The 72,089-nt window shown below is 41.3% G+C and overlaps 1 protein-coding gene and 1 long non-coding RNA gene across 3 annotated transcripts; one reads left to right on the top strand and one right to left on the bottom strand.

The window, feature by feature from the left end:
- Positions 1-14,254: 14,254 nt before the first annotated feature.
- On the top strand, positions 14,255-20,481 carry LOC119008883 (cytochrome c-type heme lyase-like). The gene is made up of 8 exons (XM_037079599.1): positions 14,255-14,408; positions 15,611-15,725; positions 15,855-15,902; positions 16,152-16,276; positions 16,820-16,968; positions 17,369-17,488; positions 17,887-17,973; positions 18,397-20,481. Exons 2-8 carry the CDS (start codon positions 15,617-15,619, stop codon positions 18,593-18,595), a joined length of 837 nt encoding a protein of 278 aa, XP_036935494.1. The 5' UTR covers positions 14,255-14,408; positions 15,611-15,616; the 3' UTR covers positions 18,596-20,481.
- An 18,551-nt stretch (positions 20,482-39,032) lies between these two features.
- Positions 39,033-41,360, bottom strand: LOC119008871. 2 transcript variants are annotated; one of them, XR_005071576.1, is made up of 3 exons: positions 41,174-41,360; positions 39,663-39,911; positions 39,033-39,384 (listed from the first exon to the last, which is right to left on the bottom strand). It is a non-coding gene; the product is annotated as an uncharacterized LOC119008871 (long non-coding RNA). The 2 variants fall into 2 exon arrangements; XR_005071577.1 differs by having other exon boundaries at positions 39,663-39,908.
- Positions 41,361-72,089: the final 30,729 nt, after the last annotated feature.

The raw sequence follows: 72,089 nt of genomic DNA, 5'->3' as shown, positions 1-72,089 counted from the left end.
TTGAGTTATTTGATTCACTTTTGCAACGACATGCTAGCTGGACACTCCGGATTACAGCGACTACGCTAAGCTAAAGCTAACCGCGGCGTTTCTAGATTAGGACAATGGCTGGGTCGGCTAAAAAACGCTTTGGCTCACTCATCCAACTCTAGGGACTGCGGGGAGTGACTCAATTTCACCTAGGGGTGGCGTACTCCTTTAAGGGAAGTGTGGGTTTCTCTAGGAGTTTGTTGCTGGAAATGGAGAAAACTTGCAGGTTCGTGTTGAGTGACCACTATTGTCATTATAGAAATATTGATTCATACAGCTTTAACACTATGACTCAATGGATAGACTGAACAAAGATGGAAGGAGTTTATTTCTTACTTAAAGCTTTTTAAAGTAGTCACTGGGAGATGTGTGTCTGTACAGTATGCATGTGTATTGAGGAGTGGGGGTGCAGCACACCTTGAGGCCATATGTGAACCAAATGTCCTCAGAGACGCCACGTACAGAACTGCAAAAAACAAAAAAACTGCACTTACATAGGTAAAGGCAGACAACAGACCCTGTCTGGAATTGCCTTGGAAAAATGACTGTCTACATGGACTGTGGAACAGCTTATTATTACCCATATTTACAGTTTACAGTTATGCTCATTAAACCTAAACTAGACCCTCACCAAGTACTTTTCTTGCCTGAACCAAGCCATACAGCAAGGATTCAACAAAGGTCCAGTACGCCTGTAACTGGGATGCCATTGGAGTTGTCTGTTGTTTTCGTAACAGCTGGGTATAGCCCACCAGACTCTAACGCTAGGCTAGCACTTGATGACGCTGTAAACAAACATCATAATGTGTCGACAAAGGGCGCTTTGATTGTTGCTGGAGATTTTAGCCATGCCAATCTGAGGAACAGCACATTAAATGTTCACCTAGAGGGGAAAAGGGGAAGGGTGGCTGTGGCTCAGGGGTAGAGCCAGTGTCTAGTTATTGGAGGGTTGCATGTTCGATTCCCCTGGCCTGCATGTTGAAGTGTCCTTAGGCAAGATACTGAACCCCAAACTGCTCTTGATGTGCATCAGCACTTTGCATGGCAGCCACCATCATCAGTGTATGAAAGTGGCCAAAAATGTCTGATAAATGCCCCAAAATGTAAATGGAACACAATAAACATACTGGACTGTGTCAGCTTTTTACATTGCTAGAGCAGGTGTTCTCAAACTTTTCAGGGCAAAGGACCCCTTACAGAGGAAAAAAAATTCCAAGAACCCCCTTATAATCCTCATGCCAACTGCCAATGTGTTTACTGACATTTGTACTCCAGTGGAGGACATTTGTGGTCCTCAATAGGTGGCCCCCGGCCTCCTATTTGTGGCCCCCAAACTATTATTTCTTCACTGTGTGTTTTGGCTGGGTCAGCTTTCGTTTTTTGGAGCAGTTCACATATCGACATTTTGCCGGCTCTCACACCCTGTTTTCTGATCAAGCTATAGACGCTTATACCTACAGAAACACATGAAATAAATGTCCCACTGGCCAACCTGCATTCAAAGTAACCCAACATGGCATTCCAACCCCATGGCTCAGAAGCTCTGCTGCAGGCCGCTGATGAAGCCGTGCACAGTCCCTGATGCACAGTCACAGTGCCGTCCAGGAGGTCTTCTCTGGGCAAAATCATCTGACAATGTTTGATCAATTTGTTCTTCTTTGAGCTACACAGGCTGCACCTTCTTAAGTGTGTGATGGCAGCGACACCATGAGATACAGGTAAATATTTCCCGGCATAACCTTCACTTCATTCTGATCCACCCACGCACGGGGAGGAGGTGGGTCACCTGAATGGGTGAAAGAAAACACACAACACAAAAACACACCCACAGCACCACAACACTGGTGCTGTAACAAACATCTTAACGTAGAGTGGCAATAAAATCTACCAAAGAAAGAGGCGGCCCACTAACATTAACACACAGCTCAGGGTAGGGTTAGCTGCTGAACAGGAAAGTAAAGGTTACTAACACACTACAGGCAATCTCATATTGCTGATTGTAGCCACTATTAAAGTCCCTCAGCGGATATTTAAGTTTGATCACAACAGATCAAAGTTGAACCCCAAGCGCCGTGGCTGCACTCCTGGCAACATGCCGAACAGTGATGTCACAGCAGGTGTTTTCCATTAGCTGGACACCTGCTGTGACATCACTGGTGGTGAGCTCACGCCTTCATTCAAGTATAGAAGAGATGCATGACTATGTTATCATTGGTGAACAAATGGTCAAATATTAACACTGTTACATTTTTTTTATGATTTGGGGCATCAGCATTCCAAAAGATGTATTGATCAGACCCAAATATGATATTAACCCTGACATAAATGTTTTTGTTTTTTTTTTCTCTCTGTCTTGTTTTTTTACTCAGGCTGGATTGGGAACACCACAGGCCCATGAAAGCCATGAAAGAATTCAAACCACATTTTATATTAACTGGGAACAGAGACACAACTGGCCTACACTCCCGGTGTGCCTTGTCACTTGACATTTAGCTGATCCCAGAGGCAAAAAAAACAAATAAGTTCTGGCTCCATTTGCAATGTTCCAACTCACTTGTTTTTGTCTTCATTATGTGTCTGTGTAAAGCAATCTGAAGATCTCACATGATACATTCATCTGACAGCCATCTTTATAATATCTAGAGTTTCCAAAGGGCTAAACCCATTGTCCCAGTTTTTATACAACATTAAGCTGAGATAAATCCTACGATATACATGTATTTTATATGCCATTGAGAGCATAAAAAACTATATTTTTAGGTATAATGTGGCAAAAAAATAATGTGTGGAGGATAGGGGTCTGAAATGTCCGTTTGGTTTGGGTCCCTTTGATGAAAACAGGCCACTCCAGAATATTTTGGAACTGTGATGCATTGAAGGTGACCACAGCCTTTGTGCAGCATGAAAGATGAAACTATGAACCTTTTGTTGTCTCAGTTTGGTGAGTAGGTACATCCCTCAGTTCAGGGGGCTCTCTAGGCCAGGACAGGGCAGAAGAAAACTCCTCCATCTTCATCTTCTGTTGTCAGTGTCTACAAGTATGCCTCATACATACTCTGACTGGTTCTCCTAAAGAGATGATACTTGCTTCCTTTTTCCTTTTTTTTTTTTACAAACATTGTCATGATTGTGAATCAATAATTAAAAATTTGTTGTCAGGTCCAAACTGATGCATTCATGCTACTATAAAAAGCCAATGGCTCTCACTATTGTGCAACGTGATTTAATCCGTCTGTTGAAAGTGATCTTGTATGTTGAGGAGCACTTCACCCTCAACATTACCTCAGTGAAACAATCTGAATGTCTTGATTTGGCTCACATCCAATGGTTTAACTTCTCATCTTGTCGCTGTGACGTGAAGTGTTCTCTAGCTTGGGCCATCATGACACTCTAGTTAAAGCTCAAACAGACAGGAAACCTTTCAAGAGAGAAGACAGTGACACACTGCTTTTCAACCTGATGGTCAGGTGTTGTTAACTTTGCTGCCAGTCTTCCTGACACACTCCTAAGTCATTGCCTGCAGTGTTCATTCACACACTGTGCTGTGCACTTAACACTTAGAGACTGCTGAGTCTGGAATAGATGGTTAGGGGTGTGTACTGTGTATTGTTTTAGCTTAGTAACCAGTGGCACTGTTTTTTTTTCTTTTTCGGGAAGCCAGCTTTGATTTGGTTTCCCCTAGTATGTTGTTGTAACATCCCTATTATACTGCAAATAAGGTATTATTGGAATTCCTGCCAGAATCAACAAAAAATGAAAGTTCCTAATTGGAGCATCTATGTCTGGCTAGTTTAAGATGTTCAATGTCTTGCAAATCTCAGTTCACAAGGACAGGGTTCAGGGACTGGATATGTGCCAGTTCACTGCCTGAGCACTGACAAGGTACCCTTGAGCAAGGCACCAAACTCCTAAATGCTCAGCTACCCCCTCACTCTGACACCACTCCATTTATGCATGTGTATAGGAAATATTTGTGCATATATGTGTATTCTGCGTGCAACTGTAAAAGAAATAACAGAGTGGAAATAAAACAACAAAGGGATTAATAAAGTACAAAGACAAACAAATAAAAAGTGAGCAAATAAAAGGAAAAAAAAAAAAAACACCACCACAGTCTGTGTGTGACTGTTACCAGCAGGTCCTAGGGATCATAACTCCGAGGAAACCTCCCAGCATACTGAACATCATGTAAAAGGATTGACGGCCCACATCTGCCAATGTGTGTGTGTGTGTGTGTGAGTGTGTGTGTATGTGTGTGTGAGTGTGTGTGTGTGTGGTATGCACGCTTAATAAATACCTCCTTACATGTGTGTGCAGTGGTCCAAAACAGCAATGTGGGCAGCACATTTGTACATACACATGGACTTTATTCATGCTGAGGCGACTGTTAGGATCAGAGGCTGACTGCTTTTTTCTATTTGCGCAGAACAAACTGCATGTCATTCTCAACTGTTACACAACACACCAGTGATAAATACAAGAGCTGCAGCAAGTGATAGTCCCAGTCATCCAATAACTTGATATGCATGTGCAATGAGTTTATGTTGGCCATGTCCTTGACCAATGACACCCTGACTTCTGGTAAAAAAAAAAACAGCACCGATGTTGTATTTCTGGAGGAAAGGTTTGTGGCCTATGACGGAGTATTAGGGCCATACTAGCAGGAAAAAAATGAAAGAAATTACAAGAATATATTTGTAATATTACAAGAATAAAGTCATAATATTACCAGAATAAAGTTGTAATGTTAAGAGAATAAAAAAATAATTAAAAAAAAAACAATACGAGAATAATGTAATAATAACACAAGAAAAAAAAGTAGTTTTAATGAGAAAGAAGCTTCAGTAGAGTTATCAAGCTCTGACGTGACCACTTCTGTCTTCGAAATAGACACAGTTGTTTGCACATTGCATCGTTTAAAAGTCCTGATACTGATGATTATTTGATGGTGATGTGCCAAAAGAATAAGTATGTCCTTAACTGTGAAACCGATACCAAAATATAACTTCACAAGATGCTCAACATTCCTCATTTTAACGCAGGGGGACGACTGCTCTTTCTTGTAAGAGTTCTCATAAAATGACTACTTTATTCTCATAATATTCCGACTTTATTCTTGTTTACATGACACATATCCTGCACATTGGCGCTGTTGCAGGTTTAATTCAAGTCATTTTGATCAGGACATGAGGATCTCCTTTGACTGGCTGTTGCAAAAAAAGTTGAAGCCGACTCAACTTTTGTAGAAATGCCTGACGTCACGTTGCGGTGGCTAGTCACATCAGCTGGCAATCAAACTCGCAGCATAAATGACTGAAACTACAGTGGATTGTAAATGTGATAAGTCACATGTATTCACTCAGTTTAGCATTGTGCACCACTTGGCAGGCTTAACCTACTGTACTGAGTCACCGCAGCAGAGCAGCACGGGTCAGTAGCGGGACATGCTAATTAGCATGGCTAAATACTGCGGCGTGAACACAACAGACATTTGTCCGCGTAGCGTGATGTTTCACTTGTGATCACTTGGTTTGGTCTTGTCCCCCAGTTTAATGCACAGCAGTGATCTGCCTCATCTTGGTTGTTTGCTGTTATTTTTAATCCATCAATGAGGACAAATGATCAATAGTAGGTCTAGCATGCTGGTATGGTAAGGCGGCCTCCAACACATCACGCACATAGACTCTAAGGTGATGCCGACACACCACTGCACAAACCTCCAGCATGTTTGATAAACTTGCATTTGTTCAAGTGCTGTGCTGCACTGAGCACATCACGGCACTCTGTATCGAGCCTTAAAATAAGTTAATATTGTGAAACAAGAAGTAGGAAAAGAAGTATTTAACCTGTGGGGGAAAAAGCATTTTCATCTTATTTTGAGGCAGAGTCACAGAACTTAGTACTTTTTTCATCAGATTTAACTGGTGATTCTAAACATACAGTTGTTATTTCTCACTGACCATCAAAAGTGACTCCCTCCCTATTCATTTAGATATGGGCCTCGTCTTGTTGGCCCGAAAAGTGACGCTGCGAAGATGGCTGCCGAGTTGCAAGCTGTATCCCTCGTGGCCATAGCCATCTGAAAAAGCAGTAGCTGGGGCTTTGCTGCTGCTGTGCCAGAGAAGGGTGACGTACGGCTCAGCAACTCGTCCAAATGATCATACACATGCTAGTGCACCAGTCTGTGCTGTTGTGGTCCTGGTCTTACATTTTAGCCATGTTAGCAGCATCGCTGGGTGGATGATAATGTCTTTTGGGGCGAATCCTTCTGTCTTCTCCTCTGGCCCCACCATGCAGTGGACATGTTTATCTTTAATTGATTGCCATTACATTGTTGGTCCAGGAATTCATCATCCCCTCATTGTAATGACTTGTGTGGGGGTTTGACTGGTTATGACTCACATTGCCCCAATATTCTGTTTGAGGTCAAACTCTACAACAGTTGTCGTTGATCATAATTTCCCCAAAAATCAGAAACGATGCTCAGGGTGCCACTTACCACTGGGTGTGTGCCAAATGTCTCTGAGTCAAGTAGCAGCTTATATTGTGAACAGATTTATAATGCAGTCGGTGTTATTATGTAATCGATCAATTTGCTCATTTGCTCTGATGTGACATTTAATCTTTGAGAATATTATGTCATTTTTAATGTTACAATGTTCCCTTGTCAGGCCTTTCCGACTCAGACTTTACAATTCTGGCTGAAATATTGGTTCTCTGTCATTGAGATTTACAGCAATGAATATCATCATGGTTAGAAATACAATCTGATATTCCTAAAAGTCTCACCACTGGCTTAAATAATATCAACTTGATTTAACCTGTGTGAATAAGATACACATTTAAAGCTGTAGAAAATCATTTTGTTCCGTGTTAGAGGCCACTTGTGAAGAACCCACAGAGAATTATCACTAGATTCTGAAGCTCATTGTCTTGGTCTTACAGCATACTCGGTGCTAACGTTGATCAATCTGTGCTAGATTTGTTGACAAGTGGCTGTTCCGTAAGTTTGCCATTTTGATTTCTTAAGGTGAATATTGTGTCTCACGTGGTGTTCTGCTGGCAAGCAAAAATATTCAGTTTAACCAGAGACCATCTTGAGGTGGGATCACACCAGTCACAAGGCCACCAACATGTTGACATTCTGACCATAAGCACTTAGCAGTCATCATTACATTGTTACAGGAATACAGGTACTGCTAGTGCCAGCCAACTGTCACGGCTGGTAATGAACCAGTTCATTAGTGAAGCTTTAATACCATTCACAAATAGACAGTAAAGTGACCTTTGAATTGTATTTCTTACTACAATCACATAAATTATTCTGTTAAAGTAATGGTGGATCTCGGGTACTCGTTACATGAGTAATTTAAAGCAACACTGAGTAGAAATTGTGATGATGTGCGATCTGGCGCCCCCACAGTTTTTGAGCACAGCACCACAGTTGTCAGTATAAATCCCAGGTCTGTAACAGTTTATCAGACATAATGTAGGTGCCTACTACAAAAAAAAGTCATTACATTATGACAGTGTTATGTGTTGGAAACGTGTATGTTGCAGTAAACATGATGTAGCATCAGTGATCCTACCCTCCCACTGATGTTACATTGAGCAGAAACAGATGACAGACACCATTCACTCTTTTACTAGACACTGTACCGTCAACATCATTCTGAAGCTATTAGCTTATTGTTAAAAAAAGACGTTTAGAGATGTTACATAATGCTACTTTAATGTTTGCTTGACAGCACATTAAAAAGTAGATGTATTTATTATCCAGTGGGGCAGCTCAGGGGCAGGAGGCTGCTGGTGTCTGAGCCTTCCACTCCTGCAGAACTGTTTCAGCTTTATCATAGCAGATGACAGCATCAGCGATATGTCTGTTATATGCATCAGTGTAGTAAATTATGCATCTTGCCACAGAGTCTTTACCCTCTGTTTGAATAACATCTATAAAAAGACACTTATAAGGCCACAATTACCAGTCCTCTGCTCTGTATGTGGCTTTATTTAACCCATAATTGTATAAATAGGGTGTATACAGCTGCCTTCATGTCTATGTGGAAAACAGTCTGACTTTATTCAGTGTGTAGATTGTGGATGGTACATGTTGAGTATCCGTGCTCTAGACACTCAAAGCTGACTGTCTATATTCTTGTCTCTGACATTACGCCTTGAAGCAGCAGTATGAGGGCCAGACAGCAGCCTGAGACTGGATCTTACCTGTCTAATAAAGTCTTCTTATCTACCAGCACGCATCTTTCTCAATAAGTTGACTGCAACAAGACTGCACATCGTCTGTGACCTCTGTTGGACTGGCAGGAATCACTCTTTTCTTGCATTCGTATTTGAGCACGTGCGTGAGTGACACTCCAAGCACAGAGTAAGCGAGGCGGTAGATTTTGAATCATAGTGACAGAGTGTGGCCATCCAGGAAAAAAGAGGCTTAACTGTGATCTACTTCTGTTTTAAACGAAGTGGTTGAATAAACCGAATAATTGAGCTGAATAAACTGGTAGCATTAGCTGTGGCAGTTAGCTGTGCAGGTTGCCAGACTACCAGGTGAGTGTCAGTGTTTACACCTCTAACACATTCCTACATATTGCAACTTTAAGTACGACAGTTGCTGTTATGCTGTACCTTTCTTTCTCAGCCAAACCCTGGTCCTCAGGGTGCTCCTCCACTGACAGCACCTAAGCTATAATTTCCAGCTAAAACTGGGAGGATCCAAACCACAGGGGGGGGAAAAAGTCTGTGGTGTGAAGCCTCTGCCAGACCTCTCTTACCCAGAAATAACCCAAAGACTCACTTTCGACAAATTTCCTTTTTCACTCTTCGTTCTTCTTTTTGTTTTGTGCTCAGCAGGGGTCAGTGGGTGGTATGCACAATTTGCATGAGCACAGAGAACGGATCAGAAACCTAAAACTTGCTTTTCCAAATATGTATCTATCTATATATAGATGTCATGGCTACATTCCTTAAAAATCTCAAGAACATTTTGAAAAGACTTGATGGAAATGTCAAAATCATTTGAAAACTAGTTACTGCTACGTCAGTCAAGTCGTTAATCGTAGTCAACAGATTGCATTTAACAAAACAAATGATGCTGTTTTGTTTTGGATAATGATACTAAGAAGCAGTTTCATGCATACATGTGTGATAGAAAAGACACAGTATATACAGCACAGAGGGTCCCATATAAACCACCGTGTCAATAGCCAAGGGGGTAACACAGTGTTTTGTGCTTGGTCCATTATTATTTACAACAACATTATACACAAATGCAGACTTGTAATATCATTTTTTAATGCAGATTAATCTCTTAATTGCTCAGATAAAGTCTCGCTTTTTAGCCTCAACTAATGTGAAGAGAACATTGGGCTTATTATACTGGAATACAGTAGGTGTTTCTCTTGAGGACTGTGTTTCATTACAGGAGATAAATACTGCACTCAGCACAACGTACTACATGAGTAGTAAGTATGATTATAAAAGTAATATTCTAATATGTGATTATAAAAGTAATATTCTAATATGTCACATAGAAAACATGGAGAGGATGACGGGGTAGTTTCAGTCAACCCAGAGTAATATATGCAGATCATCCTCTCAGGTCACCTCCAGTAAGATTCAGCCTAGCGACAATGAGAAAGCACAACGAATGGAGCAATAAAATTACAAGATGATGCAAGTCCAGTGTTGGACATGGTGGACATGTGCAGGCGGCACATGGAGGTAAGGTGTGACATTAACATTTTAATGTGTCACGGTGGCTCTCTTGTCTCCTGCCTGGAGCTTGGCATTTATTCAAATTAATATATTACACATCACCCACAATTCAGAATATATATATATACACTTCAACTTAAAATTCACCTCCTGAGCTGTGATATGGAACACTGCCAATGCATACAAGAGGAATTATAATTTCATATGCCTCTAAGCAAAAACAGAGGAACCTACGTGAGCAAAGGAAATTAGACTCAGGACTCAGAGTCCCAGCGTTGAGAAAAATTAGTAAGTAAACACATAAAATAAATCAAGAAATAAATGAATAAGAGTTAACAGAGTTAACTGTGCTTCACGTCCGCCGGATGAAACCATGTTCAGGGACTGGAACTGGAACTGCCACAGCTCGTACAGAAGCACAGCGTGTGACCTTTGAGGATTTTACATGCCAATGGCATAGTTACGTTTGGATTGGAGCAGAACATAACCAAAATCATATTTAGCAGAATTCTGGGCAAATATCCCAAATCAGGAGCATCTCATTTAAGGGAAGGGCTCTAGAGATCCTACATGTTTTCGTTCTAGAATGTTTAGAATGTATAATTACATATGCAAACATATGATCAATTACCCGCTCAATAATACCACAATACATTTCTATTAAAAATGCATCAAGAAAAGATCAAAGTGAAATGTGTTCTCTGATGCTTCATTTGTGTGATATGAACTGGCCTCTCTGGCATTCTGTCTTCCTAAACTGTTCATGTAATGCAGATCTTTTTCCTCCCAATCGAGCTCTAAAGTATTTCAAAGTCCCCTCTAAAGGGCCAGTCTGTGTAAATACAGGCTCCAGTTGCGTTTCTCCAGGAGAAACAGCCGTGCGTGTCCCCTCATGGGTCTGATCAAAGTCACAGTGAGGGGAAACAAAAACAGATAAAAAGGCAGACTGAGCGAAGGAAACATCTCAAACACAGCAAGCTGAAAATAACACATTGATCATTATTTCAGTCCCAGCTGTGGATGCCCTGGAATTAATCAGGAGAACAAAGCCACGCAGAGGCAAAGTCTGTTATGCAGGCCAGAGGAGGCCTGTTAAACTTGAACTTAATCCCACTGTGTTTACAGGCTGGTTTCAAACACTATGACATTTTTTCAAATACACCTGATCCTGTGACATTATCTGATGTACAGTAGACTGGTGGGAAGGGTGACATAACAAAGTATGACCAACGAAGTGGCTGACTGGTTTTGATATTCACACATTTTACACTCTCTAAGCTTCAGTGATGCCTAGATTTATTTATTACACGGCTCTTCTTAATGCTGCAGAATGCTCCATTCACTTGGATGAACCTTCCCAACGTTCGGCAGTCAGTTATTTTCGTATAATTGACCGCTGCTAAGCATATTTGACCGCTGTCTTTTTGCCTCTGATTCATGTATTTCGTAACACTCTGCGCTCTAGAATCTTTGCTCCGCAAGTGGTCCGGTCACTTTTCACCCCAGCATATTTGGTCACTAAGCGACGTCAGCTGATCTGTAGACTACTTCATATCAGAAAAAAAAAAATGTACTCTTAGGCCACTAGTATGGATGAGTTTCACATTAACTCCAATATTTTTGGAAAATACAGTGATTTCGACTCTTGGCAAAAGGCTGAGTTGTTGTCACCGGTCAAGAAAAGAAAAAAAGAGAGGGAAGCTGCGAAGAGGGAGAAGTGAAACGGCACAAAGCTTTGGATGACAGAGACGTTGATGAAAAATCATACAGCGTTTCAGCCTCTTTCAGCTCATTGTTTTGGTTTCATGGCACTCAGTCAGGTAGAAAAATAGCAACCCTCCAGGATTGTGCATGTGCAAAATAATGCATCATTTTCAGTTTTATCCATGCAGGTGTGAATATGACCTCACACTGTACTTTATCTGTGCTGTAGCAGGGGAGGCGAGGCTCATGTGTCTTAAAAGTTTTTTTTTTTCTTTTCCTCAAAAACTGCTTCAAACGCTCTGAATTAAAGAAAATGGGGCAACACTTAAAGCAAGGACAGATGTATGTATGGGTGAACGCTGTGTTTGTGCGGGTTGAGGGTAATTATAAACCTTTTACTACAACAGCATCATAGCAATCCATCACACAGCTGTGGGGAAATCACAATCATACGTGGAAGCCTGAGAATACATTCACAAATACTTTTAATGGGCTGCACGTCTACAACCCCTGGCACTGACACTGTGTGTGTGTGTGTGTGTGTGTGTGTGTGTGTGTGTGTGTGTGTGTCTGTGTGTGTCTGTGTGTCTATATGTGCTGGAGTTCTGGAAGGAATTAGGAACCTCTTCCGCCTCAGTATGTTCAACATTAATGAAGCGACCTGTGTGAAAAGCCGGAGTTTAATCAGTCAGAGTGGCGTAAAGTTTCACATACTTTCATGAAGTGCAGCCTGGAGGGTCTCAGTGGTCTCTGAATGAAAAGTTTAGTCACATGACTTGTTTGTAGTTTTATGACAGCAGACACCGTTTTATCTCGACAAATACAACCCTGCAACTCGACGCGAGATTAACGAATCACCTCACAGCAAACGCTGTAACCACTTTCTCACAGAACACTCAGAGAAGACTGAGCTTGTGTCGTCATTCCAGGCTGAACTAGAGTTCACATTAATCACACACACAAACAGCTAATATAGTCAAACCCAAAGCAATATCCGCTGGCCTCCAAGTAATGTCACGATGTCAAGTCTGCTGTCAGTGTGGGTGTCTGCAACCACAAGAGCACGAAGGCATGACCGAAGCAAACATTTGGAACAACACACTGCTTTGGAAAGATTCTGACAAAAGTACAAACAAGATCACACAGTAATGACTGAGGATTAACAGGGTGGAAAAGTGCCTCGCATAAAACTTGTGGAATGTGTGAATCATTTCACTACGTTCTGTGGCTACCTGATTCATCGCAAATCTGTTGAGGAATTCACATGCGTGCCGAACATATGTCCAATAAACAGTAATGGAAACAGCATCATTACTGCTATTTTGACAATAATACTTTCATTTGTATTTGCATTTCTTAGTTCCTCAGGAATGACAGCAACAACAATGACAACAAAAAGGAAAGAATAAGAAAACAAGAACGTGTCTAATTCAACTGACCACACACTTTAAAAATCATTTTGAAATCATTATCACCAATATAAGCCTGGATTTATAGGTAATTAGTGACTGTATGTCACTCAAAACAAACTAATATTGTCCAAAATAGAATACTGATATAGTCATTCGAACAATTATGGCAGAAAAAACATGTAGAACCTTTTGTCTGATGATAATGTTGAGGTCACTAATGAGGCTGAATATGTTGGACAGAACAAGATGATGATGACATTTGTAGGCAGTGCTGCAAGATATATGCTCAAACAACCATCCTTTCACTCAGGTTTAGTTTGTGTACAGGTGGAGCGAAGGCGTCTCTGTTCAGAGCATACTGTACAACACTGTACTGCACACTTGTGGTCAAACTACAGAGAAGCAAGCCTACGGAAACTTCTATTAGCTTAGAATGATGCTTTGAGAATAATGCTTAAGAGACCTAGATGGAACAGTGCAAGTAAATTATTCTTCTATCTATGTATACTTTTATTTGAAAATGAAATGATCCTAGTTTTATGGAACATAAGGTTTAGCACTTCATGTGCAAGTCACGGTTGTGTATGAAAGAAAGACTTGTACTGTTATAGCAGCAGTGCAGCTGAATGCATGAATCCATAGGGCTGGATTTTCATTTTCAACTTAAGCTTCTGGGATCACAGCACATTAAAGAGGTACTTGAGGAAATTATTAAATATTACTACTAAACAATTTAAATAACTTTTCGATATGTTTTTATATCATTATACATGTATTATAATACCTTTCTTAAAGCTTCTCTCCTTGATTCTTGTTTATCTAATTATAATAAATTGCTCCATCTTGGTGCATTTAATTGAACAGTATGGGTGTAAGAATGACGATGGAGACCTTTCTGCGTAACACAGCTGTGTGCTGCTGTATTTACTGTTACACACTGAGGTTTACAATGTTCAGTATGTACGTTGCAACATGTAAAGATGGGCTGGTATTTTGGCGACATCTCGTGGCTAGTCACCGGAACTACACTATGCGCTGTGTTTTGTAACAAAGGGTGACGAGGAGAAAGGGCGTTATGGGTTTGTAAAAATAGTTTGTAAAAATATTGTGTTGGTTCTTCAAATTATCAAACACTGATTTTCAGTGTTTGCAGAATGAATAACTGTGGGCCTCAGGACTGGTGTTGTACTTCATAGCGAAATGACTTTCTTTTATTGTGTTCCAACATGTAGGCGATGTGAAAAGGAGAAGGCTAAATATCAGACAGTGTCGTCTGAAAAACCTTACTGAAAAATGAAAACATCAACATTTTCCATTTCTGTTGTGCTGGTTAAAGTATTCATAGTTATTTAAGTATTACTTATGTATGGTTACGTTATGACGTCCATCCCAGCGTGGTGACGTAAGGGTTACGTACGGCACATGTAACCCACAGTTGCGCAACTGCTTATGGGTAACTTAAGGTCTTGTCCTGCACGTTGACATTGGGATAGAAACCTGACAGCGGAATACTTCTCAGCTGACTTCAAACGGGTAAGTTGGCGCTTTCCTTCAGCGCTTAATGTTTTTGCACCTTACTTTAGACTATGCGAACTTAAGGAGGTCCGTATGTCTCATTAACGTGCCATGTTAAAAGGACGTAAAATCCAAAAGCAAAGAAGACAGACATCATATCGGCTAACGTTAGCATAGATGCTAGGTAGCCTGGCTAATTGTAAATGAAAGTAGCTGGTGCCCTTGGCTAATTTGTCTGATTTATAGGTTGGTCTGTCGTCTTATTTCAATGTCTTATTGACATCCTATCTATTTTCCGAATAAAGCAGGGGTGTTAGGGCTCTGGGGCCAGGCTGTTTGCTTGCGTTACGAAGTTAGCTAATTTTAGTCGTACTTGAGCTTTGATGCTAACATTTACCGTGTGTTGGATCGAGGATAACGGCTGGAAAGTTGAAGTGTCACCCCATGTAGCCATTCAGGATGCTTACATGAATAATGCTTAGTTATAAAATAGGGGTGGCTGTGGCCCAGCGGTAGAGCCAGCGTCTTGTTATAAGGTTGCTGGGTTCGATTTTCCTGGTCTGCATGTCGAAGTCCTTGAGCAAGATACTGAACCTCAAACTGCTCCTGGTGCTGGTCGGCACCTTGCATGGCAGCCACCACCATCATTGTATCTCATACCAACTATGTATAAACTGATGTCAGTCGCTTTGGAAAAAAGTGTGTGATAAATGGCTAAATCATTATCCATTTATCATAACGTTAGCTGTCACCGTTGTTACTGAATGTGTTGGTGTGTCATTAATGATGTACTGATGCTTGTCTGTGCCTGTGAAGACCTCTGAATTGCGTCGAGGTCATTGTACGGTGTTAAAACACACTCTTGTCGCCCTTCAATCGTGGAATTTGCTGAGGTGACTGGACTGAGACACTGCGAATTTAGCTCCCATAGGCTAGTCAGGTTAGTTATAATGTACTTTAAATCACCTCCCTATCTGCTTTCTTTGGTGTGGCTACAAGGGTCTGGGCCGACGTAGTGTTGCGTTCAGAGCTGTTGCGGTTTACTGTTATCCTTGCCACTTAGTAAGTATTCTGACCTGGCACCAAACCCACCTGTGGGTGCTGCTGTCTGCTGTACATTCAGTTAATATGTAAAATGTTCTTGACTACAAGTACTCACCCATGCCAGTTGTTGTGACACAGAGTTGACCCGCTGACTCATGAGAGTTTATTTTTCACAGGGCAGGATGGGAGCCTCCTTGTCCACACCTGATGCTCCTACAGTCAGGGCAGAGGCCATGATGGCCGCCCCTCCTCAGGGTTGCCCCATGCACCAAGAAGCACAGCCTGTCAAAGGTGCCATCAGCTGTTATTATTTTATAATAATGATATTATTATAATTATATCATGCTATGTTATCATTTTTAATAAATAACATTAAATAAATTTACATTCTAATTTGTTTGTGTGTATCTACCTTTACAGTGTCACCACCCTCAGAGTGTCCCATGCATCAAGCTCAGCCTGTAAAAGGTACCAATGATTTATGATGGCTTTACCACTATAGCAAATATCCTTTTTAGAAAAACTGATAGATAAGTCGCTTGTTATTTAAATTTGCTGGTCTAAACACAATTGTCTTCAAGATTTCCTGGATTTCATTGGCCTACATTGCTGATGTTCTTTGTTGTTGTATGTTTAAAGTCATTAAAGGTTATTGGTAAATGCTGTCCAGGGTTTTGTACCTAATATGCCTCAATCTGGTGCTGTTGTTTCCTGTAGTGTCGCCTCCATCAGAGTGTCCGATGCATAAAGCAGAAGCAGGTCCAGCTCACCAGGACCGGGCCTATGAGTTTGTGGAGTGTCCTATGAAAGGTGCAGCTAGTGACATCGACCCAGCAAACATGGTACGTGCATTACTTTAATGATCTAAAACAGGTGGATTGGGGAAGGCAGTGAGATTATGAAAGATGCACAGAAATAATGTGCAATTTTGACTGACGACCCTTTTAGACAGGATTGTAATTCACAAAACTAGAAACAATCAAGATGGAACTTTTCTACATTTCAAAGAGAAGTGTTTGAAACATTCACAATGCAATGAAGAGAAATGCATGTTACCCAGCTAATCAACTTATAAACTGCATTTCATTTTTATCAAGATTAATGTTTTTATATCAGATATTTTTATTGTTAATACTGCAGTGTGGTGCTCACAGGAGCATCAAATGGTTTTGTTTAACATTCTCAAATATGTTCTGTCTCAAAATTAAAATAATGTTGGTCAGATTTGATTCTTATTTGTTGGCTTGCTTTGTTACCTCCTTGGCAACTTGTTTTGTTTAAGTCTTGTTTTCACATTGTCATAAAAACCACAAATGAAGTCTTGTTACATTTCTTAAAGATTAAAGTGTGTTGTTAAATTGTCTTTACTCCCTGCATGTGAACAGATGCCTCCTCCTAACCAGAAGCCAGCACCAGACCAGCCCTTCAGTCTGTCCACCTCCAGACAGGAGTCCACCATTCCCCGTCACAGCGCAGAGAAGAACTGGGTTTACCCGTCTGAGCAGATGTTCTGGAACGCCATGCTGCGGAAAGGGTCAGTCCGAAACATGTGGCTTTGTTATTCCAGCCCATCAACCATTTGGAGGGGCACTGACTACAGCTCTGTTGGGGGAAATCAGTTGCGCCAGGCTGCATGTTCCATGTCATATTTATATACTTAAGTCCTATTATTGGGCATAAAGATGGGAAGACAGATATTGAAGATTACTGTTGCCACACTTTCTTCTCGCATGCCATTCGTCATCCTATCTGCTCAGTTGTTGTTAATTCTTATGTTCCTTGAACTTAACATGATGGTGTCTGTTTGCTTTGTGAATGTATGATTTGTCTGAACATACCATGAGCTGTAAAGATCACGGTGTCACACATGTTGAGATGGAAGGTTCAAAGGGACTCTTAATTTGGTCTAACTGTCAGTCGTGTCTGTGCTGTAGGTGGCGCTGGCGTGAAGATGACCTTGCTGCTGAAGACATGACCAACATCATTAAAATCCACAACAAGAATAATGAGCAGGCTTGGCAGGAGATCCTGAAATGGGAGGCCATGCATGTAGAGTGAGTTCAGAAGCTGTCTGACAAAGCGTACAACTTTCTAATCACCTTCTAACCATGTACAATTGTTACTTTGTTCACTGACAGTTGGATATTCTTTTTGAGTTTGACATACATACTTGTTCATTGGGTAGGCTGTATGCAATACATACTGATTGAGCATGTAGTTGGCAGTATGTGATTTCTGACACATCACATATTACATATCATATCAAGGTTCAGGCAGCACTTTTCACAGATTCTGTGAGCGCACTGATCAGCATCTGTTGGAACTGAAATTGTGCTACAACAAATCATTGCAATATGCGTTCAGCTAGAGCAGCCAGTTACAGTGACTCTGCAGTTAACCTGCTCTCTGAGTGCACTTTTTGTTGAGTATTCTGTCTGTTATTTTCTTGCAGGGAATGTCCATGTGGGCCGACCTTGAAGAGATTTGGTGGCAAAGCCAAAGAGTTCTCGCCCAGGGCTCGCTTTCGCCACTGGATGGGGTGAGCTCCTTTACCCTCAATATGCATGAGTTTGAGTTCATAACAGAGGTGTTCACATCTATGAGTTGTGTTTTATTTGCTCAGATAATAAGATTTAACTTGAGGCTATTTGCTAGCAGTTTAATTGTTAAGTAGCATGAATAAGTCTGAGGAAAAAAATATTTGAGCCCCATCATGTCCCCAGTGCTCCAGTAATGATCTGAAAAACTACAGCTGTTTAAATTAACAGTAGTTTTACAATCAGCTAATGCTTCCATGCCTCCATGAAACAGCCTGACCAGGAGTACCCATGATGTCATGTCACCTAGTAGATCCAGTCTAGTGTCAGAGGATAGTCAATTCTGCCTTGCTGCAATGCTGCTTTAACGGCCTATCTTATCTCAGTGCATTCATATCCCATATACTCCTCCCTCTCTCAATTAGCTACGAGCTGCCTTTTGACCGCCATGACTGGATCGTTGACCGCTGTGGAAAGGAGGTGCGCTACGTCATAGACTACTATGACGGTGAAATCGACAAAGACACCTACCAGTTCTCCATCCTGGATGTACGCCCCGCCTTTGACTCTTTAGGTGCTGTCTGGGACCGCATGAAGGTGACCTGGTGGCGCTGGACCTCCTAAAGGACTCTGACACATGAACACACACATAGGTCACAGTGTGGATTCAAAACCACACATACAGGACTGTGAAACTGTCGCTCCTCATTTCTTCTCTGTACATGCAGTGCTGTGAAAAGAAACCATAAACAAGACCAATGAAGAAAAAGAAGTTGACTCATACGACGTTAGTGTTAGCAGACCCTGACTCAGTTAGGCTGTATGAAGCTTCATCTGCTATCATGTTGATTTCAGTGAAAAATTTAATTTTCACAGGTTTTTTTTTAAGCAGCATGTGCATCTAATTCAGTGGAAGTGTTTGCAAGGTCACATGTCGCTCGTCCCGCCCTCACTCTGCTCTCTCTACTGATAAAACTATAAGGAACACTCCATTAATTTTCTGAATAGTTCACCATGGCTAAAACTAACTGAAAGAACACTCAGAAAAACTATAAATATCGGTTTGAACATCTTCAGGGTAACTAAACTGAAGATGATGATGTTAAAAAAGGTCTAGGCATAGATGTTCAGATGGAAGATGCTATTCTGTTGCATTATAAAAAATCTGGTCTGTTCTCATATGAGGGACTAAATGTCAGGATGCGTCATTATCGGCTGTCTCCATTGACTGTTCTGTTTTTATGTCTACTGATTTGCTGAAACTTAATGATTTTTGTTTCTGTAGATTATTGTTGCTTCTGATAGTTTTATCTCGTGGCAGATTTGAATCAAGTCATAGGTTCTCTGGAATCAAACATTTCCCAGTGGCCAACGCTGTTCGTTTGGAGTGAAAATATCTGAAGTCTCTACGAATGAAATTGTTGGTGATTTAAGATCACATTTAGCATGTTGCCTTTATTGGTTAGTTGACAAAGGGACAGAAAATGCAGGTGTAGAGAGGGGGGCAGTATGACGGAATCGTACAGGCGACATGGTTAAATGATCAGCATCTTGGCAACTAGGACACCTCAGCTTTCAACAGGTGAGTTGTTGGTCCATGTTTCCCTCTTGATGTAACAGCTGTTTTAACAACCTTTGGAAGAGCCAGGCAACTGTGGCATTTGTTCCGGTTGGGAACCAACTTTTCAGTTTCCGAACAGTTATTTCTAGTAATGTGTGTGGGAACTAATCCTCACAGTCCAGAGGTTTCCCTTCATCATCTTCACTCTTCACACACAGTTTTATACAGTAATGTGACCTGCTGACTGACTCCTTGTTTGCCCTCTTTGCTTGGTACTGTGCATCCGCTTCACATTACTTCACATGTGGAGCACAGCGATGGGATTATGTTTTACCAGGAAAATCTATATTGGTGGGATTGACTTGACAGATTACCATGTCGACTGTATAGCGTGGTATGGGAATGTTAGTCTAGTTTGGGTAGACCTTCAGTATATATTGTTCTATTTTTGTAAAAGGATAAGGCTGGCTTTGAGCCACACTGTTAACCCTGTCACTGTCCACCTTTTCCCTGATTTGTTGAGTTGGACATCGGATGTAGATGATAGTAGGTTGTCTGTTAACATATCGCATCATCCTGTTCTTGCAGCATACTTCATGTACTATCACACTTTACTGTTCATCATACTAATGGATACAAGCTCTGTAGCATCTCAGTTCATCTGAATTTCTGTCCATCAGCTATATTGGATGTTTAAATGTACCTTTGCTCTTGCATTGTTCATCTGCAGCTTCTTCACAACAAAGAGATCTGTATTACAACGTTGCTATATAATTTCTTTTGCCCTGTCATTCTGATTTTTATTTATTGTTGGATGAATGTGTGCAGAATCTTGATGCTTTTGCTCCTAGAAACCAGATGCTTGTGTTCCTGATTCTGAAGATGATTTCACTTGCTCTGATGGTCAATAAAATGATCAATAAAGCTGGCCTTTTCTGCCTATGAATGATATTTGTCTTTCTCTAAATGGCCCAAAACTGGCTCTGGAGATTTGCTCCACAAGAGCATTATAGTGGTTTAACAGTAATGTGCAGTTTGAAACAGCTCACAGTCAGTGTTCCACTTTATCCCCAGAGTGTTGTATTGGTCAGGGCTTTGTGCAGGCCACTGTTCTTCCTCACCAAACAAAGTGGCACACAAATTTCCCTGTTTGTGGGACATTAAAGGAATACTGATTCTGATTGTGAAGTCCCTACTTTTTGAAGTGTCTTGGATCAAACCAGTCTTTTGGCACCATCTGCTGGAAATGATGCAGCAGTGCAGCTGCTAATAATGACTCACTGACTGTATCTCAGCTCTTTTTTTTTTTTTTTTTTTAGCTGTGCTGCCTCACAAACTAAACCAAGATTGCACAGTTCACTAACACTCTGAGCAGATAATGGATGTAACTCATCATCGGTTTATTTTATTACTTTCAATCAGGACCCGAGACATCTGCACTCCTATCCATTCCCATTGACGGAAAGCAGTTGTGTGCTGTTTTCAACGCTGAACACAAGAGGGAGACGTTTGATTAGAAATAGATTTGTGTGGGGGAACGGCACGATAGAAAACACCTCCCATGAACGAAATAAAACATTTAATTGCTTGTTGCTTTTGATTCTGTCCTGTCTGATGGCTCACTAGTCCTCATGAGTGCTCACTTTCCACTAGTTAGGTCTTTGTGTTCAAATCTTTACCACAGAGGTCAACAGTTCAGTTCAAACGCAGGTCAGTTTCTCTACTGTGTTCATTGGGGGCCTAGGTTTAACAGACGTGGTATATTTGCAGGAACACATGTGTTATCGCTGCAGCGGTGGTTCGTCAGTCCTCCGCTGTTGGTCAGTCACACAGAGCCCAGTAGCGCCGGCACGAAGGCGAACCGCTGTGTAATTCACACAAGAAAACCAGCACAGCTCCTAAAGAGGTGTGATGGTACAAGTCATGATGATGACGTCTGTGTTTTCAAAGCGTTTCTCTGGTGTCCTCCCGTCAGTCTACATCCGCCGTCAGATTATAATCTTATGGATGCTGATATAATGTGTAGTGACTGGGATCCTGACCCACCAAACATCCTGGCAAGTGACAAAGTTACATTTTCAACCCTCCTGTTCTCTTCTTCAAAAATGACACGAAACTGTTTAAAAAGTTTAACAGCAGAGAAAATGCCGTAAATGTTGTTTAAATGTGATGACTTTTCCTAAAGTGACCCCAGCATTAGAAAAAGGGAAATACTGCCTGTATGCACATTTCCATGGAGGCTGTACACCACTTGGGTACAAAGATTGTCTTTTGGTCATTTTTGAAAATAGTCACAGAGTCAGTTACAGACTACAAAACACACACACACACACACACACACACACACACACACACACAATGCTTATCTAAAACTTTTGCATGCAGGTGTCCCATCACCTTTCCACGACCCCATACACAACATTCAAAGATCAAATTTCAGTGCTGTAGCTCAGCGGGTAGAGCAGGTCGACTAATGATCGAAAGATTGCTAGTTCAAATCCCGGCTCCGGGCAGGGCTGAGCTGCATGTCGAAGTGTCTTTGAGCAAGATACTGAACCCCGCATTGCTCATCAGTGAGGGCCCTGCGATGAGCTGGCGACTTGTCCAGGGAGTACCCTGCCCTTGCCCTGAGACAAGGCTGGGATTGGCTCCAGCAGCAACACCCCGCAACCCCATGGAAAGAGATAAGTGGTTACGGACAATGACATGACATGACATGACATAATGATCTACCTTAGTAAAGAAAACATAAATGACAGTTGTGTTAAAAGAAACATGCCAAATAGATTTGGCATTTAAAATGGAATTGCTTTATTTTAGATCTTCAGCGAGGGTGGGTCATTTTTGACGCAGAGGAAAACAGCAGGAGGGTTAAATGATATAATTACATAATTTCCATCAGTAAACTGGACGCTGTCTGACTCTCTCACTCACGGGAAGGGAAGCTGTTACCAGACTGTCAGACCGGCACGCCCTCGATGCACGCAGCCGGCCTACTCATTCACACTGGTTCAGTTCACCAATAATGCGCCTCTGATTCTACCTCCAGGGTCGGATCAGCGCCGGAGTGAAATTTCACCTTGCTGCCTCTGAGACATTCACACACAGGCGGAGGCGGAGAATTGGCGCAGGACACCCGCATCCAAAAAGTAGTGTGCCTGGATTTTATCTTGCCTCTTTACACCCATGGATAACAGCACAATCACTTCCTCTTTTAAATTACTTCTGACTCTTTACTTTGTCTAAACCCACCTCCTTTATATTTACTTAAGCTAGTTATCTTCTCTCTGTCCTCAGACGCCTTGAGACAAACTCAAAAAGTATATGAAATAAGCACCAACCGAATGCTCCCAGTCCAAAGTGCACATATGTTGAATTTATGATCAGCTGTAGGTTATTCATGTAGGTGGATAGAGCAACAGAGGAAAGCACAGTGAAGGCAGTGGACACAACATGTCGTGTGGCTGTGCATTGCATTCTGGTCTATTAAGGCTCCTGTCAGTTGAGAAACAGGTCTGCGTGCCTTCTGACTGATGGATTCCTGCCTGAATGATTGTTGAATGTCAGTGCGGCAGACAAACATCTGTCTTCAAATTCAAAAGGGGGCTGAAACCTGACATTTACTGTCCATGGTGAAGACAACATGATGTCTCAACATGAAGTCTTATTGGCTATAATTGGTCAGTCATCCGTTGGAATGAGAACAAAATGGATCCAGGATGTATCACGCATCGCCAGTTGCTCTTTTGTGCGGACTCCTCCTTTAAATACACGTCTGTGTGGGTTGACCGCAGATCCATGCGAATGCTGCCTGAAATAATGTGTGCATGTTGATTTCCCATGTGTTCCAGAGAGGCCAGATAGCTGCACAGCACACAGCAGATGTCCAAACAGCCCCTGGCATTCTGTGTGAAAGTCAGATATTTTATCATATCTGCTCTCTGCAGTCCCCATTTCCATACCAAAGAAGGGACTTTCAAGCAGCCTGCCTGCCACCGGCCACCCACTAGCCCACCATTACCCAACTCTGTCCACATGTCCGCTCACTATCAGTGTCAGGAATCATCTTGTTAGAGAGGGAGCCCGCTCTGTTGGCTGTTTTACATCCACAGGGCTTTTTTTTTTTTTTTTTTTTTGCCCGCCTTATCTGCTAATCAGAGTGAACATGCAATCATTCAGATGTACACGTGTGTGTGTGTGTGTGTGTGTGTTCTCAAATGTTTCTGCTCGAGCTATTATTTCAGCTCTGTATTAATGGGAAGTGGCCCACATTTGCTTTCAGGTTAATCTCTATTAAAGTAAACCATTAAGGTGGCAAGATACTGGAGTCGAAAATGTGGCTTAATTGCAAGTAGAAGAAGAGAGATGAGGAGGGGAACCTATGATGCTCTAACACCGACCATGATTTGTGAAACATATGTAATAAATCCCTTTATTTTTACTAATACTGAGGACAAAAACACTGAATCGTATACTCACTGTAAACAAACTGCATTTATATAATGCTTTTCTAGTCTTAGCAACCACTTAAAGCACTTTATGACACTAGTTAGCATTCACCCAATCACACATATTCGTGGTGGAAGAGGTTACCATGCAAAGCGCCATCTGCTCAACACCCACTGAAGAGCCATGAGGAGCAATTTTGGGTTCATTATCTGCATCTGTTTTGCAACTGTCTCACTTTCTCGTTATGGTCTTTGTTGACCATCTCTTGAGTTTCCCCATCTCCTGTGGTCAGTATATCATCGGCTGTGATGTTTATGCCCCACTGCCCCTCAGATGATGACGACTCTCGTTTGAAGATCCTTTATTACTTCCCCTCAGCGGAGCCATCATGACAACTGGGACTTGTCGCTCGGGAGTTTCACTGGCTCCACCCTCTCATCAATCTCGATCTTGTACTCTTCTTCCAGGCAGCCATAACCTGTAAACACACGCCCATACTCCTTCTTTATTTGTCTCATGGTTAATTCAAACTGTGATGGTTCCTTTTCAGAACCAGACCTTCTGGAGAAATACACCCAGAGTTACACTGGTTTCCACTCTGAGAAGCTGTTTATAGACAACAGGAGAGCTCAGAGATTACAGTGCGTATAATCGTTGGGTCAGTAACGTTAGCTTAACGTTAACCTAGCTTGCGGCTAGTATACAGGAGAGTAACGTGGCTGTTTGGGGCAGATAAACACTACATGAGAGACACAAATGATCCTGCAGTTAAACCTGCTTCACTGGTGGTGAGCATGCATTAAACAATCCACCACTGCTGATGATTAAACTTTATGACCTGATTCAGGCACAGAAATGAACAGACGTGAAGTTTTATTCACCTTAAAAGTTTTCCAGTGCATTTCGACTAAACTAAATGCACTGTTAGCTTGAGTAAACTTTGTGTTACATATAACTTACATTGTGTTCATGAAGCAATTAACTGCATTGATAAGTTAAAATAACTCACAGCTGAGTATTGGTTTCACACTGGACATGAACAGAGGTCCGCTGGGTAAAAAGCCATATGTTTGTTTGACCCGACCATCCACTGTAATCCATTGTAATACGCTGCTTTCACATTGAACCTGTATTGGGGTTTTATGCCACCGACAGAAGGAAAGTCTGAGAGGCTTTATTTCTCTGTCATCTCGCAGTTGTAACAACTATCTGTAGATGAACCGAAACAGAAGGAGAAAGGATTGAATCTTGAATCTGCGAATTGTGAAATAATTGAGTTTAACTGTTCAGTTAAAGCCGAGGGTTAACCACAACTCTCTTTTATATGCTCGACTTCACTTTCCAGCATAGGCAAATGTTAAAATGGACATTGTTTTATTTTCTTTGACTGATGAAACTTAAAGCAGTACATGCAGCTAAACATCCCTGCAGTTCAGTAAGTGGGCTTCTGCACTGAATTCATGGATGCAGCTCTTTTTCATTCACTTCTTCATTTATTCTTAATTAACTAACAAAACTATTTGGATCTACTGTTGGCATTATCAGTGAACCACCACAATCTGTTCAGTGTTAACTGCTCTAGTTCATATTTCCCTCACTCTGTAATGACTCCTTTGAGTTGTTTGTTTTTGATTTTGATTTTTTTTGATACATTTGTCGATATATTTGTGTCTATGACGTGCTTGTAGGATGGAAACAGTACTCTGTAGGACTCATGTTGACTTTGCTCCTCATCGTCTGAGAATGTTGCTTCATTTGTCATCTGCTGATGTTCCAAAACCACATCATCTCAACCCAAGCCACAATTTCAGTTAATATAACTTACTGGTCTTTGTTTCTAAATCTCAACATCAGTATCTCCCAAGTCCATGCCAACGTATACTACAACTACTGTCCCTCTTAAAACTCTGATTCTTGACTTGACCTAAACAATATCCTATTCTGCTCACAAGCTCATGGCTTACACAAATGCGTTACAGAAAAATGAGTGTGTCTTATTATTGTCTGGCACTTTGCTCATTAGCTGCAATAAAGCCCATCAGGAGGCGAAACAGCAGCATAATGCTCAGTGGGAGGCCAACTCTCCCAAGAATACAGTGAAGTCAGTGGATGACAGTTGAATTTGGTGGGCTAATTGGCTCTGTACAGAGAAACAAGCTTGTTGCTTTTTGTTAATTGGAGGAGGGAAGTTAAGTTGGGTCAAGTTTTCTTTAACAAACAAACAAATACAGCCACAGTTGTAATGGTATCATTTTCATGAACATACAGGGTTAACAAATTACATGTGCTCCCAATAATTTATTCAGATTCCGTCATGCCGTACGTTCTTTGGAATTTGTTCAGATGGCTGGTGTTCTTATCTCAAGCAATGGCATGGTTTCCACCTCCTTAGCCTTCATAACTACATGTAGCTTCATGCCCCACGGCCATATTTGCTATGAAGGTGAACACTTTTGTATTAAAGCTTTGCTACAAAAGTCATGAGAATACGTCTTTGGTTAACTGATGCTTTCTCCATCACATGGAGCATTATTAAGGGAGCAGCGGGGGAAGACACTTCGTCAGCTCTGGTTGAACCTGTACCCTCTCAGTTTGTCACCGCAGACTAGAGGCTTGATGGGTTTCCTGCTTCATTCTCAAAAACTGTGACCAACGTCCCAGAAACGTCTTGGGATTTATGGTAATGGAACATTTTATTGTTAAAGATATACTGCTATTGTAACACTATGTAGATCAGCGTTACTCACTGCACGGCACACAAGCCTCATTCGGCTCACCAAGCTTTTACTGGTGGCTCACATTGCCGCTAATAGTTTTATGATAATGCAGCCAACACAGTACACATAAAGAATACTCAAAACAGCTATGCTGTTCATACACAACATGGCAGTGTAAGCTACAAGCATGGAACCTGTTCAGACCTACCCTCACTCACTGTGGTGGTGTCAGTTTGGCAGCCCTCTGAAGCACCACCACCACGTTTGCTTTGTGTCTGGTACAGGAAGAAACTGTAAAAACAGGCTTTTGTCATGAAGGGTTAGGGTTAGGGGTTAGGGAATACAGGCTTCCTACGGGCAATGCACTGTTATAAAGCAAATAAAGGGACAACAATTGTTCAAATCCACCGTTATGAGCAAAGTTTCATGTTGTGTCAAGCCTTCTTTGTGTTTTAAAAATAGAGATCTTAATGCTAATATAAAAGTAGCCGCTTCACTCTCACTGAAAATGAGTTTGAGCCAAAAACGAAAATACGTTAAATCTTAAAAGTGCCTCTTTCATCGTAATTACACAAAGGTTTGACTCATATACATTCACAAAAAAAGCCTAGGTTGCATATTGGCAAGAGTTTCACTTTAATTGAAGGAGCATAGTGAGGTGAGATTGTTGGCACGCGACAGTGCTTGAGAAATGATCCATTTCTGCGGCAGCATTTCAGCCACAGAGGATTTTTTGATGTTTTGGAAGAGCTGAGTGGAGAATTTGAATCCACATTCAGTGATATGAATGAGCACAAGGAGATTTTCAACTTAATTGAAAACCCCTTCCATATGGATGTATCCTCCCTCACTCCAACTGTCATACAGCTCTGCCCTTCTAATCATGCTGCTATGCAAAGTGACAAAGTAGAGTTTCAGACAAACAACATGTTATGTGATTTATGATAACAGCAATCTTTATTTAAATAGTACCTTTCTTAACAAAGTTAGTTAAGTGACTGGGAAATTTGTTTGACTACAGTTTTGCTAATCACGTAACCTGTCACTGATCATGCCAAAAGGCTGAACATTTGTATGCGTCTCAAAGCCTTGTTTCGTTTGTCAGTTTTGTTTGATTTTAACAGAAAAAATGCAATATGCAGTATAAAGAAAAAAAACAAGCTTCAGGCACTCATGTGTGGAGCACAACCAACAATACTTGAATTCAATGAAAAAGCTGGGCTACCCGCCGGGGTCACTTTTTCTCCTGGAATGTCCCAAACTATGATGAGTCAGCAAATTGGGGTAATAGAGTCAAACCAATCAAAAAGTGGCATTCACCTCCCTGGTTGAAAGCTCAGAGATTAATTAAAAAAAAAAAAACAAGTCAGTATAAGATAGAAAGACAACTGCAGTCCAAACACAAGCAACAGACAGAGTGAAGGCAGAGTTAACTGAGCAGTGATGGAGGAAGACTGAAAGAGATGGAGTGCTGGATGAAAAAGAAGAAAAACAGCTCGGACAGAGCCGAGAGCTTCATCACACATCTCCTCAGGGATGTAATCAGTCCTCCTCCAATTTGGTGCACACTGCTTATCGCACTACCGGGAGCCATGACCCACAGACTTTTACGATGTGGTTGACTGGCAAAGAAAGAGATAGGCCCTGTCTGCCTGCCAATGTCTTTTAATGAGCACGCCGATAAACAGCAAGAGGACGACCGGAGCTGAGGCCCTTTATAATTACTTCTCCAATGATCACCCTATTTCACCCTGTATACCAGATCAATATTACAAGACATGGCCTTGATGACTTACAAAGTCACTTAATCTCACTTGATACTGGCTTCACTGTGGGAAGGTGGGAGGTCTTTATACAAGGAGGGATGGCTGAACACAGGGGGGAGGAGGAGAGAACACTGAGATCCAGAGTTTGCTTGGATTCATGTCAGGGAAAACTGTTAGGCAAGAGATGTAAAAGAAAAGATGGTTTGAAGGTGAACAAAAGACTCGGGTGGATATTAAAAACTGATAATGCAGTGTAAAAACACAACAACACAAACCTAAATTCATCATTGCATTATCATCACATCATTGCATCTTCATCATCGTCTTCATCACCACCATCATCATCATCATCATCATCATCATCACGTCGACATCGTCCTTGCATCATCATCACATCACTGCATCATCATCGTCACAACATCATTGCACACATTTTCTCGATGTCCGGAGTCTGCCTTTTATTGAATGTCAATAGCCCGAAACTAAATAAATGAATTAAGCTTCAAACAAAAGGATTCATATTTGTACCTTATCAGACATCCAATCATCATAATTATCGGAATAATAATGCCAATAAAACAAAAATCCTTAACCAAGTACATTCCAACACATGATCAGCATAATTTACATCAGAAAATGCACAACATCCCAACATGTTTTCATTCAATGAGGCAAATCTGTAAAATTGCCTAAAAAACAATTATCACACCATCAGCTCATCATCATCATCATCTTCGTCACATCATCATTTTCATTGCATAGTCATCATCTTGCATGAGCATTGTGCACATTTCATCAGCGCATCATCGTCACCTTCACTGCATCTTAGCACCCATATCATCCGTTCATCACATCACCATCACTGCATGAAGGCAACGCCCCACCTCCACCTCGGCCATTTGAATCATTTGTCTAGTGCCTGCTTACAAACCACTGACCTGGCCTGAGGGGGCAGAATCAGCACTTCAGGACTGTTTCATGCACACCAACTGGGAGGTTTTTAAGACAGCGGCCACCAAGATAGACATTGAAGAGTATGCTGAGGTGAGCTACTATATTGCAAAGTGCACAAAGGATGTCACAGCAATTAAGACTTTCACTGCATGTGGTAACCGGAAACCCTGGATGACTGAAATGGTGCACTAGCAGCTGGCAGCCCAAGATGTAGCCTTCAGGGTGGGAGACATGACTGCTCTCCGCTCTCCGCTCAGCCAGGTCTGCGCTCTCAAAGGGAATCAAGGGACACCTCTGCAACCCAGGAAACACCAAACAGATGTGGCAGGGAGTCCAAGTGCTGACAGATTACAAGACAATGATGCTTCTCTTCCATACAAGCTCAACAACTTATATATGCCTGCATTTAAATATATATGTATATATATATTAGTCATATTAGACTGGCTGAAAGTGGATTTGTTTTCCAGGTACAATCATACATCTGCTATACAGCACATCATCAAAAGGGTTTTATAAAACAGTGCAAGCACACACCTCCAAACAATGCACACTTCACCTCACAGGAGAGAAGCTCCACTCCTGCAGGTTTCTTAGGTATAGTAATTAATGAACAATGTTAGACAAGGCCAAACACACTGTTCATCCTGCACACATATGACTAAGTACTATATTTTTCTTCCTATTCATATTGTCACTATGACCCCTATTCGCTGCCTATGTATGCATGATGAGTGGTGCATTCACCCAGCATCCATTCACAACACTCCTAGCCATTGTTTCTGCTCATGCAGAAACTGCTTGTCTGGCAAGCACTAATTACATCCTTGATAAGGAGGAGAAGCAATGAAAGAAATACAGCGGTCAGAAAGAGATAGGAGAGGTAACCCAAACGTGTGTGTTAGTGTGTGTGTGTGAAAGAGAGAAAGACACACACAGCCAGTATTAATGTTGCTGTGCCTCTCTATGAACATGATGTACCATTTTATGATATGCCAGTGCCAATGCCAGTGGATATGATGATGTTGTTCTTGATGTTAAAGCCAAAATACCCTCTAAATTCAAGACAGCACCATTCATCTGAATCAGGCAGCTTAGTGTATCAATGAACCCTGGTGGTTCCTACTGAAAGGATTTTTATGAAGCCTCACAAATTGGGGTGGAAACAATAACAGAAACATCTTACAGTGTAATACCTTATATTCCTCTTCCATCCAGAGCCCCACAGATATTACAGGATAAGTAGATTTCTATTTCTTCAACCAAAATGAATGTCTATATTTTTTTTTTTTTGCTGGGTTACCGGTGAGCAGTCCATTACGAGTGTGAAAGAGTGAGTGAGCTGATCCATAACAATCTGAGGTTCAGCCATGATGAAAACTGCAGACACTCTTTAAATGCTAAAGAAAAGATAATCAATGCCTTTCTTATCTCCTAGGAAACACAGGAGCATCCTTTATAAATAGAATGGTGGAATCTTACAGCACCTTGCCCATTCAGTGGAGAACAACTAACATCATATTACACCTGCATGTAAAGGTTTCTGCTACCTATTTTCAACGTTACATGTCTGTAATATTAGACAGCCAAATTTCCTGCTGTAATGTTCACAGACACTAGTCTCATTAAAATACTATCATGACTTTTTGGAAATCCTGAGGTGGCCAATTAAATAGTGTAGGCTGGAAAGACAGATTTCACAAATGCTTTAGCAGCTTGGCTTTGATGGTCTCCTACATGCTACACAGTTGGACTAAGCTGACTTCCAGTATGGACAGATGCATAGTAATATATACCGTGTACTGCATTTACAAATATTATTACATACCTGTATTTGTTTTTTTTGACTCAGAGGATTCTCTTCAGAAAGTGAACAAGGCATCTGCTTGTGCACTTTGTTTGCTTTTTGTATGCAGACCACTTGGCTTTTATCTTGTCACGCCAGGCTACTGCACAATCAGGAAGCAATACCTTCAGAAAAGGCTCTTGAAAGGACTGGCAACAATAGCTGCCATTCAGTTCAACTTTCCACAGCAGAAATGTTAGATGTTCCCACCCCATCAAAGACAGACGCGCTGCATGTGTCCAAAGTGCTTTAAGACATGTGAGGAAATGGCGAAGGCACTTGCCCAGTATGCTAATCAAATTCGAGCAATCTAGTATTCCCCGCTGCTGCTTGAGGGATTTTTTCATAGATTAAAAAATGAAAAGAAAACATGATTGTGCCCCCACACCTGATTTGCTGAAAACTTTAAAGTCCTAATCAAATCCTGCATCACCTGATGCAGCATCTTCAGCACGCTCCAAGTATTAATTCCAGTAATACAGAGGGATGGTGGAATATCATGGGAGGATATTGGAAAATAATTTCTTGCTTGGTTATTCATTGCGGAATTCATTAAAATCCAATTTTGTGAAATTGAAATAAAAACAGCCATTTGCTGTGATAGACATGCTACAGCAGCAAATATGAGAACCTGTGTGTGTGTGTGTGTGTGTGTGTGTGTGTGTGTGTGTGTGTGTGTGTGTGTGAGTGTTTGAGGAAGATGATGGGGTGGGAAAGTGTGTATGACATGTGTTAATAAAAGGAGGTAGAGAAGGGAAGAGAAGAGAGGACAACAAAACAAACAAAAAAAGAAGATAAACTAATATGCTTTTCTTGGGTCTGCATTTCCTAAAGCATAGGGCCTGTAAAGGACATTTCCTCTATGCAGTGCATTGTGGGATATGCTTCAGACTGCTGAAGATTTTTTTTGTTGTTGATTTTTTTTACACACAGTACATCTATGATGTTGCCAACCCCATGGCAGACACTTTCTATTAGACCTTAATGCTAGCAACCGCTTCCTCACATTAGCCGCTGTACACACTCCTAATTGCAGAAAACAGTAGGACTGCATTAGCTCATTAGCATGCTGCACCACACGTTCAAGAATAAAGGCAGAGAAACACAAAACGCTGCTGTGATTAAGCCAGAATGGTTGTTTCGTGACAAAAATGCACAGCCTTGCAATTAAATCAAAGAGGGCGGCTGTACTTGTCAGAGACGAGTGTTTCACCAATACATGGAGGCGAAAGGAGAATCTGCTTTGGATCTGTGGTGTCTGATGCTAGTGTCTGAAGATAATGCAAAATGTTGACAGTATTTCTGAATCTCCCCATTTTCATGCTAAAAATAACGCAAATGTTGAGTGTTTATTGAAAACGATATACTGTATGTGACAGTCAACTTACAGTGTCTTTAGGTTGCATTGTTGTATGTACGGATGTTGTATTCTGTCTGTTGCATGATCTGCCTGGCTAATGGGTATGGTGCCATGAAAAAGCAATTTCCCCTTGGAAAAATAAAGTCTTAGTCTAAGAATTGTATTCTATACAGCATCAAATATGAAAAGCGTCAATATGAAGCACACTGGCCTCCAAGACCAGCCATTTAATGAAACACTGGGACATGATAATGTTATGAAGATGGAATCTGTTTTATTGAGGATTTATGTCATGTCAGGTTGTCAAGATTGTTTTTGTCACTGTTGTCAGGAAGGAACGGCAATTACAGCATGCATCAGTATGACAGGCCAACCTTTAATATTTAACAAGGGGCTAATATCAGCTTCATATATCCACCTCATCCGTCAGAAATATACACTTTGGAGACATTGATGAGAGGCCTTGGGTGTGAACACAGAAACGGAGCAAAATCAACCTGTAAGAAAGGGAAACGTCTCTCTAGTCAAAGAGAATAAAGCTCAGTGTTTAGAACAGCACCATCCTGAGATCTCTTAACAAGGCAGCATCGTGACCTAATGTCAGGGGTCAAACAAACACAAGCATAAGAAATCAGACAAGTTAGTCGGAAATAATTCTCAACATTTTGGGTGTGACTTTCAGTTTTACCTCCAAATAGTGTTTTCTGACTCAACGGTAACTGCACCAGTTTTCCACATTTAAGTGTGATGACAGGTCTTGAGAAGTACTTCTGCATATGTGGAAAAAAGTAGTGTAAAGTCTGTTGCAGTGCCAGAGGAAGCTGCACGTCATCTGATAGATTACCTCCAGTGATGTCACTCAGAGGCTACACTGCATTGTGGGGAATGTAGGTCAGATTACATGGAGCTCACTTGACTGCAGACTGTGATCATTAATCAGTCTAACTTGTTTGACCAAAAGTGTGTCCATATGTAATCTGACCAATATTTAAGTGGGCACATCCCACAATTTAACATGCAGTTAACCTCTGAGACCATCGACTTTCTGTTTAGTCCCCTGTCAGAATTTGCTGTCATGTTCTGAGATCACACTAATTACTCTGATTCTTTGATACTATAACCATTGAAAGTAATGATCAAAGCTACGGTACGGAGAACATCACAGCAGTTGATTTGAATGGCAGGCTGCACAGCCACCACCTCCCCTTCTGTCCCGTGTCGTTTTGGGATGCTGTGAGCTGATTGGACTGAAGCACTTCTGGTCCTCAGCCATCTTCCAGTGGGGTCAATCAGAGTGGACTGACACAGGGTCAGCATTACACTCACACACAGCTCACTCAGGCCTTCATTAATATCATTTTCCTGCGGAGCGGTGTCACTGGCTTACTGCTCTTTCATGCTTCACATTTCAATGAGGGCTACCTTGTTGTATTTTTAGACGTATCTTCTTAAGAGGGAATCGTTCATTTTTGATAAAGAGCTTTGATATGCACATGAAAGCTTGGATGGAAAATGAAGCCGGACTGTGACAGAGTCATCACAAGCCTTGTGTTGGGTCTGCGTACCTGCAGGATTGGAAGACGCATCACCATCATTACTGTAGCCATAGTGTTGACATACAAATGCTTTTCTTACAGAAATATTTCTGTAATGTAAAACGAAACAGTGCTGTGAAGAAAACATTTGCACTTTTTGAATTTATTCAGTTGCATGTATGTTAACAGTCCACCGAAAATCCCTTTTCTGTTGCCTTTCTTAAACTGAGTTTTTATTTTTTACACTGCAGCCCATTTTCCAAAGCATACAGTTATGTTGTATATTTCTTAATGAGATCCAGACAGCTTTCCATTTCAGCTAAGAATCAACTTGCGCAGACACATCAACTTACACTGCCAGAAGAAAGTTGAATAGTCTACTGCTGACTTCTGGTCCATTCATTTGCCATCAACAGCCTCTGATATGTGACATACAGTACGCTAGCCGGAGCCATGCACTGTGTTGCATTGACAAATTATGTTTGAAAAAATAGGAGGGACATGAGACACAAACTTGCACATGATGCAAAGGAGAAATCTGTATTTGAGAGATTTGTAGATGAAGCGTCTGTAAACAGGACGTGAAGCAGTTTTTTTTTTTTTTTCGAAACACACATCAAGGCTCAAACTGAGATCTGAAGCCAAAATAATCAGTGGCACTGAAATGACTTCTTCATGAACAGTGGGTAAAATTCATCTCGTGATACAGGTTCACCTTTCAAAAACCTTGAAAATCGTTGTAAAGAAAATGATTGCTGTGATCGTTAGTCAGGAAACCTGAAGACCTGTGACGGTTCATTTTGATCTTCATCTTAGATGTTCCTGCGACCAACTAGCATGTGATTGCAAATACTGGCAGTTATTTGGGGAGTTGTGTTCACACTTATTTTCATATATATTATCATGCATAACAAAAACAGACATAGTGGTACCATAAATGTTTCTGTTAACGCCCTCCTTAATGTGCAGTTCCATGGCTAAAGTGTTTTGTGTTTGGTTAAATGTTGAATGTAAAGTAAGAAGCTAATATTTGTGCTCTGATTTGATAATGCCTGCTATAAAAGACAGAAGAAAAGAAAAAAAAAAAAAATCCAGTTTGACCAGAGTTAGACTTTGACACCTGATTCAAGATGAATCCAGCCAAAGTAAAAGCTCTGCAGCCCAGGAGCTTCATGCCGCCACTAGAGGCTACTGTTGCACTGTGCAAGAGCACCGATTGGCTGGAGCCCTCAGAGGCGTAGGAGGTCCCTGTTAGCGCTCATCTCGCTTGCCTTTTATATAGAAACACAAGTTAATGAAAATGGAGAGACAGATTATGTTGAGCATTACGTGTAATTGGACTTCTTTAAATAACACTGGCACGTGTGTTCCACTGACAATGCGTGTGCGTGACCGAACAACGTACTCAGCGCGTGTTGTATCAGTGTGTAATACCTGTGTGCTGCCATATGTTGTTTGTGTTTGTGTGAAACATGAAACGCCATCATGTTTCTGTGCAGGAACACTGGGGTTTTGCAGCTGCAGAACTAAAGAAAGGTAAAGACATAAATGAACATGAGAGTGGAGTATAAGAACACAGTGTGAGCCCAGAATTAGACTGCTGGCTGATTGATGTGCTGCTTTTATGTGCTTTCCATTGTTTTTTTTATTGAACCCCTTGATATGCTTCACTTGTCTCATTTATAAATGTTATACTATTGATTCATTATTAAAGGTGTGTGGTATCAGGTGTTTGCAGTTTGACTCCTCGTTGGTTGGTTGTGGAAGCTTGTGCCTGAGTACGAAGATATCCATGTTGTCAGCTTGCATAAAAACTTCCCATAGCTTCTCTTCAGTCAGTGAGTAACATGTTCAGCTTCAGATTGTAGCACAGATGACTGTTTTGTATGTTGTCTAATGTAGTTTACAGCTATCATTTACAGCTCAGGGGGTGACACTGAGGCAATGTAATAACCAAAGTTACAGAACACTGACCAATACAAATAGTACTCAGGAGTGCTTTCCAATAGCCTCATCATCAATCTCATCTCAAGGTCCATTGACTGCTCTTCTAGAGCTTTCACTTCCACTGTATTTTTTTTTTGCTAACTGCTGTTTTTCATGGTCAAAAATGAGCTTTGAACCTTAGCTTTTAAGTCAGCATGGATTAAAAGATATTAAAGTGCTCAGAAAAATGTAAATTCAAACATGTATAATACACGAAGTAAACCTTGATGTGAGCCGGATATGTTAGAAAAGATCAAATTGAACTTTGAAGGGACACTGTAGTTTTGGAGAAAAACTAAAAACTTTAATAATAATTTATTGAATCATTTTTACAAATGAATGATGTAAAAATACAAACTCTGCATAAAAATGTTCCACAAGTGAATAGAAGAAGAAAAAAAAGACACAGTTTGAAGGTGGCAGGGTCCGCCTTGTCTAAACAAAGTAAACTGTGTAAATTGTGTTTTCCTTTGAGGACAGTTTGTTTATTCAGATTATTCAGAAATGAGAACACTGAAAATTTAATTATTTATTTTGTTTTGGCAGAACAAAAATCTGTCAATGAAGATGTTTCTCTTCTGATTAAAACTTAGGGTTAGGGTTAGTGCTCCTTTAGTTATTCCAAGGTAAACTGCTGTGCCAGAGACAGAATGTAATAATATAAAGCATAAAACAAAACACGGTGGAGTCATAATAAAAAGTGTACTAGGGGCAAATGCTATGTCAGGTAGAATTATAATAACAAGAAGATAAGAAAATAAGTAAACAACAACAACAACAAACAAACTCCGGGACAGCACTGGGAAACAAACAACAGAAGAAACAGGAATATATATATATATATATATATATATATATATATATATATATATATATATATATATATATATATATATATATATATATATATATATGACATATTCATTTGACAAAATAGAATAAAATACAATCTTTTGTCTCAGTTGTAAGCCTTTAATCTCATCACATTATATTCATCAGGAGATGAATGCGATAACATATAGAACAGAATAGAATACAACAGAGCTGAATTGAATAGAATTGAAATGAATTGTGATTGTAAGCTCAGTTTACGATGAAATCACAGATGCATCTCAGTCAGTCAACAATAACACATAACATAAAAACATATGAGAATGTCACAATAATAAATATATATGTATGTAAATCTAGGGTTTTAGCGAGAATCATTATTGTACTATTATTGTAATATTGTACTAATACTGTGCATGACAATGAATTTTTTTTTTTTTTTTTTTTTTTTTTTTTTTAGTGCTTTTTGGCGTTTAATGTGCAGAAAAACTGTCTGTATCTGTGCGTGTTTTGATGGATCAACATCTACATGTCTTTTCATGACAATGGAGAAAAATCTATCTGCTAATAAAGATCATGTGATATTTCAAATCAAATCAAATCTGAGAAGAGAACATCAATCTTTGGTTTAACAGCTAATTTTTCACAGTCCCATCACCTCTTGCCGCAGGCTGCTGGAGCCACAAAGGTTGGTAAGTGCTGCAAACACAAATACTGTGTTTAAATGGTGGACCTAACAGAGCTCGAGCCTGGGTGTCCAGAGAGTGATGTGCCATATATTCATATATAATCATTGGAAAATGGAATAAAGAATACTGAATCCTTTTTTACTTTGTAAAGTTTGGATAAGTTGGAGTGTAAATACTGAATTGAGGCTATTGTTCTGAGATATATGTAGAAATCATGTTGTTTCATACTGTGTCTCTTATTAAACCCTCCACTCTCCACACATGGCTGTGTGACAGGGAGGTCAGTGTGTGCCTGCTCTGTTGCATACACAACTCTTTTATGGCTAGCTAGCGTGTGTGTGACTGTGCTTGGGTTTGAGTGGGTGCATGTGCGTGTGTGCGCGTGCTTGTGTGGGTGCGTGCGTGTGTGCGTGTGTTTGTGTGCAAGGATATTGTGTTTGCTTTCAGCATTTGCGAAGCTCTGATTGGCTCGAGGGCTCGCTGATCAATCCTGTCTCTTCCTTTTCCTCTAAACAGACAAAAGTATTCGCTGTCATTGCTACAGCGATGAGGCACACACTGACTGAACCTTTAACGTTGCAGCCTGTCAGTGTCTATCTCTGTGGTTTTTTTTTTTTTAGTTTTTTTTTTTACCGTTAATCTCATTCCATCTCTCTCAGTGTTTTACCTCCTCGCCCTCTCCAGGGTATTTCTGGATTCCTAAGAAGTCAGAAATGCCTTCAAGGGTGATATAAGTTAGTCTAATTTTTTTCACTTTTTGCCATCGTGAAGACTGCATTCGAAAGTCCATAATTTCTCCTCACTACAGAGCTTTATGTATTTGCAGCTCTGTGAGAGCACTAATCTCCAATATACACCCACGGGCAAACACAGTCTTCTACATTTGAAGCCAAAAAGCAATTAAAGCATAGCCTTTAACACACTAACACTTAGACAGTTCTACAGCCAACCTGTCTACTGTTCTGTTCAAGCGCACTGAGGCTGCATTCTGGTGATATCAGATGCTCTGCAAGTCTGAGTAAGTGACAGTGGAGACCTGTTAAGGTGAACTTTCTCTTGGTAATTACAATATAGGATGTAGGACTGTGTTTCCTCTCCCACTAACAGATACAGTTATACAAGTGTGTTGAATTCATTCATTTTTTTTTTTATGTTCAAATAGTGGAGATATTAAATTCCCCAAAATGTTTTTTCTAAAACTGACTCTTGCTGAAATCCAGTGCTGATTACATTTTTTTTTCATACTTGACAACAAAAAACAAATATGAGAGATTTTGAGACCAAGTAGTAGGATGCCAGTCCCACCCTAGGCTGTGTTTTCTACATTCCGGGGACATTTAAATGATGAAAACAAGAATAATTCATGATTTATTTCAAATTTTGATTTACTTTTAATCTCAGAAAATGCAAGACAATTTGCTGTCAAATCTGTACACATTTGTAAAAATCTGTGGCATTAAATAATGATTACCACTTTTCATGAATTCATTCATTCATTCATTTTTCTCTTGTCCTTCTGGGAGTCTGCCCTGTTTGTCAGTCTCTCACTGAGGACCCCCAGGATGGACAGAGAAATGTGGCAGATTTTCTTTCCCTAAAAACCTTTTCTTCTCCTCTGGATGTCTGAAATACGTATGAACATTCATTCTCTCCTCCATTTTTCTGTCCTTCTCTCAGTCACTGAGGAGGACGAAGAGCAACAGTACGGCAGACTACATGCTGAAAGTCGACAGATACAGGTTAGGATAAGTAAAAGAGGGAACAGTGGGAAAAGTTTTCAGAAATCAGGAGAAACACTGGAGAACTGTGACTCCGGGGAAACTAGGAGAGGGCAATGAAACATCAGGTTTGCTTGAACCCAAGAGAGTGCAATGAGTGAAACACATTGTTCATGCTAATGTCTATAACACATAAACACTATAATACTTGGATGTCTAACTTATGTAGGAGTATAAATGCCAAGTCCTGCAATTACAAAATAATCATCAGAATCATACCATGGGGACACTAGGAGACACTGGAGATGATGCAGGCGGGAAACACAGGGTGGCATCATGGGAGAACATGGACGAACACGGAACATACTAAAGCACCAGGGTTAGTCGGCCAGGTCGCCAACAAAGAAACACCGGGGCTGGTCGGCCAGGATGCCAACGGAGGAGCTGGAACTGGAGTCAGCCGGGATGTGGACAGAAATGCACTGGCGGGTGTCGGAAGGGCAACCGACTGGAAAACACTGGCAGCTGCTGGGGAGAAAAGACAAAGTAGCGGTAGTAAAGCAGCTCCAAGAATGTGCAACACAAAATCAAAGGACAAATCAAACGAAAACAGGGACGGGGTGGCATCACTTGAGGACATGGACGAAAATGTGATGAACTGACGAAGGCACGAGGGAGAACAAACACTCTCCGCAGACATACTGGTGAGGGGATGAGGTGCAGGTGGGGGTGAGGCGGGAAAAGGATGGCTAAGGGACGTGACACACGAGGGTACAAATGCAAAATAGAACAGGAAATACAAGAACAATAAGAAGTCATGACAAGAACAATGTACCAGTCAATGAATCAATGTGTTTTATTTCTCCCTCTGGAAAAAAAGAGAGTGATATGATTAAAAAGTCATGAGCAAAATAAACTAACAAAATGTCTAGGAGTGAAATATGAGCGCTTTTCTTTACTACACACAAAAATACAAGTGTACAATGTATTCATTCAAACTTCTCCCCTCAACCAAACTAAATTGGGCGTAATCGTCTCATTAACTCATTGTGCATCGTCACTGTCAGGCTAGAAAGAATTACCAGACACCCTCATCCAACTCACGTACCGTGCAGGATGATGGCACTTGGGCGATCTGCTCCTTGCCATATGCTATGACCTGCCACAAGCATGGCAGTGGCCCAGATTTGGTTTACTGGTGTGCTCTTAACTAACATCTGGCCATAGCATGGTCTAATAACATATTTCCATTGACTTTGTATACATATATGCCATCTTTATAATTCATTTCATGTTCTGTTATAAGACAGTTTTTCATTGCGCCAAAAATGCTGTTATGTGTATAACTGGAAATGTGTGGACAGGAGCAGTCGCTTTCTGGACTTTTGTAGCAACTGTTTTATGACTACAGGACATTTAACGAGGACATAGGCAACACAATAACAACATTTTTTACCCGTATGCTTGTCTTAAGTTCTGTTTAGTTTGGTTGAGTGAAGGTTAATGTTTCCGTTCAAATTAGCAGAGTATCGTTTTAAACAGATGGATGTGACGCATACCATGTTTCTGTTCTCTGTCCTTACTGTCAGTTGTCACGAGGTCTGCTCCAGACTGATTTGCAGCCCACATCCAGACATCTTTCTATCATCACGAGGTGGTGTATACTTTCTCACTGAATGCAGCTAACATCTTTGGTCCAATATGTAGTGATTAATTGGAATGATCAATCCACCAAAGGCTCTCTTCCCCTTAAGTAGGACACAGGCACAGATGTATGTAAAATCTCTGACCTGCACATTTCTGCAGTTTTGGTGACCGCAGGCATCGGAGCAAAACGGGCACAGCTGGTGGAACGTGGAAGACAGGACCCTGAATACAACATCAGCAGGAGGAATTCAGAATCAGCAGCTTCAGTATTGACAAATCACGTTCGCTTCTTCTATCCCCTTTAAAGGCAGCAACAGGTGACATAGAGGAAGAGAGATACTGAGAACTCGGAGAGACTCCATGAATCACCTGAAGTTCTGAAATTAAAAAGGAAACAACACCACAGATATTATATACATCTCCACAAATATGCTGTCCATGGTAGAGTAAACAGGCAACTGATGTTTATTGGTGTAACAGCTGCTGCATCGGCACAGCTGATTTTAGTTGTGCAAACAATTAATAAAGGAGCAGCAGCAGCTCCGAGCAGATATTTAATCATGTGTGAGGTCAGCCCTCATTAACAGGCTGGATCATGTCTGGATTAATGTAGAGATAATTACAGGTAACAGATGAACAGATGGGTTCATGTTGAGGTTTGAGGGTGGGGTTGGTACAGGTTTATAAACTGGACCCCTGCAAGACTCTCTCTCTCTCTCTCTCTCTCTCTCTCTCTCTCTAATTGTAAAGTGTTTCATGATTTTTTGAGAGGTCTGTATGTTGCACCTTTGTAAACCAAAGCCATGAAAATTGCCTTATTGCCCTGTTTATGCCATAAGAGGTGGTCTGAGCAGGTTTTAAAGCAAAAAAGAAATCACCAAAAATGCACTGCACCACCTAATCCACAAAAAACAAAGGCCCAGCTGCACCTCTTCTGCCATTTTGCACCCTTTGTTTGGTGCCAGGAGATTACCTCAAAAAGGGAGATGTGAAAAAACTAGACTTTTGTAAGAACAAGACGGCATAGTAACACTGTTTGCTCAGTGTTTGCAACAGTGACAACTGTACAGTATACAGGTGAAAACTATGATACAGTAGACACAGAAAGTGCAGTACACTTTTCTCATAATGGATAATTTGATGTGTCATGGCAAGAAAAGCACAGGTGAAATACATTTTGTTAATGATAACCAGAAAGCCATGACAGCTGGCTTGCCTGCACAATACCAGGACCCTGGAATTAACTCACCTAAATGTAACATAGTTGTTATTAATGCTACCAATTACACTGGTGCATCTCCTGCTGTGACATGCCAAAATATCAATTACATCCTCTGGCATGGCTCACTATCAGTTGCAAGTGAGTAAAATATCAACTGCTCACAGTGTGAGGTTATATTTACTGTCTTTAAACTCTATAATATTGATTCATCTGACTTTACATATTTGAATTCCTCCATAAAGTGAGATAAATGAAATATAGAAGGAAACAGGCAACAATCTGTAATGTCACTGTCAAAATCCTCTCCAGGAGAAATGGCTCCGTTCCCAAGAGTGAGACTGTTAGTTCTGCTATTAAATGAAGCTATTTTAAGAGCAGTGCCTCCAACGTCTCCTCACGGTCATTAGGGCCACTGTAGTGAATCAGCTTAGGGGGAGAGTCTGCATGCTCACAAGTATCGATCAGGCTTTCAGAGATCACTGGAACATTCAAACAGTAACCATGTTCAAACCATCACTCATTACACGACATGAGAACAGAGCTAATAAAGCCCTGCCAGTACAGTGGAATGATGTGTGACATATTTCTCCTTTCTCCACCAGCAAGTGTATAAGAACCTTTTTTTTCCATTCCTCACCTACCGGTGCTGCTGGGAAATGAATGATAGACTTCTCTTAATCCTCCTGTTGGGTTCCAGCCTTAGTGAACCACAGAGTTGCAGGAGAAAAGGACTGAATCTCATTGGCAGCTATTTCCCTGACGGCTAGAAAAGAGCTCTGTCCAGTCAGAAGGGTGTTTTGTGTGTGTCAGGTGCCTAACACCCTGTTAATGGAAGGCAAGAACAACCCAGGCTTTTCCTTGGACCCATGGGCTTTTTACTTTATGTCTCTCATGCAGGGTTCAACCTAGACTTGTAAACCCTGCTGAACTGCAGGTCACTATAAAGGATTGTTCAAGAGACATTTGACAACTGTCAAAAATCCCTGGATTATTGAGTAAAAAACATATATATTTTATTATATTTTTTTATGAATAAATGACCTTGTCATAAATTGTTTAATTATCTTTAAGAAAAAACAACCTGTTGATAAAGCCTCTCCACTAAATTCATCGTCATCACTGAAGCAGCCAGATGCTTCATCACAACTGCTTGGTGGATTTTACACACACACACACACACACACACACACACACACCCTTCAAAACACCAGTGTCCTCCAACACTGTGTCCAGTAATAAAAGTCCTTCATAGACCACATCCCAAATTCCTTCCTTTTTCACACGCCACCACTGGATGTTGATAATGCGTCATCACTTTGCAAGACGAAATTATCGTGTTCACCTGGGTTTTATGTTTAGTTCAGAGCCAAGCTGAGGCGATTAAAAACCTGTGTCTACTGCAGTCGGTTTACACATTCCTGTTGCACACAAACCTGACCTTAGTGGGCAATTGGGATTTATGACCAGTGGAAAAGGGGTATTTAGCTCTTGTTTTCCATTTGTTATACTATTCGTAGCACTTCTAATGTGAATCACACAGTCCAACACCATTAATGTCCTCCAAGCGAGATTGACTGAAAATGTGTGCGGTTATTTAAACATCCCTATTGATATCACACCTCCTCAATCTTAATAACAGTTGATTTTTCACTCCACCTTCCTGTGTGACTGTTCCGACAAGCTGCACTATTCACTTTTGAGTTCTAAATGCCTTTATTTTTGTAACTTAATCCATCAGTTCAATTAAGATGTTTGTTGTCAGGGTAGGGTCAGGGTCAAGTCTTTTTTGAAAGTCTCAAGAGAAGTTAGTTTGCGGGTTTCAGCTGGGAGAGAGTGGGGGCTGTCACACAGGAGGCTCTGTCACTGAGGGTTTGCAGTTTGGTGTGACGGATGGAGAACTGGTGTGTGCCTGATGAGCGCAGCTTCCGAGACTGGGTGTAGGGGTGGAGGAGGTCAGACAGATATTGGGGGCGAGGAAATGGAAAGATTTACAGGTCAAGAGGAGAATTTTGTAAGTGATGCATGATTTAACTGGGAGCCAGTGAAGGTGGATGAGAGTGGGGGTGATGTGTTGCCAAGGCTTGGTATGGTTGAGGACCCTGGGAGCAGACTTCTGCACAAACTGGAGCCTGTCCAGGGATTTGTAAGGGAGCCTGGACAGGACTCTATTACAGTAGTCCAGGTGGAAGGTGATGAAGGCATGGATGAGGGTCTCAGCCACAGGTTTGGAGAGGGAGGGCCGGTTGTCTGGAGATGTTTTTAAGATGATAAAAAGCTGATTTTGTGATGTATTTTATGTGTGGTTGAAAGGATAGCGTGGAATCATAGATGACACCCAGGTTGCGGACTTCCGTGGATGGGAAGATAGAGCAGCCGTCCACGTCCAGGAGAAGATCTCCAACCTTCTGGAGCAGTGCCTTGGAGGCCACAACCATGAGCTCTGTTTTATTAGTGTTTAGTTTGAGTAGATTTGATGTCATGCAGAGTTTTATATCGTGCAGACAGTTGATGAGTGACTGTGGGGGTAGCTGGGTGGATGGTTAGGTGTAGAGATATAATTGAGTATCATCAGCATAAGAATTGAAGTTGAGACTGTGCTTGCAAATGATCTGGCCAAGGGGAAGCATGTAGATAGTGAAGAGGAGGGGTCCATGCTCAGAGCCTTGAGGCACACCATGGTTGACTGGAGCTGGGGTGGAACTGGAGTCTCCAATGGTGACAAACTGCCTTCTATTTGTTAGATAGGATTGGAACCAGGAGAGTGCTGTATTGGTGAGGCCAAGGTAGTCAGACAGGCGGGTGAGGAGGATGGTGCGGAAGATTATGTCAAAGGCTGCAGAGAGGTCCGAGAGGATCAGAATACTGATGTGGCCAGAATCGGCAACGATGAGGAGGTCGTCTGTGAGCTTGATGAGGGCAGTTTGTGTGCTATGGCGTGCCCTGAAACTAGACTGAAGGGCTTCATAGAGCTCATGGTTAGGAAAGGAAGGTTGGAGCTCGGCCAGTACACTGCAAAAAAGATTGACCTAAATACAAGAAATAAACGCTAAACTTGAGGAGAAAATGACTTAATACTAGTGATCTGTCCATGCAGGATATGCACGATATTTTTACTTGACAAAAAGTTGTAAAATAAGTTGTTGCTAGTCTAGAAATAAGTAGGCTCTGAAACATGCTCAAAGGTATGAAACAAGTAAAAAAAATGCATTCTCAATTTTAGCACAAAGACACAAAATAAAGGCCAAGGAACAAGAAAATAAGTCACTCAATTAAGAGGAAATTTCTTTATGTTAGCGGAGTATGATTATGCTGTTACTTGATACAAGTTGGCTCATTTTGAAATAGGTATAGGCCCATATTTAAAACACACCCTAAAACTCAGAGCATACATCTTAAACAAGGATATTTTAACAGGTTTCTACGGACATCACAGGACTGTGTGTAAGTGCAATTTCTGTCAATTATTTTATGGCTTTTCACCAACTGAATTCTGGATGTTCAAGCCAATATTTGTTAATTTACACTTTGCCATAGTTGTAACAGGTTCCGCAGTCAAAGTCTTTCCGGAACTGGTGAAGTGCGCTGCAATAAATTCCGACCGGGCTGTTGACAAAATGCCACTTACACTCCTGAATACTTCAGACAGAAGTACAACACACGGAGCAGACTGTGAATCTCACCAACACATTTCCCCGAAACAAAAAAAACAAAAAAGGCAACGACGGAAGCGGTAAATGAATGTACATATCAAGACCTAACTAAATGTAATTTAAGACCTATGTGCAAAATATGGCTGTATTTAAGACTTTTTAAGGCCTTGATTTTAGATACATGAATGTAAGACTTTGTAAGGATGTGCGGACAGCCTGTAAGTTATTGCATGATATTATTATTTTTTTTCCTGGAAGGGACTTTGGACAAATATGCAGTTAACACCTTGAGAATAAAAATATGAGCGCGAGCGAACGTGAACTGAACGTACTGCATCCTGCCTGATGAATGTTATTGTGAACACGTTAATTCTGGCGTTTGTGAACAGCACTCTCCAAAGTTTTACTTCGTTCAAGAGAGTGCCAGATTCCTATCGAGCCTTCCAGGCGAAAACCGACTAAAACACACTGTAAACAGGTCTTAATATGTAACAGCAACATGCAAAGCATGGAGGCAAAAACAAATGAAGGCAGCAGCGCTCAGACTCTGCCTTAGAGGTGGGTAAAAATATGGATTCATCACTGCATTGCAATATATTTTCTCCCTTGTTTGGATTTCTCAATTACCAATATCGATTCTGAAAATCCTCTGAATCGATTCAGGCAAGCAGCGGCCCCTGACCACCTGCTGTCCCTCTTTTATTTAAGATTACTTTTTTGAATTAAAAAATCATCAACATGTACTCTAATGAGTCGTTTGTTTATTACTACTTATTACTGAATCAGTATTGAAGCATTTCAATCAACATTGAATTGAATCGTGAGGTTCTTATCAATACCCAGCCCTACTCTGCCTCCACTATTAATATGGCATCTTCGTATGATTACTTAAAACAATTTCATGAAAAGGTCAGTGATGATCCAGGTGGGAAAAATCTGACCTTTTTGTGTAAACTTCACCAGCCGGGTTTCAAGAAGCAACTCCGTACATCAACAACAGCAAACCTGAAACAGCACACTGAACTAAAGCACCCAGCGAGCCTGTCAAGATATGTGCGAGTGAATAAAAAAATCAAAAGACACAGCAACAGCGAGCCAAAACAGATCCTCTACCACCCAAATTGCATTAACGGCGTACAGAAATGGCTCCGCTGTCTTCATCTCCCAGCTGCCATTTTTGCCATCTATTGGGATCTATTGTCTGTGCCTAATCAGCCAGATTATCTAAAAAAAGTTGGCTGTCTTTATAGATCAAAACAGCCGGAAACACAACACCAGATCGATTTTATATGTTTATAAAGAAAAAGATGAAGCATAATGATTTAGAGGTGTGTTATGTTATATTGATGTGTTTGGTAATTGAAGGGTTACTTCTTCATCACTGCTGACTTCTTGTAATTGAACAGTTCTAACTGAAGGGAAGGTTTTTTAAGGCAGAGGAGCCTGACAGAGGAGAAATGCAATATTACAAATAAGAAGTTATGTTCTTAAGAATGATAATAATAATAATAATAATAATAATAATAATAATAATAATAATAATAATAATAATAATAAGAAGAAGAAGAAGAAGAAGAAGAAGAAGAAGAAGAAGAAAGTCTTTGCAACACAGCAAATCAGCTCTGACAGGCTTTGCAGAGTTCTGGCTGGGAACTCTGCAGGAGGCTGCCCGAGCCTCTCAGCAGGGGTCCTGAGTCATCTGGTGAGAGGAGGAGCTGCTGTCTGTAACATGAGCAACACACGGAATGAGGAAAAGACAAGCTTGTCAATGAGGGAAGGAGCTATAATAATGGATGGATAAAATATGAAGTTGTGGAGGTGATTGGACTGATCAATCTTATTTCAAAAAGATTTGAATCATTTTTACTGCGACTTTTAAATCAAATATTTACAGAAAAATTATCACGGATTAAAATCACATCAATGAGCCATGTTCGGTACATTCAAGTACAAATACAATCAAAATACAAACAGGAAAAAATATAAACAATAGAGTAAACTTTATATAATTAACAAAAAAAAATACTATATACAATAAAATGCTTAAGTAGTTATCAAATAAAAGAAAACACTGGTGTGGAAGAGAAAAGGTAAGAGGAAGACAAGCTGTGAGAAAATACGGTGCAGTTTTATTTACATTACTAATAATTTAAAGGGATATTCCAGTGTGTGTTTAATCCATGGTCTGACACACCGTGACGCCGAGTAGGACCCCCCCTCCAGAGATCAGCTTTGCAGACTGCTGGCTTACATAGTTTTAGGTCTTTTGTGTTAGACCTCGGTAATCGACTCGTCGGGACTTCCCCACAACAGGAAACTGCTGCAGGAGAGTTGTGAGCTGTGTTGACTTTACGATAGCAACTCGGCTAAGCCAGCGGAGGTTTGATGGCTTGATCTATTTGCTGAGACCCTATTTGTACTGTTGCTGAAGTTTGGTGCTGTTCTGAGCGTTATTTATTCTGAAATGTATTGTTATCATGCGGTCATTTCTGAGGTTGCTAAAACTACGTAAGCTAGCTGTCTGCAAACTTGATCTCTCGGAGGGGGGGGGGTCTTACTCTGTGTCTTACTCTGCGCACTGAAAAAAATCTTTATCTCTCGCTGATCTCCTATCCAGTTATGTCCAGATAGAAAATATGTTTAAATAAGTACTTCAATTCATTCATTTTGTTTTTATTGCCATGGTTACAAACATCAAGTTGGTGTACTCACCTTTTAAGGAAGCGCTATCCCTTTAAGAGAGAGACACAGGGAAGCAGTAGGCGGTAATGAGGCTAAGTTGTTGTGCTTGATCTTGAACCATGGAAAGTGTAAATAAATGTTCATAAAGAGAAGAAGAATGTGTTTTTGGCCCGTCACTGTTGAGGGTGCAACATATACAGCAGATCTATTGTCTTATTTTCCCACATAGCGCATTTCACAAACTGGTAAAATGTTGGGAGTGTAGATTAGAGAGGGAGACATGGCTGAAGTCACCTGTGATGATGATGATGAAGGTTTCAAGGTATTTTGTCTAAAGTCCCGTGGTAACAGTGTGGATGATGTCACACGCTGCTTCTGTGTTCCCAGATAGTAGTATGTAAACAGTGATGGCTAGGACACTGGTAAACTCCTGTGGCAAATAATATACCTGGGGTGATAGTTCCTGTTTTTTATTAGCACAGCAAGCCCCCCCTCCTTTTTACTTGCCGCGGAAGCCGGAGATGGGGCCGTTAGATTCCACTATCTGGTCCTGTAACCATGTTTCTGTGAAGCACATAATACTGGACTCTTTGTACTCCCTTTCACTGAATAAAGACTCAGTAAAACCACAGAGTACCCGGAACTGGTACTATAGGCTGCCACTAGCTGCCATCTTGAAATGCCTGTTGTTGCTACGCTGCAATGGTCATGTTGTTTTGAGAATGGTGATTTATAATAATAAACACTGCATAACAAACTTCATATATATTTACAAAACAGTTTCCTGTTTTTGCTTGTTTGTCCAAGCACCTTTTAAAACAGTTTACAAAGTGCTTTGACAAACAAGAAAAACCTGTAAAACTCAGGAAGACAATATTACAGAATAAACACTCAGTCAAGCAAAACACAGGGAAGCCTAGTCTGTTAAAACAAGAAGGCAGAACACAAAGTTTAAAACCTTTTAATTAAAAGTCAATATAAGTAATTACATGTAAAAGGAATTAAAACAGGCAAATCACAGAATAAAAGTAATGCTTAGCCAACAGATTGTCAAATATATTGCTGAATTTATTGTGTTCCAACTAAAATTTTAGGATTTAACAAGGTTTCAAGGCCGCTTTTCTAAAGTACAACTATTAACCAAAGTATATTTAGTTTTCCACTGAAGCCTGAACCTACGTTCAGAGAGCAAGGAGTCAATAGGCAGTACATTTCAAGCAAAAACAGCCTGTCTGCCCCGGTCAAGCCCTCTGCGATACAACCAGCAAACTTTAGTGACCATTTAGTCACATTTAGCCATAATTTTCTCTTCAATCTCTCGGTCTCCGCCTGCACCCACACTCCTCTCGTTTCGCTGAGGTTTTTCTCTCCGCCAAGATTACTGGGCCGGCCTGTAAAAGCACACCTCTGCTCTTTCTACTTCTAGTCCCATTCCCTCCTATTAAGCCCTGAGAGTCCACGGCTCTGCTTGTCTTCGCTGCAGGCCATTGATCAGCGTCAGAGTTGGCCAGCGAGGACTCCTCTCCTGGAGATAGATCGGGAACGGGCCCAGCCACCAGCTTTTCATTAAGAAAACACCACAGACGAATGGCAGAGAAGAGGTAAAGGGCATCAGGGCTAAGAGTCTGATAATCAAACTTGATGGTTGTCTGCCAGCCAGTCCTCTATCCTTCCTGTTGCTTTATTAGTCAGGCTGTTGTCTGCTTTCTTGACCTATCCAGCTTGTTTTGATTGAGGGAAGTTGTGAGAAAAAGGTGCTAAATATAAAGTCACTCATCAACCTGAGGGAAGGTGTTGGGAAGATGTTATCAACAGCAAGAAAGAAAGCCTTTATTTTCTTTCTACTTGCAGGTCCGTCTATTCTCATGAGACTTTGGCAAACATTTTAGTCCAGATGGGATTTTGATACAAGCAGATCAGCTCGGTGGCACTTCCATTTGAAGTCCTAAAAACATTGTGCTGAAAGGAAAAACCTAATTTCACTGCAGGGCTAATCCTTAATGACTTTGCCCATATCAGATTCTCCATTTTATCACTGCCGTCATGCCACTCAGTGCTAATGTGTTAAATAAGAATCAGAAAGAGTAACACGTCAGTCATATAGATTCAAGCTAAAATCTTCAGCTAAAAAGCTAAAAGGTAATATGAGACAGGAGATGTGTACAGCAGGTAGACGGACATGACGTCCCCCTCTGAGCATTCAAATAAATCCCTTCAGTCCTTGACCCATATATTTTATTCACATGGGAGGAAAATAGCATGCCACCTCTTTAGTTACATATTTACCTTTTCTGCTTTTTTCCCTCTTTTCACTGGGTCAGGATCTTTTCTCACCCTACCTTCAATTCACTTTTCTGTGAGTACTTCTTCCCCATTCCTTTCTCCCATACACCTTTCATTTGGAATAAAAGCAACCATCCTAGAACAAGATGACCGCGTTCCATTTCAGTTTAACGGCTAGAGATGATCTGCTGCCATATTGACTGCCAAAGTAAATAGCTGACTGAACTATGACTAAATGAATGAGTTTTGATCACTTTTGCAAGGCAGAATATGCATTAATATCCAAATTGTTACTATAGAGACGCACAGGGGTCATTACATACATACATTAGAAATCCTTGAAATTGTAGCATTGGAGTGAAAATATATCTAAGACCGGAAATACTGCTGTTGAAGAGTTAAGAAAGCAGAAAAGTGGAGTCAAGTACTCAGCCCTGCGTTTCACATTATCCTCCTTCCCCCCTCCTTCCTCCCTCTTTCCCTCTTTCTGACCAAATTGCTTTTTGCTTTTTCCCTGTCATTGCCTGGCGTAATCCTCCCTGTTGTCTTAATATCAAGTGGAGAAAAGGCGAGATAATGGAGCAACAGGGGAGGAGGAGGAGGAGGAGGAGGAGGAGGAGATGGGGGAACAGTGTGGCCCTGAAGACCGTCCTCCAGGGAAACAGCCCTCCCTCATGTCAAACACAAGAATATTATTAAAACCTTCCCCCCTCCTCGTGCCCCCTCCTTCCTCTCCTTCCAATACATTTAACTTGCTGTGCATAATAGCTCTCATATACATAACAAAAGCCAACACATGGGAGGAGAGCTCCAAATGCTTGTGTAATGGATGTGATGTGATGTATTACGTGGCACTGAATCAAGTCTCCGCTGCACTTTTACAAAAGGCAGCGCTTGGACCATATTGCTGACTGATGCTGTTGTTAAAGTGTGTGTCTTTGTTGTCATTGTTGTCCTGATTGGTGCTTGTGTGTGCTATGTAAAGTGCTTATATGAAGATGGCTACAAAGCAGCAGTGACATCAGGCCGCTGTGTAGGACATTGTTTGGATTTCTTTTTTTTCACTGTTGTGTTAGTATCAACTGCAATGGGGAACACACACACACACACACACACACACACACACACCCATGCACACTACAAGTAGAACAGTTCTAGTGACCTAACTGTTTTGTGACAGATGATTTTAAGGGCAAAACTGTGAAGAAGACTGCACTAGGGCAAGGCTGTCTGCTGCAGAGGTGCAGAGAGTGGGTTCGCTGGAATTGGAGTCACTGGCAGATGAGCGCAGAAGGTGATTACTGGAGGCAAAGCAAAGCAACGTTAGATCTTGAGTCAAGAAACACAAAAACACTAGTAATAATCTGAGTCAATTTCACTGAGCCATTTACCACGATATACCAGGCAGCGTGGAGAGCAGAGCTTATCAACCAGCGCTGATTGCCAACCTGCTGCAGGTGCTTGTGCGTCAGCAACTTCAGAAACAACAGCAAACTCCACCCAGCCTCTCAGTGCACCTCTGCAAGCACAACAGAAAAACAAAACCAAGCACCAAAACACAAAGAATCCACCACAGAATGAGATTGTGATGAATGATGATAGTTAGAGTTTGCTTGTGCAGGAGTTAAGAACTGGGTTCTTAGCGGAGGGGCTTTTAATTTGAAAGTAGCGACCATTATTAGCTTCCTGCTACAACAGCAAGAGGACAACGAAGACAGATACAGAGACCGAGGAGACGCTGCATCTCCCGGATCTCAGTGGCTGTCCAGTTGCTCTTCTTGACTTCCGCAGATGAAATGATGGACTGACTGCTGTCATCAGCTGTTTCCTGGTTTTAAAACTCCCCGGCTGTGGGTCACACAACAGTGCACACCATCTACATCCACACCATCTACACGCTTATGTCACACAATTGCCGGCACATTGACGGCTCAGATTTGCATAGCAATGGAGGTGGAAAAAAGCGTACCCTCCAAGGTGTCCTATTAGAGGACAAGAACAGACCTCCAATTTACTGCCTCCTGTCTAAATCCGCGGACCTAGCTGCAAAAAGGACAGCCAAATTGGCAGCTTGCTGCCCAGTATGATAATGGCTAGTGTCCTAAACCTCTGGTTTAGCAGGTCTGTTACGTGCTTTGGTGTGAGAAACAACTGCAGTATAGCTCTGCGCTCCAGCTGGAACGCACCCTAATACATCATACAGACACGTGTGTGCATGTTTGCACTGCTCTACTGTTCATTTCCTGTTTTAGTCTTTTATTTGGGCCTTTACTCTGTGAATGAAGCTTAACACAACTGATAGAAGCATGATGGATGTGTCTGACCAATCAGCGACACGTAATACACTAATTATTGTCCTGAGAGTTCCTGGGTCTTGGGAGGCTATTGTTTTTGTTGCAGTATTACGGCCCAGGTAGGATCAGTCACTTCAGCCACCCCATCAACAGATTGCAGCAAGCTGAGGGTTCTTGTTGCAAGAAATCATGTAGAAAGATGAACCCACAAGGAAACGTCTCTGTAATTTGCAGAAGGCACAACGTTAATGGCAATGCCGCCTACACAAGTGAGACGTCACTAGCTGTGTGAGTCATGGTGCCAAAATATCTTTTACCCAAGCAGCTACCATAATCTATTAGAAACATTTTTTTTAAGGACATTAACGATAACTACTGCATAACAGGCAACATTGGTAGTTATTCAGAATACATGTAAAAACAGTTTGCTTTGGCTCATGGTCTCAAACACACTGTATTAAGCATGCTGGGAAAGTCCACCCACTCACCCCCCCAACATGCCACAGCATGTTTATGGCCAGGCGACAAAACCCATTACACGGCGTAGGACATGTGATGGGCAAAGAAGGAAGTCAGGTGAGACTGAGAGACAAAGTGCACAGAGGGAGGAGTTCAGCATGGATGAGCTGGGCAGCAGAACGTCAGACTCTTAAAGCAAAACTCTCGCCAAAAACGCAACCTAGGCTTTTTTTGTGAATATACCCGAGTCAAACCTTTGCGTAAAAGCATAATTACGACAAAAGAGGCACTTTTTGGCAGATTTACCGTATTTTCATTTTCGGTCAAACTATGCTATGGGCACTTTTACACTAGCATCAAAATCTCTAATTTTGAAATGTGTTCTCAGTGCTGGTGTTCATGTGTAGAGACCCTGGTGATACTACGAGCAAAGTTTCTTGTTGTGTCGAGACTTCTTTGTGTTTGAAAAATAGTTATTTTGATGCTGGTGTAAAAGTGCCCGTAGCACTCCCATTGAAAATGAGTTTGAGCCGAAAACGAAAATACGGTAAATCTTAAAAGTGCCTCTTTCGTTGTAATTATGCTTTTACATGAAGGTTTGACTGTGGTACATTCACAAAAAAAACCAACAGTGTTGCTTTAACACTGGACAACTTTCGTTTTCTGTTAATAGTCAGCAGATTTTTTTTGAGCGTGACCACCACTGATCTCTAACCATAAACCATATTCACATTGTAACCTTGATGATAAAGCTCCCCTAACCTGAGCAACAAAGTCATTTTAACCCAAATGATGATCATTCCCTAAACCTAACCAAACCATCTTTGTGCTCAAACCTAAACCACAAACTTGTTCAAAAGTTATTTGTGATGGTTATTGAGGAAACACTTCTCGGTGTGGATCACATAGAAGCAGCATTAGAGCAAGGATGGAAATCTTTCCAGCTGGTAGTCTCTTCCTGTCTTTGGCCTGCCTATTTGTTTTTCTTGATGACATTAAATAAAAATTGATATTTTTCTTACAGTCTGTGGCTCCAGTATAAATGTTGAATAATTTTGTGAGCGTGATCTGTGACGAACATCTTTGACGAAAACGGTCTAACTCTGGTTAATGTGTTCAATAAGATCAGTGGTCAGTGTAACAACATCAAGTCTGCATCCTGCTAGATATGTTTATGTGTCACTGTGACCCAGCGCTTACCTAGATAACAGTGTGGGTGCCAATGACCTGCAGCTCTCACTTAAGTCTTCACAAAGACACCACGCATGCACGCACTCTCAGACACTCTCACACACTCAGCTGGACCACAGTGCTGCTGGCTCAGGTCTCAAGGATAGCAAGTGAACCCCCTGCTTAAAATGAGATCCACTGTCTGCATACCAATAGAATGGCCTCAGGGCTCACTGTGTGTGTGTGTGTGTGTGTGTGTGTGTGTGTGTGTGTGTGTGTGTGTGTGTGTGTGTGTGTGTTTTTTTACTTTACAGTGTGAGAGACTGCCAAAAGAGCAGAGAAAACTATTGATGCTGTGATTCAGAAGAAGTCAGTAGATACCTGTGGTTAAAGTGGCATCCAGCGTCCCCAGGGGCCCCTGAGGGTGTCAGAGATGGGTAGGTGTCGGTGGAGTGGGGGTGCTGGAGGTTGTGCTGTGGTTATTGTTGAGGACACATGCCTTGTTACTTTTTTTTTTTTTTTTTACAGCTTTACCTCAAGTATGGTACTTCTTTTCATATTTTAAGCATAACTCTTTTTTGTGCTTTTGTCACTTAACATGATGCATACTGACACTTTGAGCTGTAGTTTAAAGTAGTAAGTAAGTAAGATTTAAATCAGTGCCTGTTTCACTTAAATGTATTTCAAATATATGTTTGCTGAGAAAACTAAGATTTGACCAACTGTTGTTCATTTTATTAAAACTCTAACTCTTCCCCTTTCTAACCCCCGGAAGGTTTCCTAGAACTCCAAAAGTCTGTCCTCTTTATTATTCCTCATTACAGTGTTATCCACCCTGACCATAGTTTCTAATTTGAACAGTTAAAGAGATCATCGGAATTCCCTGACTTATGGCAGGGGCCAACAGTAACTTGGAACTTGCTTGAGACTTGGTGATTAAGACTTGTGACTTGCTTGCGACTTGCACATGTGACCCCTATCCCTGGTATAGACAGATTTTGCCAGAAGGATAACATATCTCATCTGACCTGGGAATGCATCAGGATCCGCAATACCCTGCTTAGCCTGCTGCCACTGCAACTGATTCTTGTAAATCCTACACAGTGGACCTTTAAGGCTGATTCAGGTATTTTATGGTGTCAAAGAGTTGAGATCTATACACACTGGCCATATAATATTTCTAACAAGTGATTAAGAAGCATATAAATGCTATTTGCATGTTATAATCAGATGTGTAGTGGTTTTTGTCATGATTACAATGAAGTTAAAATGAAGTAATAATGACGTTATACAAATGACAGTGAAGAGATTAATCAGACAAACTACAAGCTGAAGTGAAGTGGGGTAAAGATCAAGATTTCACAATGAGTTTGCAGAAAAAGAGGAACAACAGTTGACCGACAACAGTGCGTCATCTCTCCTACCTTGGATTAACCTACAATATGGAGTATGTGGGCAGCCTAAGATTGCAGAATGGACTTCAAGAAATTCAAAGTTGGATCCAAGGATATCAGAGCACAAGGAGGATTACCCATTTTTACCAACCATCTGTGGATTATAATTTGGACATTGGAGTTCTTTTGTTCACTCTGATGGCATGGAATTTGGATTTCGAGGAAATTTGGGGACTCTGGGGTTGAGATTTGTCGCAAGAGCCTGGACTTTCAGCAAAAAGAGAGAAGCAGTCTGACTGGAAAGGCCTGACTGTCCCATTCTCTACTTCATCTGAGTATTTTAACCCAATTTAGCTCTTTTAGATTAATCTTTATTATATTCTTATATTGTGTGAGTGAGAGGTGGTGTAATCCCAGACATGTTCACGTGAAGGAACGTCTCTGTACCCTGGACATTGAACTGCTGACTGTGGGGATGGGACCCCATTATTTAGCCCGGGAATTCACATCCACCATCATTATCAGTGTGTATGTTTCTCCTTCAGCTGATGCAGCAGTGACCTGTGATGTCATCCACTCCGCTGTTGCCCAGATACAGACGCAGCATCCTAACGCCTTTAGTGTCACCACTAGGGATTTTAATCAACGTCTCACTGGACAAAACCCTCCCAACATTTCACCAGTATGTTGACCGTCCCACCAGAGATAACACACTGGATCTTTAATATGCCAATGCTAAGGTTGCCTACAATCCCACAGCCCCCCCCCCCCCCCCCCCCCCCCGGAAGATCTGTCCACAACCTGGTCCTGCTGACCAAAGTATGACCCTCTTATTCAGCGGCAGCCTGTCCACACTAGGAGTGTGAGGAGGTGGACTCAGGAGGCTGCTGATGCACTACAGGACTGCTTTGAGTCAACAGATTGGGATGTACTTGTTGAGCCTAACCTAACCTAACCCTCCTAACCTGGCCTGTAGTCACAGTCATGCGGGGGAGGGTGCTGGTGTCTTGAGTGCGAGCGGCTGCACTCTTGGTCCTGGCAGAGCTACAATGCTGCACTTGATGGACCCCAGTCCAGATCCTGCGGCAATGGCAAATGAGGGCCTGGGCTGACAGGACACTGACCTTTCTTTCTCCAGAACTGGAAACAACGGCGGTTGATAACCATAGGCACACTGAAAAGGAGAGAGGCCAGAGAAAGAGCAGGGCAGGTGGGTGTATTCAACCCAGATGAGATGTTTGCTCCACGTGGCTGGATTCTGCGACACCAGGTAACGTAGTCCTGTCTTAACTCCTGATTCAAACGCTCAGTCTGACCGTTGGACTATGGATGGTAGCCAGATGTGAGGCTGACCGTAGCGCCCAGTAGAGAACAGAAGGCCTTCCAGAAGCACGAGGCGAACTGTGACCCCTGGTCTGTCACCACGTCCTTCGGGAACCCATGTGAAAGGAGAACATGTCGCAACATTACCTCTGCCGTTTCCTTGGCAGAGGGCAGCTTAGGAAGGGGGACAAAGTGCACCATCTTAGAAAACCTGTCCACAACAGTAAGAATGGTTGTGTTACCTTCTGAGGGAGGCAATCCTGTGACAAAGTCCAAAGAGATGTCAAACCAGAGGTGATGAGGCACTGGAAGAAGGCGTAGAGAGACCTTGCTCCTGGTGAAGGCGGCCACATATTCGCCTACCTCCTTCTCCATCATAGGCCACCAGAATTGTTGGCTGGTGACGAAGCAGGTTCTTTTGATCCCCGGATAACATGACAGGAGGGAGGTGTGGGCCCAGTGGATGACCTGAAAGTGGAGTGAGACAGGAACAAACAACTGGTTCTGGGAACAACCATCATCTGGGAAGTCTGTGTTCGATGAAGGCAGACGAAGAGCAGAAGGTCGAGGTGCAGGAACAGTCTCTGAAGGGAAGCAGGCCAATGAACAATTCTTGCTTCAGCCCAAAACCTCCCCAGACACCCAGTTGATGTAAGGATTAGCCAGGGAAGACCCAACAGGAGGGGAGGAGAGGGAGAGTCAAACAGGTGAAAACTTAGAGATTCCCTGTGATCTCTTGCCATGATGAGCTGGATGGGTTGAGTGTGATGGGTTACCTTACACAGCAATCTTCCATCTAGTGAGCTGACCTCCAAAGGCTTCAGCAGAGGTAACAGGTTCAAACCAAGTCTTTTAACCAATCGCCAGTCCATAAAGCTCTTATCAGCTCCTGAGTCCATCAATACTGGGTGAATGAACACTTGTGATGGGGAAATCAGCTTAGCCTGAACCAGACAGCGAGTAGAAACAGTAGAGGACAGAGTACGGCTCACCAGTGCCCTCTTTCTCATGAGTGAGCCTGGCATTTTACCGGGCACGAAGCAATTAAGTGTCCAGTTGCGTGCACAGTAGATACATTGACCATCTTGCATCCGGCGGCATCTCTCTTCAGGGTTGAGTCTCGTCCTTCCCAGCTGCATGGGCTCCTCCTGAACTGCAGGGGGCACTGCTGACCCAGCTCCCTGGAGAGAACAAGGGGGAGATCACCATGAAGATGAAACTGCAGCCGACTGCCCCTCTGGCTGGAGGTAAAATCAGCTTTGGACCTTTCTTTCTCTCTCTCAAAGAACCGTTTGTCTATTCTGACAGACAGCGAGATTAATGAATCCAGCCCCTCTGGGAGTTCTAAAGGCGCCAGCTGGTGTTTAAGGTGGTCTGACAAACCATGTTGATAAGCATTGCACAAGGAAAATGAGTTCCAACCACTGTCCTCCCCCAGAATGCGGAATTCAATGGTGTAATCTGCCACCATTCGTTTGCCTTGGAGGAGCCCCATGAGAACACTGGCCGCCTCCCGGTCGGGAGTATTTTGATCACAGATCTTGGAGAGAGCATCTTTAAAATTGTCAACTGAGGTATGTACCGGAGAGTCTCTTGCCAACTCCGGCGTGGCCCATGCTTCGGCTCTGCCGGTGAGATGGGAAATCATATACGCCACCTTGGTGTGGTCCATTGGAAATGAGGAAGCGTGCATTTCAAAATGCAGTCCACACTGGATCAGGAAAGAGCAGCAGCTCTCGGAGTCCCCGGAAAACTGCACCAGGTTGGAGAGGTGAATCGTCGGAGGGGGCATGAGAATTGGGACGGGTGGTGGAACAGGCGGAGGAATCGGGGTGGGGTCCGGAGTAGCTGCTGGACCTGAAACAGTGGTACACAGATCCACCATCTTGCTGGATAGTTGCTTGATTTGATCAGCCGGGACGTGGAACTGATCCCTGGCGGCAAACTGGAAACTCGTACTTGTACTGTCACGGCTGGGAATACAACAACGATGGTTTGGACTCTAAAGCACGACTCGACACAGATGTAAGCAGGAAACAGTAGTCTTTACTCAGGAACTGAGTACAGTACACAGGTGTTCCAGCAGCAGAGGAAAACAATACAGGCAGGGGTCAGACAGAAGCGAGGGCGTCGGTACACAGACAGTCAGTCGGCGGAGGCGAACAGTGCAGGCAGGGATCAGGCAGAGGCAAAGTTGATAGAAATGCAGGCTGTAGTCAAAACCAAGAAACATTAGTAAGGCTTGGAACAAACGGCGGGTATGTTTCTGTACGGGGACAAGAAGACAGACTGGCAACAGACAGGGGAAACACAGGGGCTAAACAGACACACACACACACACCAGGTGAAGGTGATCAGGCCAGGGACAGACAATCAGGAAGGAGGATGAAACCACACAAGCAGGGGAGAGGAACCTGAAACGAGAGGAGACTTAAATACACAAGACAAGAACAGAAACGAAACTATAACATGGACCCAGACATAACAAAGTAGTCCTTATTTAAATCCCGTTAACACCTACAAAGTAATACCTTGTGGGTTTAGGGACCTAACCCTTTTTAATAGAGAGCTGGTCCAATACCTCCTGGACAGGGGAACACTTTGGATCTAAAAAATGGATCCAGTGTCCTTAACTGTAACTTTTTGAGCAGTATCAGATCTGTTTTTAGTGAATGGTCAAAAAATGTTTTTGAGGATTTGTCGCGGTGTGTGGGATGCTCTGGACTCTGAGCCTCAGACCTGGCTATTTTAAAATCTTTTTTTTTTTTCTTGCTATGTTTTTTTCTTCTTTTTTTTGCTAACCTTTTTGGTGCTTTACATTACTGTCAGATAGCCCTTTCCTTTGGGACTACATTCCCTAAACCATGTTACATATAGCGTACACTTGAAATGAACATATATTTTGAAGAAGGTGTGCCTTCTTATAGGTGGATAAAATACATTTGCTGTCAGTGCCATTTAACAGTGCAATGCTGTGCTTCCCTACTTCTGCACACATGGGGAGAGATGATGGCCATCTCCTGAAGATAATACACACTGACTAGGGACAAGTACCTCATACAACTCCACATCACAAGACCAAAACTATCAGTTTAATTGTGTACCTAACTTAATCAATGATGAATAAACATTGATTTTTATTTAAACCATCCCTACAAAAACAAGTAATAAAAGCTTTCTAAATGTTACTGGTTCAGGTGGATGTTAAAGTCAGAATAAAGCATAAAGATTTTACAGTTTGAAATAAGCACGAGTATAAAATTGGTAACACAAGTGCCCAAATCAATGCTGGCAGTGCATGTCTTTATGTTACAGCTTTATGTTTTGTGATGTTGAATTTCCCATTGTAATATGTGATAATGCTGTGTTTAAGGTCTGAATAGGTTTAGGCACAAAAAACCACTTGTTTAGGGCTGGGAAGACATCTTTTTCTTGTCACTGTCTTTTCACTTGTTAAAATGTTGATGCACAGTCTCAAGGGTTAGGGTTAGCAATGGTCAGTGGTCACTGGCTTTTGCCTAGCTGTAACTAACCAGTACCCTTCCACCCCTCAACCTAAAATTCAGCTCATAAACGTGTAATATGAACATGACACATATTATTAATGTTAATTAATCTGATACTTATGAAATGTTCAAATTTGAACATTTGCAGAACTGTTAACTGTCACAATTTCATCCTGAAGATTGCGCTGAAATTGGAGTAGGCCCTGAATACAATAAAAAAATGTTTGGTGTGAAAAAGCCAATAACACAAATTTGAAATGCTACCCTGGCCATATTGTATGCGCTTTTGAAATGGTCCCAAACTGCAGCTTGACAGTTTCCTGTCTACCAAATATTAGCTACTGCAGTAAAAAAAGAAAATGTTTGCAATATTTCAGATGCCGTTCATATCTGTTTTGAGCATACTCTGTCTTTCTATCTATTTACATCCCTGTTAGACAGGATCAGGGAGATTACTTGAAGATGCAACATTTTTTCTGTTTTTCTGACCTTTCTTTGAGCAACAGGAGGCAGTGAAACATACACATAGGAAAAGGTCAGTCATGTCAGTGTCACCTGGTCATTTCCTCTAACAGTAGGACGCAACACTGACCGGTAAGCCTGCAGCAGCCTATCCCTTCCCATCCTTTCCCTTTCTGTTTTCCCTTCTACTCTGTTTTAAGACCAAACATGCCTCTGTTTGCTTATCTTTTAGGTGAAAATGAAAGAGGAAGGGAGTAAGGAGGGAGAAATATAATTCTGATGCAATATCCTTCACAGAGCTATGTGATATTGAGGACGTTATGGGCAAATATTTCCAATACTTTCAGCAAACACTTTCTTTCTTCCCCATCTGAAAAGCCTTGTAAGCTGTGTTACCTTGGACATTTTCTCACATGGACCAAACATTAGATTGTGACTATAGGCTTTTTTGAATAGAGTATTGTGGTAACATTTCAGGGTGTTTGAGGTCTTAATATACCCAATCCGCCCTGCCTGCTGTTGATTGAGAGGAGCTCTTTGGTGATTTAAAGCTAAATAACTGCTCTGCCAAGGGCACTGTCCATATTTTTGAAATTCTGGGAGAGCATGATTTGGAGTGTTTCACAGTCATTATCTTTGACCTTTCCGGTTTGAACCTCTCTAGGTTTTAGATTGGTGGAAAAGCTTCCAAGTCACAGCACACCAGGAGGCTGATTTTACGCTGCAGACTAATTTCATACTAACGGGAAATGTGATCAAATTGTCCTCTGTGGATAACTTCAGTCACGAAGAGAAATATACTGCTAAACAAAGCAGCTTCTCCACATTGTTTCAAGTCACAGTCACCATCACTTTCAAACAAAATCATGGTTCATATATGATGTATCAGTGAAGTAAGAAAAAAAAAGCATTATACAAATACATTTTGAATGAATGAATGAATTCCTTGTCCAGGTGGAAATTAAAAATAGAATAATACTTATGGAATAATTTACTGCAAATGCGAAAAGAAGGCTGTGTATAAAACTGGCAACACAATTGCCTGAATCAATATTGGCAAAAATATAGGTAAAAAGTAAAGTTGTTATATGTCTATATTGTATACTACTTCAAACTTTTCTTAGATTATTTACAGATTCTTGATATTTGCTGAACAATTTTATTGTATTTGCACTACATATTTGACTAATATTAACTGTAAATTAAAATTTAGATAGAAATATAGTCATAAGGACTTCCTTATGGTGAAGCATCAAAATTGACTGGCTACTGAATGTTAGGTCTGTGGTGTTAAATCCGTAGGAGGAGTTTCTTAAAGTACGAAGTTTGGGAATGGGTGAAAATGGCGGCGTCTGGTCATGATACATATACAGTACATACCAAATTTTGTAAATTCATGTGCATGTAGGAGGCAGGGATTTACAGTGGGGGCGCTATAGAGTCCCCTGGGCACACACCAGGGCCGACCAAACTGGGGCCCTAAGCAGAATTTTATTTTCAGGCCCCCCCCATTACAAAATGACTATATCACAAAATGTCATTTAGGTTTACAGCCTTTATTAGTAGGAACAAATGTAATCTCCAGTCCACATCTAGACAGAATGATCCTCCCTTCTGTCTCATGATTAGCATCTGGGGTGTTTATGCTACACAGTTTGTCTTTTTTATTTCAACAACATACCCACCTTCAAGTGAAGCATGACCCTCCTCTTGTTTTGACTTTTTCTTTCTTTTGCTTGATTCATATTTCCATTTGGAGGCCATCTCTCCACCTGCATCCAACTGCCTGTTGGCACATCTGATTGGTCAGATGCTGCGTGCTGTCAATCATTGCGGCAATGTGTGCTGTGTCAGATTTCTCATCTCTTCTTTTGTCTCTCCTGCCTCGGGCTGACTTGGTGCTGTACGTGCATCTCACTGCAGTGATGCTCATCCTTTGCACATTTGCAGAGAATGCATCCCCTTGCGCAAAATGGGGTCCCCCGTGGATTGTACAGCCCTACGCACAGCGCCCACACCCGCTGATATTGCAGTATCGAAATTTTGACCACATGTGACATATAATCCGAGTTTGGTGACGCATAAGAACAATAATAATCCAAGCAGATTCAATAGATCCTCACACTATATTAGGGCACTCTGCCCTAAATATAAATAACTAATGCCCCAAAAGTAACAACCTTTTTGAATCGTACTATTTTCATTTATACTCATTGGAAACCCATATAAGGTCACAACTCACTACTCTCCTGCCGCAGCTTCTTGTTGTGGGGAGGCCCCTGCAAATCAATTACTGAGTGTGGCTAGAAATGCTCAATTCCGCACTTTTCACCGTCAGCTCTTTATAATAACTGTTATAAACTGGTAGGTAAGACACATATGAACTTTGATTGCATTTCCATGGAGTAATAATCATACATTTTCATCCTTGAGCTGCAGAACTCTACTGCACTCGCGATTTGCAGGGCTTCCCCACAACAGGAAGCTGTTGCAGGAGAGTGGTGAGTTGGCTTCACTTTACTATAGAAATCCAGCTAAGCTAGCGGAGGTATGATGCCCTGAACTATGTGCTGGGACCCTTTTTGTACTGTTGCTGAAGTTTGGTGCTGTTCTGAGTATTATTTGTGGCTTTTTGATGGTGGTTTCTTGGTGGGGGCATATACTGCAATGTATTATTATCGTGCAGTCTTTTTTATGAAGTTGCTAAATCTACGTAAGCTAGCTGTCTGCAAACTTGATCTCTCGAGGGGGGTCTTACTTGGTGTCATAGTGTTAGACCATGGATTAAATTTACACACCATTCAATCTGAACATCAAATGTACCCCTAAAATTGAAAGCTAATACCTGCAATGATCCTGTGATCGACTCAGTGACAAATATAATCAATAGATGGTCAAGGTTACCAGTTTCCATGATAGGTCATATAAGCATTCTCAAGATGAATGTTCTCCCAAAATTTCTTGACATATTCTAGTCAATTCCTCTCAGTCCTCCTACTCATTTTTTGCAAGACTGAAAAGCATGTTTTGTAAGTTGATCTGGAACAATAGAAGGGCTAGACTCGGTTGTCTTTGTTTTATCTCCCATAAGAAAGTGGAGGTGTGAGACTTCTGAACTTTCAGTGACATTATTGGGCGGTCCAACTTTCTACTGCCTCCTGCTATTTTGCGCTAGGAACATCATTATCTTGGGTACGCACTGAGAGAAGCAATACATCTCTTCTGCCTCTCAACTCATATTTATACTCAACTAAACTAAAAGAACTAAAACAATACAGGTATGCTATGAGGTACATAAACATAGAGTTGACAGACCATCATTATAGTTTTCTCCAATTTGGGGAAATGGTTACTTCACACCAGGTATTAATCCTCTACAAAGTGTTTAGGAGCATGTTTCAGGCCATTTCGAGTTGATTGAAGAGTGATATGGGTATAATAACAGTAAACCACCACTCTAAGAGGGGCCTGATTTCACGTTTCTACGGAATAATTGAGGACGGTTCCCAAATCCCTTCAGAAAATATGAGAGTGGAGTGTATATCAGTGGAAGAATGACAGAAGATCTGCATTAAAGCCCAAACACAATCCAAAAACACACATTTTAAATTCAAGTAGTTAGTGAGGACCAACTTTGCTGAATCCATTTGATCCCAATATCCCAAATGTGGAACAAAGATACTCTTTTTCATCGCCTAGGGAACTGCCCATTTATCCAGACTTTCTCATTGAAGGTTCTGGATATTCCTACTGATAAAGCCAAATGACTGCTGTATACTGCTTATTATAGCAAAACAAACCACAGCTAAAACTGGGAGATCTGCTAAACCGAGTTTATAGGTGTGGCTTGCCGGACTGTCAAACTCACATGCCCTTTAAAAACTCACATTTATGAGTAGGGGTGAATTGTCTACCTTTGATAAAATCTGGAGAAGGCTTATATCACTTTTAGAAGGGAGGAAAGCCAAAGAAACCCTCTTGCCTTAAATGTAACATTTCATTTGATGTTTATTACATTTTTCATTCATTGCATGCCTATTTCCTTCTTGTAACATGCTGATATAAACTTTAGACCACGAAAAAGAACACATTATAATGTTCTGTCAAAAACCTTTACAGGAAGATGCCTTCACTGTCCTGCACCTTACCTGCTCTTTGCTTTGTTTGTTTTATTTATGTATTTGGAAAATTCAATAAAACCATTTGTAAAGACAAACAAAAGACAGAACAAACAAACAAACAAAAAATGTCCATTGTAAACATACAGCATTGTCTGCAAACCCACTTTCTGCTTCAAGCTACCATAGTCACAGTGGTGGAGCTCACACTGTTCTTTCTAAAGAAGTATTCTTAACAACATGTCAGGTGTCTTCACTTTGAGTCTTTCCTCCAGATAAAGTGGTTTAGGTCCTCTGAGTGAGCTGCTGTTTTTACTAATTTCCAATGGTGTCACCATGTTCCCAGATCTGCCCCCACTGTGTTCCTATCAATGTTACTGTTGGTATACATATATATATATATATATATTTTAAAAAGCAGAGCAGCTGTTGTGTTTTCACCGTGTCAGACCAGATTGAAACCCCTGATCACATACTGATGCTCTCCTCTTTTCCCCTGTATCTTCTGTCCTCTTTCTGCTGTTTGAACAGAAGCAGTGAATTAAGAGAATTAAAGCTGCTTTTATCTCATGTGTCCACTGGCTCCCCAGACCCAGCCTACAGACACCCACCTCCAGTGATTAGCAGTAAATTGATTTCACACTCCAGTAATGCCCAGACGGGGCTATAACAGGAACTGGAAGCAACTGTAGGTCACGCAAATTAATTACTGCAATTAGCTTCCAGACAGTTAGGGATGTGGAGGACATGGAGATGGAGAAGGGCAGAGAGAGTCTCGGTGCAGTTCTGACGGACTACTAGAACTTCATCTCACACTGTATCCAATGGAGAACTATAGGGAACACTTAATATGTGACTGATAGCTCGTTCTATTCAACATTAACTCTGACAGCTTGACAGTAAGCATTTAATTAAAGGTCCACTGTGTAAGATTTAGAGGGATCTATTGGTAGAAATGGAGTATGATATTCATAATGATGTTTTCATTAGTGTATACTGTATAATCACCTGACACTAAGAATCATGCTTTAGAGTGAGCAGCTTCTCTTCTTCGAAGTCTGCCATGTTGCATCTCAGTTATCACGTTCCTTTTGCTTTTAGCAGGCACCATAGGACCGAGTGAGGTGAGGGGTATTGAACACATTCTCATACTTACACAACTGAATAGGCTGTGACTCCCAGAAATCATGTATATGATCATTAGAGAGTTCCAGCAGCAGGCGTAGTCGACCCTCATTGTGACCTTTCTCTTCTCGTGGTTAACGTTTTTAAACGTTTTGTTTAAGTTTAGGCAGTATCACTACTTGGTTAGGTCAAAGAAAAGAATGTCATTTCGTTAGTCGAGTTTTAGAGATATCTGTTTCATAAGGTAAAATATATCGACATTACTTCTGGTTTCACACTGGGCATGATCACCAGTTCATCTACCCAACCTCCTCCCTGTCCTCCCCTCATGACTACTACAGCCACAAGAGGTTGCCAGCAATTTGATCACCTCAGTTTTAACTCAAGGAACACTTCTTATGGGCTAAGTTAGAAAAGTCGTTCAAAAAACTAAAAAAAAGTCTCCCCATCTAGTGCAAAACTAAAGACATGCACAATTAATATCTTGTGCAACATCTCTGAAGCAGCCTTTCTACTGAAATGAAACTTTAGCAACGACTCATTTTCAAAAACTGAACTGTCCAACACCGAAGGAAAACTAAAACACGGCACCATCAGTGGTTTTGTTGTTCTAGCTTGAAGTAAAAGTGGTGGATCATTTTCCTGAATAAACACATCTAAACATGACTTAAACCAGACAGATGTGCATGCAGTATACTGTAGTATGAAAACCTCTTCACCTCCATTTCAAACAACATGCATAGCTTGACTCATTTTACCAAAACTGTGTGTCTGTAGTTGAGGAATTAAAGCGATGAATAAAACATTTGGAGGAAAAAAAGGTATCAGAACATTTTTTCTACTGTAAAGCCTCTTCCAAAAACATAAATAATTCAACAACCATTCTTCTTTTTTAAAATTGCATGTAAAGAAGGGATTGTATATAACCAATTGTGATCATTCCTGCCGTTCTAGTAGCCTTTGTAGTGTTTAGAGTTTTCACCGCTCCCCAGGCACAGAGCATTACCGCTGCCATTCATAACAACAGCGATCCATCATCTTCCAGCTGCCAATTTGGCGGCTCTCATATTATCAAATAGAACACAGTGTACAGTACACACAATCCAATGTCCTCGCATCAAAATATGCCCCATGCATTCTACTGATTGTAGAAAAAAAAAAAAAATCACATATTTGAAGCTTTCATGCAGCTCATTGAGGTTTATCAATGTTTTCATTTTTCCATCTAGCTATCCATGGAATTCAATTTGGAGCCCGAGCTTGGAGAGCGCTGCTTCTTCCACTTGGGGTAGTAGCTATTGATGTAGGCTACATGCTCCTCTAGCCTCTAGCGAGCAGCCCAATTTTCTATCTATTTACGCCACAGTTATGACCCCATTGATTTCAAATAGCCCTGCTGCTACGGAGGCTCATCTCTGATGCATGCAGTGACAGCGACTGATCAGCAGTGTGGGAGCAGCTGAAAGCCTCAGTGGGCTGGCTAAATGGGCCAGCTAAATGTGTGCTTTGTCTCTTGTCAATGGTGGAGCGCGTCGTCAATTATGTCAGTGATAGTGTACGGCTGAAGTCGGATCAAAGCTCATTCTCCACTGCGGTCTGATTTAAGACAAAGCCTCATCCTATTGCATTCTTTCTACATTTGCTCGCAGAAAATATAAGGATTGAAACAGTAGGTTGGCTATTTAAGTCATTAACAAACATCAATATATAGTCAAAAGATATATAAGAAAATATTGTCAATGCAGAGCTGGTTGTTCATGGTAGTCCTTCACCTTCTTTACTATCAATAAGACATGAAGCCCCCTTAACATGACAGCAGTTCTGAAAAAAAAAAAAAAAAAAAAAAAAAGTCTGTAAGAAAGTTCCCTGTTCAGACGACATCATCATGAAAATGATCCTCAAATCTGCAAAAACGGTTGGGAAAATGCTGTAGCATGCATGCCAGGCCAGTGGGTTGCGGTGAAACTTTGCAATTAAACACTTTTCAAACACTACACTTTATAATATGGTTGTCCTATTTGCGCATCGCTATTAGGCTGAAATGTAATCCACATGCCAGGCGTGGGGCCACGTACGTGATGACAGTAAGGGTGCTGTTCTCAAAAGATTCCATTTTGCAACCTGGTTTCAGGAGTTTGTGTTGGCCTCTAAAATGTCATTTGACTTATGAACAAAGAGCAACAATGTAACAAATGTTTATCATTTTATGCATAACTTTAGACTGAACGTTGTGTTAAATGTAGGAGCTGCGGAGGTTTTGTTGTATAGTTGTTATGTTTATTTGCCTGTTGAGTGGTAAAATGAGAGGCTGGATGGATTTAAATGAGTTCTCTGTTTTCAGTACAGTACTCATTAAGGATGTGGTAACCTTATCTTACTAATAAGACTGGACGCAGGGAAAACAGCTGGTCTGGTTTTCTCCAAAGTTAAAATGTGTGCACTCTGAAGCCTAATTAATTTCACTAAGCTAATTAATTATCAAGTTATATCTTGTTTGTCTAATCAATGGACAAACAGAAGCACTGAAACATGAAAACAAGTCCCGTGGCTTTGGTGCTGCAGCTAATTCATGGAGAAAAATGGCAGCATGCAGTGATTGTGCAGAACCTCCTTGTTGAACCTACAGGGCTTATGCTGGGTTATTCTACACCTACTCAGGAGCAGGTTTAAAGTCAAAATGTAGGTTCCACACTCATCTGTGCCGCTAATCAGTTATTAACAAGGCATATCATTTATCCAGTCGCAGAGTTGCCTACACGCTGGCATTGCAATACACAAAGACAAACTGGCAAAATGTTTAAATGCAGAGAAAGGAAGTCCTCTATGTTACATTTGCCAAATTTCCAAGAGGATTGGTGATTTGTGTCAACATCGGGTGACCTGCCACCTGTCCTCTGTTGTCTTAAAAAGTCTTATCAAATAGTTTTAAGCAACTTCAACCAAATTGAATTACCTAATTTCTATATATTATATTAGATGATGTGAGATGTGAGAGATGTGAAAATAACACATTACGTTTTAATATTGATAATAGACTAAGTAAATGTTGTCTGGTTTGTTATCACATATTCTAAAAACTTGCAGAAATCCTGATCTAAACTGCTGTTAAACTTCTCCGCCTGTATTCACCGTCACTTTCTGTTGCTTGCTCTCTTGCTCCTCCACATGCGCCACATACACACAGTACACACTGCGCTGTTCCTCAAGGGACTTGTGCCACTCTTCAAACAGATGTGTAACACACACGCTGCTGCTAAGCAACAGCCGTGGTCATGCAGCGCTCATGTGGACACACAACATGGGGTGTCGTTAAGACTATACTTAAGTTTAGTTGGTGCTACCACCGTAGAACCCATTCTAACGACGGGTCATAACTGAGGCTGCTGTAGCAGTAAGGACCAGGAAAAACAAAAAAAAAAAAAAAGTTTCTAGGTTTGCTAAGCAAACCGCATATTATCAGTAGGGTTGTGTTAGATTAATGCCAATTGTTCTACTTCATATCAAACTGTTTTAGATTTAGTTAAAGGTTAAGTCTTTAACTTTACCTTTAATGGACTTTGAATATCCAGGAATTCTTAATCAAAATGTCAGAACACAACTACATCCTTGTTATATATCTTCTTGAGTTGTGTATTTAAATTATCCCAAATGTTTCCAAAAGTGTTCGAGCCAGAGGAATCCACTTAAATCAATGCCATAACAATAACCAAATCACATTGCTGAATTATCAAGGACACTGTTTTCTTGATTTTTTTTAATCACAGTGTTCAAGTTAAGACTGGAGTGAATGGACAGTCGGAGGATGTGGATGTCAGCCATGGATAGGTTCATATTTGAGTTAGTGCAAATCATGTTGTGTCTCATATTCTTCTTTTCCACTGGTCAACTCACTAATATCAGCTTTTATGTGCAATAGCAAAGTGCAAACTCTGCACACCCAAGTCAACTGACTGTAGTAGACACAGGATTTAAATTACCTCAGCTTAGCTTTGGAAGGATTTAATGCTTTGTGTGCAGCATGAGGCACATTTTTTCCCCCTTCAACCTTAATGTTGGTGTGGACATTACAGCCAGACTGGTATTTACGCTTCCATACGGTCTATATGCAATTCTACGCCTATCACTTCCATGCTATGAGAATACCTGGCTCGCCAAACAAGCCCGGCTGCCTTGAGGGGGGATTAATGTAGACCTGCTAATTTGGGTGGAAAAGTGGTAATACAGACACCTACGGGTCACTAGGAGACAGTGAGGAGCAAGACAAAACGTCAGAATTTGACAACCTGCAAATGAGAACTGGTTTGGACTTAAAGTCAGGATATCTGAACTTTTGATCAGTCTTGTGTGTTGTGTCGTCTTAACTTAACTTAAAATCAAACTACCAAGTCACCACCATGCAGAATAATCACTATGTGTACGTTTATTTATGCGCTCCAACGGAGATAAGATCCTTCATCCTATGGAGAAGGAAAGGGAGAGAGAGCAGAGTAAGTCATTGTGGTTGAGTGACAAGCTTTATATTGCTATAAACGACAGCCTCCACTGTCAGTTTATTCCACTGTGAATATCCTGGTGTGGGCACAAATCAATGTGGCCAGTTGTTCTGAGGCCACTCTGGCTCTTTATATATTCATCAAAAGAGAGAGGAGTTAAGATGCCAGCATACATGACTGCTGGTGTGGTGGCAACAGTGGCATGTGTGCATTTGTGCACAACACACCTCAAGCTCACTTTATTGACAGGGCTGGCCCTCAACGCCTGCCAAAAGCTGGGGTTCAAAACCAGCTGCCTCTCAGTGAAGGGACACCTTTCATCAGGCACTGGGGTGTACATCACTCTGCATTCCAGATGTCCCGCTTGTCCCTTCTCCTCAATGTCCACACACCACAAGAAGTTGGGTTGTCCATCTTAAATATGGTTATGACTTTTAAAATGCCAACAGCCTCACGTAACACTTCCTACAAGTTCTGGGGACAAACTTCATCAGCAGGTCAACAAAAACAAGGGTCTGTATTCCAATGTGTCTTATTTATCTGGATGACAGCTATTGTTATTCTTCCAACTTTCCTGAGTGAAACAGATTAGACTTTGATTCATGTAGAATTTCAACACTGTGTCAACTGTCTGTCATCGTATCCAATTTTGTTCCCTGTCATTCTGATTTGTTTTCATTGCTGTATCCACATGTTGCTGCTAAACTTGTATTTTTTTTCACACCCACTGAAACAGGACCTGACTAATTACTGGTTCACTTAAATAACTGTTTCCCTTTCTTATCTTTAATGCACACTGCAAGGAGAAGGGACTTGCAAATATATATATATATATATATATTTTTTTTTTTTCAGCTTTGGAAATAACTAATTACAAC

Source organism: Acanthopagrus latus, chromosome 19 (genome assembly GCF_904848185.1).
Source record: "Acanthopagrus latus isolate v.2019 chromosome 19, fAcaLat1.1, whole genome shotgun sequence".
NCBI lineage: Eukaryota > Metazoa > Chordata > Actinopteri > Spariformes > Sparidae > Acanthopagrus > Acanthopagrus latus.
Note: the sequence above shows the minus strand (reverse complement) of the source record. Positions and strands in the feature narration are given on the sequence as shown.

Coding starts and splice junctions, on each gene's coding strand:
- LOC119008883 (XM_037079599.1), top strand. CDS start 15,617: ATGGGAGCCTCCTTGTCCACACCTGATGCTCCTACAGTCAGGGCAGAG. Junction 15,726..15,854: donor AGAAGCACAGCCTGTCAAAG/GTGCCATCAGCT, acceptor CTACCTTTACAG/TGTCACCACCCTCAGAGTGT. Junction 16,277..16,819: donor ACATCGACCCAGCAAACATG/GTACGTGCATTA, acceptor GCATGTGAACAG/ATGCCTCCTCCTAACCAGAA.